The following is a 72089-nucleotide window of genomic DNA, read 5'->3' as shown; positions in this document are numbered from 1 at the left end:
GTGGCATTCCGCCAAAAGAGAAACAACACCAACTTCCAAGAACATCTCCAGGAGACCTCTACGACCAAACCCTTGTGCAAGAAGTTTTCGTTGCTTTTCTGTAACTTTCGTTTCGTTTATAACTTCCTTTATTTGGTCATCTGAGTTTGACTATAAGTTCTGTATAACCGCGAGCAAGAACGGACTTCCATCGCTTAGCAACCGCAACCTTGTTTGACGCAGCCTGGAGCCACACCCCACAGGCCCCGGAAAGGACTATTGAACACCGCGGAACATTTTACCCGATTTACACACACACACACGAAGCAGCACAAAGCAAGTATCTTCCTATTTCAATCAAACTGCATTTAAAGGTCGTCTAAGTGCTCCCTTTTTGGGATAAGTTAAACTGCTTGAGGTCTCTTGTAAAGAACGGAGTGAAATGTGTGTATCTCTCTTTTTCTCTCTCTTTCCTGTTACTCTTACTGAATAGCTGTGTTTAGTGCCTTATTTGTTTCGTTTTATTATACGTATATGTCTGTGTGAAACCGTAGTGTTATACTCTCTAGTTGTGTTTATTAAAATCCCAAAAAAGTACATTTGAACTGAATATGTTATTTGCACCACATGCTCGAAGTCAATGAAACTAAGATATTAACGTTACCTACGCTTTAGTGTATTACTATTTCAGTAATATAAACTGTACGAACCTAGGAAGTATTAATTTTTCCTGATCAGAAAATTAAGACTATTTTAGATGTTCGTTAGGCAGTAATCCCTTATTGAGAATTGAGTGGGAAGTCTATGACTATAGTTTGCAGGACAAACGAAATAGTCATATAACTTAAACAATTCTATAAGAGGTTACTTGTACTAAATTAAAAAAATTTCCTTATCGGGAAAATTGAGATTTAATATGAACGACCAGCAGATTATATTCATAAATCAATGAATATTCAATCCCTTTGAGTTTGATTTTTCCCCAAGACTCATTGTCGCTACACGGTGAAGCTCACGACTTTGCAAAGGAAAATTGATATTTTGGAGACCAAAACGGACAAAGAGAGTAGCCGTGGAAATGGAATGCGGTTGCTCGCCCCAAGACTAAACAATCAATCTTATCTTTTTCGACTCCCCCGTATCAGCCTTGGCCAAGGCTGGTGCTGGAATTCAACCCTGAGTGGAGCAGTACGGAGAGACGCTCTTGCGTCCCTCCCCCATTCTACTGAAACACCTGCACAGACTATCACACAGACTATCACACACACACACAAACATAGGCCACACTCGAGGGCGGTCATCCATTCCCAGATCCATCGCCTCCGTCGCTTTGACCCGCCAGCCTGACAAGCGGGTCTGTATACGGTGCCACCATGGCAGCAGGATCAGATGGCTAATTGTCGGAACTGGATTACTTATCCCTGTTGCAAGTCTTGTCTATGGTGTATTGTGTACATGTTTTTTCTCCTCACCTCCCCCATGTTATGCTTTATCTTCTTCTAAAAATACATTTCGTTGCACTGTACTTGTATGTGTGTAATGACAATAAATTGAATCCAATCCAAGTCTCTGTGTGGGCACAACATGGAGCCGTTCGTGCCTCTGACGGACTGTGGCAAGCTCCGGAAGGACGTCCGGCGCTCCCAGCGAGTCTGTGTTATTCCATCATGGTAGAGGTTCATGGAGTGAGCCATGTAGGGGACAAACAGATGATGAGAGCGCTTGAATATTGGTGGCATCCTTTTTTAAAAGCTATGGTCTCAGCACATGTGAGCACGTGTGAAGTTTGTCAGGGATATAACGTTAAACCCACGATTAAACCAACAAGGGGTTCGTTTCCTTTGACCGGTGGTCCAGGGGATGAAATCGTGATTGATTTCACAGACATGATCACGAGGGTACAGGGTAAACGTTATGTTCTGGTAATCGTAGACTATTTCACAGGATGGCCTGAAGCTTATCCTGTCGGCAGAGAAGACAGTACGGCAGTGATAAAATGTTTAATAAATCATTATATACCTCATTACGGTTTCCCTCGCCGTTTACGATCAGATAACGGCACTCACTTTAAAAATGAACATTTGCGAATCGTTGAAAAGGCCCTAGGCCTAAAACATCCATTTGGTGCTGTCTGGCATCCTGCCAGTCAAGGTAAGGTTGAACGAATGAATGTCACACTAAAACTCAAATTGGCTAAAATCTGTGCACAGACAAAACTAAATTGGTTGTCAGCCTTGCCATTGGCCTTAATGTCAGTAAGATCATCTGTTAACCGAATCACAGGATTCACCCCTTTTGAATTGCTTACAGGTCGCCAGTTTCCAGGGCCACGGAATGCACTGTCGGATGCCATTGTGACACCATTATCTCACACTGTCTATTTTGATAAACTGACTGCTCTCATTAAGACTTTTTCATGCCAGGTCAATCCATCTCCAGCAGCAGACCCCCCTCCAACGACGGCACAGTGGGTGAGGCTGAGGACGTTCAGGAGAAAGTGGAATGAGCCAAGGTGGTCGAAACCCTATAGGGTGACAGCGAGGACATCACACTGTGTTCAATTACAGGGCAAGGGTGACACTTGGTTTCATTTAACCTCAGGTGTAGCCTGTGACCCCCCCTCGAGGGATCTTGCGGAGACACGGGTGGACGAGAGGGAAAGTGCGGGTGGAGAACCAGAGGCTGAAGAAGCCACAGGTGAAATCACAACACCACCAGTACAACAACAATTGCAAATCGTCCACAAGACAGAAGACGTGTTCACAAGTCCATACACAGAAACATTGGCCCACTGTGTAAGTGCCGACTGTGCATACGGTGCAGGTTTAGCAAAACAGTTCAAACAAAGATACGGTACTGAAAAGGTGATTGCACAGAATAGGCAACCAGGTGAATGTGCTGTGACCAAAGAGAAGGACGGTAGAATCATTTTCCACTTAATAACTAAAGAATGTTATAACGAGAGGCCAACCTATGACAATTTCACCAAAAGCATAGGATGCATGAGAGATTTGTGTGTGGAAAATAACGTAAAGGGTATTTCAACACCACGGCTGGGGTGTGGTCTGGACAAATTGGATTTTGAGAAAGTGCAACAGATTTTGCGTGAAATATTCACGGATGTGGAAATACGTATTACCATTTATTCTTTATAATCAATATATATTGTTGCTATTGTGATTTTCCATATTTTTTATATCCACAGTTTTCATATTTTTCATATTTACTATTTTTCATATTTTTATATTCACATTCTTTATATTTTTCATATTCATTATTGCTATTGTGATTTTCATATTGTCATATTCATTAACGTATAACCATTTATTCCTTACAATTAAGTACATTTCCTTAATCGCATATTCTCATTAAGTATACTGTGTGTTTAACCATTTTAATTTTCAAGAGTGTGTTTTAGTTCCTTTAAAGTACTAGAGAGGGTAACGAGATGAAGCTGTGGGAAAACTGTAAGTTATAGTAGGAATAATTTTTAGCCTAATTGAGGGTCAGGAAAGCAACAACACCATATCGAAACCGAGACACAAAAGAGCCATAGCCGATACGAGGTTACCATGTGAACAACTCGTAATTAACTATGTTTGGGGTAAGACCACATCATTTACTTTCGACCTTTGGTCAGCGATTTCTGAACACCAATAAAAATCATCTTTAACAAAGAGGCACAAACTTAACGCAGCTATTCTATAAATAGGAGAAGCGAATAGTCACCAGAGGTCTGCAGAAGTGCGTAAGTCTGTTATTTACCCTGCTACCTTATTTTAACTGTTGAACGGGACTGTTGCCTGTTGTTAGTTAAGATTTGTGTTTGTTTATTAAAATACTCGTTGACTGAGTGTTATGGTGTTAATGTTTGTTGTTCCTTTTGAGTACTGTGTTACTGAAGTCACAAAAACTTGCCGTTAGCCGCTCGTTACGGCTAGACATTATAGTTTTTCACTTAAAAGCTCAGAGCTAGTTGATCGCTATTTGATCCGTGGCCCATTCAAGTTGTTCATGCTTTGTTTTGCTAATCGAGAAGGCATGTTTAGCTCTATTCTGTTCGCGCTTATCTCAACACATATTCTTAAACAGTGCCTCTGTCCTAACGTGGTAAGCGTAAGCCCTCGTGTGCAGCTTTCCTCGTGTGGAAAAGTGCCTCCTCCCCATCATGGCGGCTGGCAGCAGGCTCGGCCCACGGCGAACGGTCCTGGGCTCCCTCCTGGACGGCAGCCACCCCACCTCGACCCAGGAGCACGGCAGCAAGGTCCTCGTCCCATCCGACTTCTCGATCCAGCACCACCGCCTCGGGCAGCCACTCACGGACTTCCACCGTCCGCGCTCCCCGAACTCCTCAGCACCGCGATCACCCTCGGCAGCGAGGGCTCTTTGACAGCATGTCCCTCCTTCCTCCCGGGTTTCGGCACCAATGTAGCAAAGATCCATATTAGGGAAGGAAGGAGGCGGGAACCGGCGGACATTCAAATAATAAAACTTTAATTAAACATAAACAAACAATAATCACGGAAGTAAAGACAGACAGCCACCTCACGGTCGACTGCCGGCCTTAAAACAAACACAAACTTCACACATGTCCGGGCCCGGTCCTCTCTCGTCAACAGTCCTGCTGGTCGGCCTTTTAAGCTCCCAATCTCCTCCGTGAGAGATGCGGGACCGGTGCGCGCAAAGCTGATTGCACTTATCACTCACGCCACCGGCCCCACGTCACGGCTCTCGTCCCGCCTTCCTCACCACAGTCTGGCTTTGGACTGAGTGGGCTCGATGGTGACTGTACTTCCCACTGTAGAAACATCTGATGCAGGGAGTTTAGCCCACACCAAATGTTCAGATGTTCATGTTTAGTTAGTTTAACGTTAATTAAATTACCTTTGAGAGGTTTACGCATTATTTTATGTTTGCTAATCCGGGGGACAGACACAGTCTCTATTTTATGATGTTTGGGAGAAAGTGTTATCGCATGCTGTGTATTTAGTGTGTTCTGCAACGTGAGACGACAAGCAGACCGTTGGTTAAGCCATTCTGTCTGCTCCCTGACCTGGGCCCCAGTGAGTCAAGTTTTAGCATTAAGACTATGTGCCATATTTCTAGACAGTAGAAAAGCTCCAGCCCAGGAGGGGTGGAGACCATCACTTTTCAACAGGTCAGGTCTGCCCTCAAAACTCTTCCAGTTATTTATAAAAACTATATCATTCTGCAGGCACCACTCAGACAACCAGCCATTTAGATATGATAATCTGCTATGTATCTCATCACCACGATAAGTGGGGAGGGGGCCAGAGAATATTACAGTGTCTGACATCGTGCTTGCGAGCTCACACACCTCTTTAATATTATCTTTTGTGATCTCCGATTGACGGAGTCGAACATCATTTGTGCCGACGTGAATAACAATCTTACTAAATTTACGATTAGCCTTAGCCAGCACGTTTAAATTTGACTTGATGTCAGGTGCTCTGGCTCCCGGTAAACATTTGACTATGGTGGCTGGTGCCTCTATGTTAACGTTCCGAACAATAGAATCACCGATAACTAGGGCACTTTCAACCGGGTTAATTCCAACTTACCAAGGCTGCTCGATGATTCTTAGTATATACACTTAAGAGAGAAACCGTTAGCACACAAGAAAACTAGAAGGCGAGATGATATTTAGCAGTGTAAACAGAAAGCCTGCTAGCACGCTTGTGCTATGCTAACGGCGCTGAGCATATCAGGATAAGTTTAGCAACAACAGTGATAAGTAACAATGTATGCTATGAATAAAATACACTAATAGGAAAGAAAGTACAAGTGCAGTGATACAACAAACCGATTCCGCTGCAGTGAGGTGAAACTCCGTCTTCAGGCCATATCCAGCAAACTCACACCTGCACTCACACACATCATCAACACCTCCCTGCTCACCGGCACTTTTCCATCCACATTCAAACAGGCCCAGGGCACACCTCTACTAAAGAAACCAACATTGGACCCCACTACTACTGACAGTTACAGACCTGTCTTTCTCCTCCCTTTTATTGCTAAAACTCTTGAAAGGGCAGTTTTCAACAAAGTTTCTTCATACCTATCTCAGAACAAACTACTGGATGACAAGCAGTCTGGCTTCAAAACAAACCACTCCACTGAGACTGCACTGCTATCGGTCACAGAAGCACTGCACCTGCCAAGGCGGAATCCAAATCCTCGGTCCTGATTCTGCTAGACCTATCTGCAGCGTTTGACATGGTCAATCATCAGTTATGCTGACGACACCCAGATCTACATCTCATTTCACCCAGATGATACCACTGTAGCAGCTCGGATAACAGCCTGCCTAGATAACATCTCAACTTGGATAAAAGAGCATCCCGGCCAAGACAGAACTGCCCGTGTTTCCGGCACACCCCACGATGCAAAACAATCTCACCATTGAACTTGGCAATTCCACAATCACTCCCTCCGAATCAGCCAGGAACCTCAGAGTCATATTTGATGAACAGCTGTCCTTCAATGATCACATTGCAAAGACAACGCGATCCTGTCGATATGCCTTATTCAACATTCGAAAGGTTAGACCCTATCAGACGGAGCATGCCGCACAACTCCTTGTCCAGGCCCTGGTAATTTCAAGGTTGGACTACTGCAATGCTCTTCTTGCTGGTCTTCCTGCAAAGGCTATCAAACCACTTCAGCTGGTTCAAAACACAGCAGCACGTCTCCTCTTCCAACAGCCCAAAAGGCCTCATGTGACATTCCTTTTCATCTCTCTCCACTGGCTACTGGTTGAAGCCTGTATCAGATTCAAGTCACAGATTTTTGACTAAAGGACTATCACTGGATCTGCAACGGCATACTATCATACCCTTATACACTACACCCCATCAAGAACCGCAAACGAGCGGCACCTTGTAAATCTTGTAAATGCCTTCTCATAAGGGCATTAAATCGCTTTTCCGCTCATTCTCCTTCACAACTCCTTCCTGGTGGAAAATTCTTCCTAACGCAGTCCAGTCAACCACATCTCTCAGAACCTTCAAAAAACTACTTAAAACACACCTCTTCTGTGAATACTTGACAGACAAATGAGAAGGAAAAAAACCACTCTCAACAGGCAGTGGTTTAGCTTTGGTTGAAACTAGTAGCTTTGTATTAGCACCTATCGTACTATTGCTCTTTTATGACATATCAGTTATTGCTCCCTGAACTATTTGTCAATCACTTTGGATAAACGCATCTGCTAAATGAGTAAATGTAAATAGAAACCGATACTTGCAAAGTCTGTGCTAGATGTGTATGTGTATGCTCTTGAAGAGATGAAAAGGTTCAATTGGTTTCAGAATGCGGTCTTGCTGGAAGGTTCTGGCCTTGTGGCCGCATGGCAGACAGCAGTCTATTGTTCCTTCTTTTCCCCCAGAGGGAAATCTCCGAAGAGAAGCCACAAACTAATTTCTGGTCGAAGCAGGCATATAAGAAATGATGCAAAAGCGGAAGAGACAGAGGTGTCTTTTAAGTTGAGAGGATGTCACACCTTTACAGATGTGACTGATGATGAACATTTCTTCAATGTTCTGCGTGTTCAAAATTGGAGAGAGGCCAGTTAAGAAAATGTTGAAATTTATTGATCAGAAGTCTCAAACAATATAACAGCTGGGTACAGCAGCTGCTGGGTGGGTTCTCAGACGCAAAGTCTTACACAAAGAACCGACCACGAAAAAAACAGTTTCACAGCTTTTATAATATTTCACGTCGCGTCTCTTCTTCAGCTAGGGTCCAATCAGCTCTTTCTCCTTTGTCCTGTCTTCAGCCAACCAGGCTTACACTGCTTTGCTCTCGAACATCTGCAATGTATTATATAGAAACGCTACAAACCACATTCCATGGGGCTCCCTGTGTAATCTAATCTTTACACAAACATACCGTTTACTGTGGAAAAATACCCTCAAAATCAACCCCTAGTTCTTGGCTAACACAACTCACACACTTGGTTATTTTTTCAACATATTATGCACAGTTAATAATCAATAATGAAATTATAAAGCATATTAAATGTAAAGGCACGGTTAATACCACAATAAAATCCTTCAGTGTGCACATTCCTTCCCCCAAAAAGAAGATACTTCTTGTTACACACACACATAAGCAGAACATGCACCCCCCACTTACTGACCACATTCCAATCTCTGGCAACATCTAGCAACTGTAGAACTCTCAGCTTCAAGCTTTTGTTCACAATCATGTCATGTAGGAAAATACATCTGATTTAAACAAAATTAATCATCCATTTTTATATCGATCTATATATTGATCTTAATTCTCACACTGACCCAATCAGAAGATGACACCTTTGGAGGGAAAGTAAATTGTCTTTGTCTTCCAGCACTTGTTTTGCATGTGGAAGCCGATTGGATGTTCAGTAAGAAAACTTCTAAGAGTTTAATAAATCTAATATAAAAATAATTACAGAAACACAACAAACATTAACATTAAGGAAATCACAAATACAGCCCATAGACCCCAAACATGATCTACATATCATCTTGGTTAAATAAGTTACTGCAAATCTAGAGTTATACACATTCATTCAAACTACTTTGGGTTAATGTTTAAGACAGACATATTAACAAGAACATCAAAACATGGTAAATGTACATTTCTATATAACTGGATATAGGACTGTATTCTGTTCCCCCAGTGAATAAAGAGAGCACATCTCCATACATTTTATCGGGTCGTAAAATAGTCTCATCTTGATGGTTTGGTGAGGGGTGAAGTTGTTCGATTTTAGAAATCTAACTAGTTATTGCATGTCTGACCTGTCTCAGGTACTACATAATTAAAGAAACTAATTAGCTTGAAATATCACTATAATCCAATTATGTATTATCTTTTCTAAGGGGTACCAACATATAACAAATATGTCGAGGTCATTTTCAAATATCTTTGTAGAATAAGCAATAATCAATCCCTTTCCACGGCTTCTTTGGTTTATTCTATGACATGAGCATTTCATTTCATCACTCTTCAGGAGGAATGAAGCATTATTTGAACGAGCTGTAAGGGTATCAACTAATTTTAGCACGTCTGTATGTGTACAGCTTTTATTTGTAGCATTTGCATATTGACGTTAGTATGTTTATAGTATACTCTCAATAAATTAGTAGGTTGATATTTGTGTAGGTTAGTTTGTGTTGTCTGTGGTGTAAATGTTCAGGAGTACTACAATCAGTTATGTGCAATGTCAAGGAAATTGATGAGAAGTGAATTCCATTTGTGAAAGCAGATAAAGCACTTGTCACTCGAAGAGTCACAAATTCCATTCTACTTTAACTCAACTCAGTGGAACATTTAATTGTAGCACTTTTATCACTCCGTACATGACCAATTATTTACATAAATGACAATACTCTGCTAAAAGCATCTATTTTTTAGCCCTCAATAAACACAATGCATACAGTTACACTACGTTACACTTACCAACTAGACAAATAAATGCATACAAACTCCTTCTAAACTTTTGAACATGAATGTAATACATGGTGTTACTCATAAATGGGATTCTTTCCACACTATTCTGTGACATTCTCTCTCCTATCTCCTTCTCTGGTTAAATTATCTATTAGAGATCATAAATGCAACAACAAATATATTAGATATGTTTTAATTGATAGACTTCATCCAAATAGTTAAGCGTTACTATATTTTTAATTTGGCTAATGACAATGCCATTATGAAAATGGAGTTAAATATTACAGTAACCTTTGCCACCAATACAAATTATTTAAATAATCTAGATCACATCAGATTTACATGGCTATTGATTTAACAAAGCCAAATAGTAATGGCTACAGACTGGTTCTATTTCAGTGTTGAAGCAAACAAATGTCTGTTCTTTTAAAGGGATACTCCACCCCAAACATTTTTAGTCATTATTTACACACCCTCAAGTTCCAACAGCAGTTTATTGGTTCTCATGAACACAAAGAAAGATATTTTGATAAATGTTAGCAAATGAAATTTCTGGGACATCATTCATACAAGTTTGGAACAACTGGTGGAGGATTTTTATTGTGATTTTTATTGTGGTTTAAACGTGCTTTTACATTTATTATGCTTTACGATTTCATAATTGACCACTAACTGTGCATAATATGTTAAAAATATAACAAGTGTGTGAGTTAACCAAAGGACTTATTTGGAGTGAACTTTCTGTACCAAAATAATATGTGTGTGTGTGTAAAGATCAGATTACGCAGAGCTCGTCGAAATTTGGTGAGGTATGGGGTCTCCACAAATAGTCGGGACAAGCAGCGTGAACTGATTGGCGGAGACAGAACAAAGGAGAGGCAGCGGATTGGACGTGTTCCCAGGATTTCACATCCGCGAAAGGACATTAGCTTCTCGAGCTAATAAAAGATATCATAAATATTATAAATACCATGTAAAATTGTTCTTCGGGGTGGGTCCTCTGTAAGATATCAGTTCTCTTGTAAGACTGAGTCTGAGGCAACCCACCCAGCAGCTGTTGTATTTTTTAATCTTCTGATCAATAAACTTCAAGATTTTACTTTGACTAGCCTCTCTCCAATTCTGAACACGCAGAACATTGAGGAATTGTTCAACAGATGGTGACATCCGACGTGATTGGAGAAAAGGGGCATTTAGAAAAATTGTAAAAGTCGGAGGGAGATTGACCGAGAACTGGGACGAGACAACTTTGACTTCATCACACGCGCAACAATATAAGAAACGGTAAGCAGAGACCTGTTTAAACGAACTTCTGCAGATTGAATAATCCAAATTTATGTGTTGACTTTAAAGTATATCCGTACCATTGATTACAATTTAGAAATTGGTGATATTTGTTGATCAGAATAAAAGGATATTTTTTATTTTATTTATTTATTTTATTTTTATTTTATTTATATTAACAAGACGGGGTGAAAGGCCGCGTCACGATTTTATTTATATTAACAAGACTGGGTGAAAGGCCCAGTCACGATTTTATTTATATTGACAAGACGGGGTGAAAGGCCCAGTCACGATTTTATTTATATTAACAAGACGGGGTGAAAGGCCCAGTCACGATTTTATATATATTAACAAGACGGGGTGAAAGGCCGCGTCACGATTTTATTTATATTAACAAGACGGGGTGAAAGGCCCAGTCACGATTTTATTTATATTAACAAGACGGGGTGAAAGGCCCAGTCACGATTTTATATATATTAACAAGACTGGGTGAAAGGCCGCGTCACGATTTTTTTATATTATATTACGGGGTAACCAGGCCCGTGTTACGATAGTTAAGAAGAACTATTGTTGTTAAATACTTTTGAAACGCCTATAAGTAACCAGGCTTATTGCACACCAAAAGGCATTTTTAAAACACTGTTGTTATAAAGTCCACGGCATGATAAAAATGAGATAATTGTGAAATCCTTTTAAACACTTGCAAGTATAAAAGTCTTGCGGCATGATAAAAGTGAATGAACAGGGATAAATGCTTTTAAAACGCTAAAAGCCGATTAAACTGTGTATATTAATTGTGTATTGTATATTGTAATATTATTGTGTAAAATGTCTGAATTTGAGAGGAAGTGTGTGATTTATGGGTGTTCCCCGGTAGCTATGCAGTGGGAAAAAATAGTTGATATGTTAATGGCTCAGTCGGAGCCGAAAAATCATAAAAAGGAAAGTCAGATACGTAAATGGAGTCAGATATGTATGGAAAATGAATGTATTGATTAAGATAACACCAAAAATCAGGGAAATGGAGGAAAAAGCGCATGCAAGTTTAAACAGCGGCAGAAAGAGCTAAATGGATGCTGGATAGCATTATGTGAAGATTGCGCATGACAGAATGAGTGTGTGGCTGTGTTTGAGACAGTGTAGGGGAGGGGTATGTGTGTGTGTGTGTGTGTGTGTGTGTGTGTGTGTGTGTGAGAGAGAGGGAGAGTGAGAGAGTGCCAGGGAGGGAGCAAAAGACAGAAAACAGCAACATTTAGGCATTTGTGTATGTGTTAATGGGAAACCAATGAGAGTTAGGTGTATGTTTAAATGTATAAAGCCAGTGGCTGGATGAAGAGGTAGAATGGGTGTTCGTGAGAGCATATATACAGTATACAGAGAGAGAAAGAGTTTTCTTAAACAAACACTTTGACTTCTGCAAAGATTAATTGTATTATATTTTATTATAGTTTGCTCATTCATCATGTGTTATAGGTTATGCAACTCAAAGTTCTCAGTTTAATTGTCAATTATTAGTATTTTTAAAAAAAAATTCTGGGTGATTTCCCTGAAATTCTTTAAGTGGAATAAAATTGACCCCAAGGAAAACATCAGAATCAAATTGCTCTGATAATTTTGTATTGGAAAAAGTGAATGTCAAAATCTATTTTTGTTATTACAGACTTTGTTATCCTGGCAAGACGGAAGGTGAAACAAATGTCCCAGCAGCCACCCCCACATACAGGCCCTCCCTATGAGGGGTACCCATAAGCACTATAACCATACACAAACCTTAACCAATCATGGGGACAAAACAATAGGCAAAGGGGTAATTGAAGAGGGAACGGGGAAGACAGGGAGACGGGCGGAGCAGGGATCAGTGTTATGCGTGTGGCAGATATGGACACTGGGCAAGAGATTGCCCACAACTGGCACAAGGTCAAGGTCAGCAAAACGGACTACCTGAGGGGGGATGGGGTCCCCAAAGAGGTAGGTCCAGTGGTTGTGGCAGGGGACCACACACCCCAAATAACCCGGGGCAACATCTCTCGTCATTCTCCAACCTACAGGCGCCTGTGCACCCTAACATGGGGCCCGGGGAATGGGGCGGAGCAGTGTTGAAAGGGCACACAGAGAAAGGTGTGATTAAAGATGGCCTATGACTAAAACCATTACAAGTGAAAGTTACAGGTCAGTGTCTGTCGCATTAATTCCTGTATTCCTGTAACGCCCAAATCCCTTTATTAGTGAAACATTTACTGATTAAATTGGGAGTTAGTATATTGTGTTCAGGAGAAGGGGTAATAGTCACATTACCAGATGGAACCAAAGCAAATTGTTACCTTTCAGGTAACACACCTCATGTGGGGAAGAGAGGGACGTAGACATATATTGGGTAGTATTAGATCATAGTGTAGCGCCAAACTATATAATGAATGGTCACTCCACTTAACAAATGGTTCACATGTATTGATTTGTCAAGCACTTTTTCCTGTATATCCATTGCTGAATAATGTAAACCCTGTGTGGCATTCACATACCGGGGGTGTCAATATTATTACAATATGACATTAACCTACAGTATAACAGCATTTATCTGAAAAGCAACTAAGACATGAAAGGAGTACTGCAACTAAAATAAAGGCATGAGGTTAGATATATTAATTATCTGAAGACTAATGTTTCTGCTTCCTGTTATGAACTCAATTAAAAACAAAAATCCTTCAGTGCAACAGATATTACTTTAAAGGAGACTGATCTGACTGACTGAGGAGGAGTCAAGTCGCAGTCGGACGCTCCTGCTTACTTCTCTGCGCTTACTCTGTCGCTTTTATATTTTATTTCCTTTAATCACCTAATTTTAACTTCGGCACAGTGCACAAACGTATTACTACAAAAATCCGAATTATCTTATTTGACCAGCCTCCAACTGAAAGCTTACATTCCAGGGAAGAGAAAACACAACTGTCTACACTCATAAGGATAAGAGAAAATGCCTTCTCTGGAATCTACTTGCTGCATAAACTGCCACAAACTTTGACAAAGGATTGCAGTTCTTGAAACAAAGTTACTTGTGGGACCACCAAACCAGACGGAACAGAAATCAGAGCTCCGTCATGGACGCCCTCAGCACACAGCCGGTGAGTCCCATAAATCTAGTACTCCTCGACCGGCCTTTCTGAGTGTAGAGAAACAAGCCGATCGACTTACAAATAGATGGCATAAACAGGGAGCGAGACCTAAAGGCACTCGAGACATCAGACTGTCACGAGTATCACATATTGCCGCAGCAGCATCCTCTACCCCAAATACAGCTACAAGGATTGCAAACACTGGTCTCCGAACACCGCCTATAAATCTTGAGAACAGATTTGAAGTATTATTCAATGAGGAATCCCCAAATTTGATGAATGTGTCCGAACACAGACTAAATCAGCCAGCAGCTAACGCTGATTTTACCAGGCGCTCAAGGTCGAACAGACAGCGGCACTCAGCTCAAAGCGCAGCTGAGCCCAGGACTCTGATAGTGGGTGACTCCATAATCAGAAACATTAGTAGCAGGGATACAACTACGTGCTGCCTTCCACAAGCAACAACTACTGATGTAAACAGGGAACTTCAGAACATTATGATGAAACATAAGACTGTAAATCGACTCATCATTCATGTGGGGAAAAATTATATTCATAAAGAACAGTCAGAACTTCTTAAGAAGGATTTCAATTAACTCTTTGAAACACTAAAAAGACTGAATGTTCAAACATTCATCAGTGGACCACTTCCAGCAAGAGGAACAAACAGGTTTTCACGTTTGCTTGGGCTTAATACATGGCTGCAAAAAACCTGCAATATAAAAGGAGTGAACTTCATTGACAACTTCAATATTTTCTGGAGTCAGCGGCAACTGTTTCAACAAAATGGCCACCAGCCAAATAAACTGGGTTCAAGAGTGCTTAAGGACAATATCTTCTTCTCCCTCAGTCATCCTTCTGCCAATCCACTCAACCAGAATGCCACACACACACCCGAACACAGTGTGAATGACCACATGTCTTCACCTCAGCACCTGGTTGGACATGCGGCTGACACGTCACACAATGATAACACCACTCAGTTCATGGACACCATCTCAGCTGAGCCCTGCCCACCGAGCTCAATACAGACAGACTGTGACATATTAGACCTGCTCCAAGATTCAGCACCCAAGGACGACTTCCTGGAAAACAACCACGGAAAACAGGACAGCGTATCACAGCCTCCGATAACACCAGAGACACAGCCCCTCTCACCAGACACGTTATCTCTCTCCCCAGCATCTCCACTTCTGTGCTTCTCAGAGAAAATGGAAAAACTGGTGTATGCTGGAACCAAACTTGCTGGAAGCCCCCAAATATCAACCAAAAAACGACAAGCCCCACAGCCACCAAAGCCTGCAGGCCCAGCTCGCCTTCACCCTCCTCCTGTGAGAGCTCTTCGGCCTCTACCACAACGCCAGGGCCCACACCCTCCTCCATCTCCTCGAGGTCAACCAAAAACAACTAATACCAGCTCTAAGTGATATGTGTCGGGTCCCCGCTATGATAACAGTAACTTTATCAAATGTTTACAGAACAAGCGGGAATCCAGTGTGCCTGTATCTTTTTCTATTGCTGTGCTATCACACGACAAAGTCTAAAGCCTTCAATAGTCGTAGATCAAACCAGACGAATCTGGTGCCAATTGCACGTCAAACCAAGATTGCTATGGGGGCAAAAAGCAAGACCGTTAAGTTAGCACTTTTAAACATCTGCTCACTTAAAAACAAATCACTTCTAGTCAACGACTTAATAACCACATACAACCTGGATTTTATGTTTCTAAATGAAACCTGGCTAGAAGACAGCTGCAGTGCAACAGTCCTAAATGAAGCATCCCCTCCTAACTTTACTTTTATAAGTGTCTGCAGATCAGTTAGGAGAGGTGGGGGAGTAGCTGCTCTTTTTAAAGATGTCTATCAATGTAAGCAAATATCATTTGGAAATTACACGTCTTTTGAATATCTGGGTATTGTGTTAAAAGGTGCTCCTCGCATTTTACTAATCACTATTTACAGGCCTCCTAAATACTCTTCATCCTTTGCTGAGGACTTTACAGAACTGTTATCAACAATTTCCTCAGAGTTTGACTGTTTCTCTATTGCCGGAGATTTTAACATTCACGTAGATAATGCAGAAAACAATATGGCAAAAGAAATCAAAACTGTTTTAAAAACATTTGACCTGACTCAGCATGTACATGGACCCACACACAATCGTGGACACACTCTAGATTTACTTATCAGTAAGGGTCTAAACATTTCATCTATTGTTATTAAGGATGTAGCACTATCTGATCATTTCTGTATTTTCTTTGATATATTGATCTCCCCTGCCATTGAAGTTAGATCTGTGTCTGTCAAGAAGAGATGCTTAAATGAGAACACTAGTGTACTATTTATGAAGGCCATATCCTTAACACCAAGCATATCTGCTGACTCTGTTGATTCTCTCCTTGATTCTTTTAACTCGAAGGTTAAAAGTGTAATTGATGATATTGCCCCTGTGAAAATCAGGAAGAGTGGTAGACAAAAAGCACCTTGGAGAAACTCAACAGCGGTGCAAAATATGAAAAGACAATGCAGAAAAGCAGAGCGCTTGTGGCGGAAGACAAAACTTGTAGTCCATTATAACATCTACAAAGACACCATCCATGCTTTCAATATGGAACTAGGCAAAGCTAGGCAGACTTTCTTCTCAAATATTATAAATAGCAACTTAAACAACACCCGGACTCTTTTCGCTACTGTAGACAGACTGACAAACCCCCCAAGCCAGATTCCCAGTGAAATGCTCTCAGACAGCAAGTGCAGTGAGTTTGCTTCTTTCTTCTCTGATAAAATCAATAATATTAGAAAGGTGATCAGCACATCCTTGAGTAGCGCTGGGGTCAGGCAGATCACACCACAACCTGAGAAAGTAGTTACAATGTCTGATTTTGAAGAAATTGATGGCAAAAATTTGGAAGAAACCGTTCAACACCTTAAAACATCAACCTGCGCCCTTGACGCACTTCCCACATCTTTTTTCAAAAGTGTGTTAAACTGTTTAGAAGCAGATCTCCTAGATGTGGTAAATGCCTCACTTCTCTCTGGAAGTTTCCCAAACTCCCTGAAAACTGCTGTTGTCAAACCCCTCCTGAAAAAGAGCAATCTGGATAAGACCATATTAAACAACTATAGACCGATCTCAAATCTTCCCTTCATATGTAAGATCATTGAAAAAGTTGTCTTCAACCAGCTGAACAAATTCTTAAGCTCAAACGGATACTTTGACAATTTTCAATCTGGGTTCCGCCCACATCACAGCACAGAGACAGCACTCATTAAGATAGTAAACGACATTCGCTTAAGTACTGATTCAGGCAAATTATCAATGCTGGTCCTACTCGACCTCAGTGCTGCATTTGACACGGTCGATCTAAACATACTTATAGACAGGCTGGAAAACTGGGTGGGGCTTTCTGGGATAGTCCTAAAATGGTTCAGGTCATACCTAGAAGCAAGAGGTTATTATGTGAGTATAGGTGACCATATGTCTGAGTGGACATCCATGACATGCGGAGTTCCCCAAGGCTCAATTCTTGCGCCTCTCCTGTTCAACCTGTACATGCTCCCAATGAGCCAAATAATGAGAAATAACCAAATTGCTTACCACAGCTATGCAGACGACACACAGATATACTTAGCCCTATCGCCTAACGATTACAGCCCCATTGACTCCTTGCTCAAATGCATTGATGATATAAATAGTTGGATGTGCCAAAACACAGTTAACACAGTTTCTTCAGTTAAACAAAGACAAAACTGAAGTCATTGCGTTTGGAAATAAAGATGAAGTTCTCAAGGTGAACGCGTACCTTCACTCTAAAGGTCAAACAACAAAAAATCAAGTCAGGAATCTCGGTGTGTCTCTAGAGTCAGACCTTAGCTTCAGTAGTCATGTCAAAGCAATAACTAAATCAGCATTCCAATCATCTGAAAAATATTGCAAGAATTAGATGCTTTGTTTCTAGTCAAGACTTAGAGAAACTAGTGCATGCTTTCATCACCAGCAGGGTGGATTATTGTAATGGGCTCCTTACTGGCCTTCCCAAAAAGACCATAAGACAGATGCAGCTCATACAGAAAGCTGCGGCAAGGATTCTGAGCAGAACCAAAAAATATGATCATATCACACCAGTCCTCAGGTCTTTACACTGGCTACCAGTTACATATAGGATAGATTTTAAAGTTTTATTACTGGTATATAAATCGTTCAATGGCCTAGGACCTCAATACATTGCAGATATGCTCATTGAATACAGACCCAAAAGAACACTCAGGTCATTAGGATCGCATCAGCTAGAAATACCAAGGGTTCTCTCCAAGCAAGGAGAGTCTGCATTTAGCTATTATGCGAGCCGCAGCTGGAACCAGCTTCCAGAAGAGATCAGATGTGCTCCCACAGTAGCCACATTCAAATCCAGACTCAAAACACATCTGTTTAACTTTGCATTTGATTAATGTGCCACTGTGCCTCTGACCGTCCGACTGTTTGTGCTGTACTTTATTTTATTGATTATCTAATCTAAACTATATTTTATTTTATTTACTGGTTAATTTTTATTTTTCTTATTTCTTCTAAACTATGTTATTTTATTTTTTTATTCTTAACTGGTTACTTTTATTTTTCTTATTTCTTAACTGTTTTATCAAATGGATATTTTTAATTTCTTCTATGTAAAGCACTTTGAATTGCCATTGTGTATGAAATGTGCTATACAAATAAACTTGCCTTGCCTTGCCTTGCTCTTATAACACTCTTGAGATACAATTATGTTAAAAATAGAACAATAGAAATTAAATTTTATTATATTATACTATAATGGTCGAAAAGGCGAATATTTTACTAGTAGGTGTAGTAGAGTAATAGAAAATCAACAGAACCAACAGTCATGACATGCATGCTGCTAATTCTGTGTAATTGAAAGGTAAATCAAACCTTGGCACTTATTTATGCAAATGTTGTACTGTGCATTTCTCTCTAAAAATCTGAGTAAAATGGGTCGTTCCAGTCATTGTTCAGAAGAACAGCGTACTTTGTTTTTCCCGCTCTAATAATTTTTTTTGTGATAGGCTGCTCAGCTAAAATTATATCACATGCTTTAAAATGACGTGGAAGAAAACGGAAAACTACAATTCAAATGGATCGAAGAACAGCCAAAATGGCAAAACTCAGCCAATGATCAGCTCCAGGGTGATCAAGGAAAGTCTGATGTTACCGGTGACTACTGTAACAATTGGAAGATGCCTATGTGAAGCCAAGCTATCGGCAAGATGCCCCCGCAATGTCCTTTTTTTGAAAAAAAAAACATGTGCTGAAGAGGTTACAATTAGCCAAAGAACACATTGACCAGGCTAAAGAGAAATGGCTCAATATTTTGTTGAGTAAAGCAGGATTGTTCTTTATGAGTCTAGGGGTCGCAGACTTTTTTTCAGACGACCCCCAAACACTGAATTCAAGCCACAGTACACTGTGAAGACAGTGAAGCATGGTGGCGCAAGCATCATGATATGGGGATGTCGGTTTTCTTTGCATAAACTGAAGAGCTTTTTAAATGTACAGTGAGTTTACATTTAAATGTCAACACGGTTTTTGCTGACGTTTGTAAACAAGAAGAAGAGAAAACTGCTTTTTCGGATGAAATTACCCATGGAAACATTAAACTAGCCCTGCTGATTCAACAATCATTTCGGTTTTAATAGTTCAAGTTTTGCTTTTATACTGCCAAATGTTTAATGGAAAAAAGCTACATCTCAGGAACATTCAAATAAAATATCTGTATCAATAAGACTTCAAATAAAATATAAATGTCCATTCTCAACAATAACATACAATTTAAAATAAATCCCAAGTTTTAAAATAACAGTTCACTTAGCTTCTAAACAGCTTATAAAAGACAATGCTGCTTGGCTCAAATAGGATTAAGCTTTGACTGAGGCAAACTGAAATAGGAGGACTTTCCTCAAAGCAATTATCAACATGGTGAAACATATAAAGCAAACAAAAGTAACCCTCTATGGAATAAACAATTCATGTTGTCAGTTCATTGTGGATTGGGTCTCTAATCAAGTGGTATCAACCACTGTTTCAGCAGTTCAGACACATTTTCAACCTTAAATAAATACCCTGTTGTAATCAACATTTTATACTGATTGGTAATATAATGTACAAAAATATTTTGTATTAAAAGGTACATGTTAGCATAGTTTAATTATAAAATAACATTCATTTTAAACAGACATTTTAAAAGTAGACTTGTGCGTCTGTCATTAATCCTGCAAAATTCATTGTAACTTGGCATAAGCATTTTGGCATTTTACGGATTTCAACTTTGACAATCATATTACAACTGATAAAAGGTTTGTTCAATCATTTCTGATGCCAAAAACCATAAGACAGTCTCCACTCAATGTTTTAGATGGAAGTTTAAAACAAGAAAGAATCAGAAATCAGTGTTTTCCTCTTTGGAATACTCTTCCACAAGCTGCTCATAAGAATGGTCCTGGTTGGACTCATCTGTGGTAAACACTGAGGTCGCTGATTCTGAACAAGATTCTTTGCAGTTCGTTTCAGACTCCATGTTCTCATCAAAGTCTGAACATCTGGGCATTGTATCATTATCATCCAGGTTGTTGATATTCAGAAAGTTCTCTTCATCAATAAAGGTGATATTGGCTCTGTGAAACATAAGATTTGGGTTCCCTTTGGAGTCCAATGTGCTGCTACCACTGCAGCTTCTAGGTCTAAGACCTTTGTGGTCATATTCTGCCTCTTTATCCAACTGATTTTCATACATTGTATCTACACCTGTTTTTAAATCTCCTTTATGCATGTCATTCATGAGCAGACATTCCTCTGGACCAAAAAGATAACTTTTAGATTTGGAAAGGGCCACAGTTACTCTGTCATTGAAGCTGTAGCGGCGCTTCTGCCGCGGTGAGCGTTCTAGATTAATGATTACATTTCCATTTATGCGAGAAGCATCACTACAGCTCTTTGAGCGGTTCGGTGCCTTAGATTTATTGCTTTTGATAGTGACACACAGATCTTCTCCATTCTCAACACCTATTTGCTTGATGAGGTCATTATAACCCTGTTTTTTCTTGGACAGAAAACTGAAGATGTTAACATCATTGGGAGCTGGTTGAAGGGTAAGGTTCTTGTTACTCTCCTTGATGCCCTGCAGCTCATACAGAGAAAGTCTGCGCTTTTTACGGCGCTTTTTAAGAGCTTTGTGGGCCTCCACCACCATGCGCACCTTCCAGTTGAAGAACAAAGACAGCCATGCCAGACCCAGATAAATCCACACCTCCACAAAGTAGCGATAGAGAGTAGGGTAATCTGCATTAGGGTCAACACCTGCAAAATCAAGAGAAAAACGTGCTGATTTACTTATGATCACTTATCACATTAAGATGTTTATGAAGTAAAGCTGACAGTTCATGTCAAACTTGTATGAGTTTCGCAAAATGTTGTTGACCGAAATTCTGAATTGAATGAGCCATTCACTTGCATTAGTTCTGTGTCCATACAATAGAAGTCAATTTCTTCAAAACATATTATTTTGTGTTCTGCAGAAGAAGGAAAGTCATACAGGTTTGCAAGGACAAGAGGATGAGTAAATGGTGACAATTTTCATTTTTGGGTGAACGATCCCTTCAATCATATAACTCTTATAATGATCAGTTTTCTTTTTAAAATGATGGACTTTCAAACTGTGCATTGCTCAACAACTTATATACAGACATGCTCAAATTTGTTGGTACCCTTACAACTCATTGAAACACTGCTTCATTCCTCATGAACACTGATGAAATTTAAAGCTTACAAGATTACCAAGCAGCTAACTGGTCAAAAAAACAGCTCCATACCAGTAAAGCAGTAGGGGTAAAATCTTTGCGTGTCAGGTGGCAGCTGCCTCGCGACCCTTCAGTCTGCCACGTGACCCGTCACTCCTGCCTCGCTGCCTGTCACTGTTTTATTCACATGTTACGCTGCCTGTCACTGTTTTATTCACCTGCCTCGCTACCTGTCACTGTTTTATTCACCTGCCTCGCGACCAGTCACTGTTTTATTCACCTGCCTCGCTACCTGTCACTGTTTTATTCATCTGCCTCGCTACCAGTCACTGTTTTATTCACCTGCCTCGCTACCAGTCACTGTTTTATTCACATGTTACGCTGCCTGTCACTGTTTTATTCACCTGCCTCGCTACCTGTCACTGTTTTATTCACATGTTACGCTGCCTGTCACTGTTTTATTCACCTGCCTCGCTGCCTGTCACTGTTTTATTCACATGTTACGCTGCCTGTCACTGTTTTATTCACCTGCCTCGCGACCTGTCACTGTTTTATTCACCTGCCTCGCGACCTGTCACTGTTTTATTCACCTGCCTCGCTACCTGTCACTGTTTTATTCACCTGCCTCGCGACCAGTCACTGTTTTATTCACCTGCCTCGCGACCAGTCACTGTTTTATTCACCTGCCTCGCGACCAGTCACTGTTTTATTCACCTGCCTCGCTACCTGTCACTGTTTTATTCACCTGCCTCGCGACCAGTCACTGTTTTATTCACCTGCCTCGCGACCAGTCACTGTTTTATTCACCTGCCTCGCTACCTGTCACTGTTTTATTCACCTGCCTCGCGACCAGTCACTGTTTTATTCACCTGCCTCGCTACCTGTCACTGTTTTATTCACCTGCCTCGCTACCTGTCACTGTTTTATTCACCTGCCTCGCTACCAGTCATTGTTTTATTCACCTGCCTCGCTACCAGTCATTGTTTTATTCACCTGCCTCGCTACCAGTCATTGTTTTATTCACCTGCCTCGCTACCAGTCACTGTTTTATTCACCTGCCTCGCGACCAGTCACTGTTTTATTCACCTGCCTTGCGACCAGTCACTGTTTTATTCGCATGTTATGCTGCCTGTCACTGATTTATTCACATGTCATGCTGCTTGTAAATGTTTGAAAGATTCTGAACTTCTAAAATCTACAGTTAAATATTTTATTTACAGACAAAAGTTTGCAAAATTAGCTAATTGTAAATACTATTAAAAACAGTCATAGCCTAGATATGTTTGCAAAATGTTATGTAACTTGTAGCATCTTTCATATAGCCTACTGTAGGCTACATGTCATTGTTAAAGTTAGATCTATTACACTTTAATGTTAAACTGTCTGTAATAAAGTTCCATAAAAGGGAAGTGTTACGGGCTGTGATCGACAGTTGATTGCTCTGGTCTGCCAGTCCCGGCGCTACGGGGTTCGCTAGTAAAACAACTACTGAAACGCACGCTCGTGTTTGGTCTCATCATTGAACATTAAACAGGAAGGAAGGAGGTGGGAACCGACAAACGTTTTAATAAAATAAAATAAACAATAAACACAGACGTAAAAGAAGATAACTACAACTTAACATGTTCGGGCCTGATCCTCTCTTGTCATACACTCATGTCGCTCCTCTCTTATGCTTCCGGAGCGGTGCACGCACAGCTGACACTCATTATCACTCACGCGACCGATCCTTGCGCTTATCCCTCACGGCTCTCGTCCCACCCTGCTCGCCACACTGTCCTTGGTGTGTTTTATTCTCTCTTTTGTCACGCTGGACAAATTACAATAAAGTACTTGACTATGAAAATCTCTCTCATAGATTAGTGTGTTAACTTCACAGACCTCTCCAATTCAATGTCATCATGAGGATGAGTGGTGGTGTTTGTCTTTGGGTGGGGGGTTTGGGGGCTGATTGATGCTTTTGTTCTAAGAAGTGTGTGAATTTTCTGGGGTGTGATACATTCTGATTCTGCTTGTTATCCAATCTGTTAAAACAGGCCTTTATTGTATACTCTGCTTCACTGCTTCCTCTCATTACATTACTTATGTTGGATTGTTTTGTAGTATTAAATAGTACAAATGAATGCTCCAAATGCTATGGCTTTATGAACTGTAAATAAGTTGTCTAACACTGAAATGAGTTGTTTGCACTGAACACATATTATATACGGCTTTGTATGTCTAATCATTACCTTATTAAAAAATTTGTAGAGAAACAGTTTAACATTCTAAACATCAAAACTTTATGTATTTCATGTTTAACAAATTAGAAAACTAAACGTAAAATGTTCCCCAAATATCAATTAATATTTTTTAAAAGAATAAATAATTAAGTTTAATAAATAAGTTTATAAATATGTGTACAACACAGACCTTTCTGAGCAGATGGGAGTTCATAAATATGGTTCATGTTACATATGTAACTATTATAGTATCATTCTATGCTATTTTTTATAAATACACCATGTGGGAAAATGTATTTAACAATTGTAATATAATTTGCTTGCTATTAAAAGTTTTTTCCATACTGGCTGTGTTCACCACAGTATGTTGAAATTATATTTAGCATTTTAAACAAATTTTATGTAATAATTGGTTTTATAATTTTTAGCTTATACGTTTAGCTTTAATGAAACTGTATTTATATATCACATTTTAATACAGGAAAGCAGCCCAAAATTATGGACCCAAGGATGATAACACAGCAAAATAAATAGCATAAACAACATAAAAATAAGACATTAAACGCTGTGTAACAAATATTCGTTGATGACGTTGTCAAAATACAAAAGTGCGCATGCTTGTTATAACATAATCGCGCTACATGCAGGCACGTAAAACAGTCCCAGGCAGCGAGGCAGGCACGTAAAACAGTGACCGATGTTGTGGCAGGCACGTAAAACAGTGACCGATCTTGTGGCAGGCACGTAAAACAGTGACCGATCTTGTGGCAGGCACGTAAAACAGTGACCGATCTTGTGGCAGGCACGTAAAACAGTGACTGGTCGCGAGGCAGGAGTGACGGGTAACGTGTCAGCTGTCACCTGACACGCAAAGATTTTACCCCCTCTCCAGTAAAGGATAAACAAAGCCGCTAATAACAACAGAGAAAGAGCAAGCTGCCAGGTGGGAACAATACTTTGACAAAGTGCTAAAACACCCTGAACCAGATGAGCCAGCCAACCCCTCTCCAACTAATACTACTAATGGAATTACCTCCTACCAAAAAAGAGGTGGTGGATGCTATTGAGGCTATGAAATCCAGTAAAGCATCAGGGATTGATTCCTTACAAGCAGATCTATTGAAGGCAGATATATATACATCGGCCAGCATGTTAACGAACCTTTCCCAAAAGATTTTGGATGAAGACACTATCCCCAATGATAGGAGCAAAGTCCTCATATTCAAATTGCTAAAGAAAGGGGATCTCAGCAATTGCGACAACTGGCGGGGTATCACACTTCTTTCTATTCCCAGCAAAGTTTTCTGTAGGATCCTGTTGAAGAGGGTTGATAGCTATTAGACCACAAATTGAGAGCAGAACAAGCAGCTTTTCGCTCCATTATTCTCGGTAATACATTGACATAATTATTTGAAGTCAGGTCTGGTTTGCGGCAGGGTTGTATTATCTTACCTCTTCTATTCCTGATCATCATTGACTGGGTTACAGTACGTGTCAAACAACATCTGACCATGCTCGTGGCATTCATTGGACTACCTACTCTCATTTGGAAGATCTTGACTTTGCTGATGATCTGGCAGAAATTTCAGCCACATACACTCACATTGAGGAAAGAAAAAATAGACTTAGCAGATATGCTAAACGAATTGGCTTACATATAAACAAACAGAAGAGACAGAGCATGCTAATCATTGCTCTCGTCGATGACCCAGTTAACATTGAGGGAGAGCCAGCCAAGGATGGGATAGACTTCACATACCTTGGTAGTGTTATTAGCAGTGATAACAGAGCCCAAAAAGATATCAAGGCCCGAATAGGCAAAGCAAGAGGAGTCTTTATTAGACTTAGAACCATATTGAAGTCCAAACAACTAAGCCTCAAAACAACACCATCTCCAATACCAATTTGAACAAAAAGACCAGATCAGTTATCATATCTCAGGGGATCAAGATACGCCATTTACAATGGTTCGGTCATGTACTAATTATGCCCAGTGAAAGGATACCAAAAGTGGCTTTGCGTTGGACATCACCCGGCAAACGCAAACGTGGCAGTCCAAGAAAAACATGGTGACGGACAGCCAAAAGAGCTGGAAGAAATGTGGCTCTCATTGAGAGAAGCACAGTACAAAGCCCAGGACAGACGAAGATGGCAAGAGTTAGTTGCCGCCTTATGTCTCATGTGGGACGAAAAGGATTAAGAGTAAGAGAGAACAATAAGCCTCTGCTTATTTAATTATAAAATTAATTAAACAGGGTATATGCAGGAATCATAGAGATTAATTTACTACCTTTTACTAGCTTTTTTACCACCTCCAAAATAGTATTTACTACAAACAAGACATCAAGCAGCAGCCCTTTTAGGGGGGGGGGGGTGGTGGGGTATGCAAAGCACCACTTACTACTTATTATAAGGGTGTGTTCACACCAAACGCGAATGAAGTTTGAAGCGCGAATGATTTACATGTTAAGTCAATGCAAAGACACGATGACCTACTTGCGGTGCGATTCGCGTGAATAAGGCGCAAATTTTCGCCAAAGTTCCGATTTTTCAACTCGCGAGATACACGCCACGTTAACCAATCAGGAGCTTGCTCTAGTAGGGCCGTGAGCCGTGAGCGAGTAATGCCAGTCTTTAAATGACGGGTCATCAACCCAAGTTCGTGAAAACTTACATTTCCCCATTTCACACTGTAAATTTGGTAGAAAATGGAATCAAGTGGCTAATATCAACTGAGGCAAAAAGGCGGAAAATGTTGTTGGCGTTGCTGATAGCCTGTCAACCACGGAACTCTACACAGTTTACTTCTACGTCATTGCTTTCAACTCCGACACACTCAGGGTCCTTTTAGCACCGTATACATTTTTAAACTAGGCTAGATGGAGTTAAAACATGGAGACACAAATATTTCGCAAAAAATGGAAACTCATATATTGAGAAAAATGTACTACCAAGTCAAATTGCGTTTGTTACCTTTTACTACCTTTAAAGGGCCATAATTGTGGTAGATTCTTTTTACTACCTTTTACTACCACGCGGACACCTTGTTAAAATGTGTCTACTTTGTATCAGAATTTGTATTGGCCACAGACAAGTAAAGTCCTAATTTATTGCAATTTTAACATCCGCAAATGTTAAGTTGATGAAAATAACAAACTGGAATTGTCAACTGGAGTTGCATGAGTCAGAATACACTAATTTTGACAGTTTCTGGCAGATAACGTTTGACTATTGGTGATCAACAAAGCAGTTATAATGTATGTAGTGGTCAAAAAGCAGTGTATTATACATGTAACGGTTATGAGTCTAAATAAGCTGGCAAAATAAATGCTTTACATCCCAGACACAATCTCACATTCAGCCTTCAGAGAGAGCATCTAGCCTTTGCTGTACTTTGTTGTCATACTTTGGAGAAACGACGTTCGGTAATGAAAACTAAATCATCAGCTGAAGGTCATCTACATTCATTTTAGTGACTGGAAACATTGCAGCGCACAGGCTTAAAATAAACAACATTATCGCTGGTGTGGATGCAAATATAGTTATAGTTACATTTATTGTTGTAATTATTATAATTGCGAACAGCCCTTCAATACTGTCTTATCAATACTATGTTATAATAAATGTTGATTAAAATGCCCTCCTCATCAATAAGAATAGCATTTATACAATAATTCTTCTGAGAAACCTGAATGAGAAATGGCTGGATAAGTGATGTCACTAAGGGGATTTGTTAGATAGATAACACCAAATACATTTTCATCAGCACATCCTTGGCTCCGCCCACTGACATTTAGTATTAGGATCCACTCAGTTCTGAATGGATCTGAAGATGGACTATTTTTATCAATTTACTCCAATGTATGTGGAAGGGCACTCTTAAGGTCAATAAAAATGCAGTGTTTCATAAACATGGTAGCTCCTTTGGCAAAGAATCAAAACGTGACCGCATATTTGTCCTTGTTAGCTACCGTAGTGTTTCAAGAGAGAGGGGTGATCGGTGGAATGAACCATTGGTTGCCATTCGCAACCTCAATGGTAGATGCTGCTAAGCAACAATTACAGGGTCAAGCCCAATATCGTCCCAAAGAGAAATATTTTGGACATGTCAGATGACCCCTAGGGGGCCTGGCCTATATATGTATAGGTCCTCACAGAACATGACCTTGATGAACCAAGTTTCATAGAGATTTGCCATATGGGCTTTATAAAACACTGCATTTTACAACATTTCAAATGGCAGTTAGAAAAACGAAAATTTGATTTATCAAATGGTTCAGAATCAGTTCTTGTATCACACTGAAGGGGTTTATTATAATATAACAACCAACTGGATACATTATCACATGAGTAAATAATTGTACACTAAATATTGATTAAATATTTTTAAGCTCATCTGTAAAAAATCCAAACCCTCCTTAAGAAAAAAGGAATGTTATCTATACGAGATAGTATAATTAACAGAATAGTTATACATGATAGTATACATACTTAAGTTGAAAACAGTATTATTTAAACATTTTTAAAGATCCTTTCATTGTGATTTTCCTGGCATTGGGGTGGTGTCCGCATATCGTCATCAAATGCCACTAAACACTAAAGCTCAATATTCATTCTATTTCTTGCAATTGTCCATTATTGACAAGAGCCTATTTAGCGCCTGTCGATCAGGCACAGATGTTAGACCGTTTAGCTCAGTGCCCACCCCAGAGCCCGCCTTCCTCACCAGTTTATCCGGATGCATCCTATTTCTTAATGCTGCCTCGCCAGCACACCACTGCATAGAAGAGGCCTTTGCCACAACAGACTGATAAAACATCTGCAGACTCTTTTTGCAGATAGCAAAGGAAGCCAGTCTTCTGAGAAAATACAAGCGGCTCTGTGCTTTCCTGCAGAGCATCCGTATTAGCCGTCCAGTCTAATAGCACTCCCAGATCTTTATAGGTTTTTCTGCGGCGCTTGTTTAGAATAATATACAATTAAAACCAACTCCAGCTGCTAAACATGTCGATTAACTTTGTAGTAATCATATGAAGAGTTTAGATGCAGAACACTCTAAAAGCCATCTGTCAAAATTTTGATTATGATGTTGATTGAATGCTCTTCCCACAACGTATACATTACTCAAATATTTCTGCTTTTAAACCTGCTAAATACCACACTCTGCCCCGGTCTGAATTATCTATGATTGCTGAAAGTAAATGTAGGAGCCTGATAAAACTTTATTTAACCTTATTACATCTTGATTTGCATAAATGTTTTATTCAAGGTTTGAAGCGGTCAAGCATTTTTTTCTTCGGATTTAGGCCCAGGAAAGAGCCAAGACACTCAGGCTAGATTAAGAATTCAAAAGCAATTCACGAGGCAGGACTGGCAACATTTCCCCACTGAATGAAATGCAAGGTTTATCAAAGTCTTCGCTAGATTTGTCGCTACGCGCTTCAAATGCCGCTAGAGGGAGCAACAGTTAAATCAAGAGACAGACTTCCTAAGTTAGAAACATGGGCCAGAGAAGCACACAGCAGAATGAATATGGAGGATACACAGTTATGTGAATTTTTCCTTACCCTTGCTTGGGCCCCAAGCGCACATGGGCCTGTGCCCATAATACCCATTGGATATTTCGGCTCAGAAGACACTTTTTTTCATGTTGCGCTTCCGTAAGCTAACACACACATTATATTGATCACAACTTAACTTCCAAGAATCAATATTATAACACACAATAAGAATGGTTGCAAATAGTAATTAAACTTACAGGAATATCTTTCTCCGAGGCAAACATTGTTTGCATGCTGAACCGAAACGGATGCTGCAAGCCTCGACTGCTGCGCTCTTAATCAACAATGTGCATGTATGGAATAACAAACTTCAATACTGCAAATGGACACTAGGTGACAGCTGTTCACCATGATAATGGGCATAACACTCTCTTATGTAGGTGAAACTGAAAGTTGTCAGTGTTGGCAATGTCTCTTAGCAATTTATTCACAGTGCTCTTCAATGAATAAAAAATTATAACACGTCCTTGGTGAGTTGCCTTTTACGGTCTCTTTCTTTCATTCACACGCACATCCTGTCTATCATTATTTCTCACTAATGGATTAAATATTATGCTGGGCTGTAATTCGTGGCGGAATCCCTAATTCCTTTAAAGGGTTTTAAAGACACTGATGTTGTTTCTGATTTATCAACACACTTGTGCCGTCAAACTGTTGAATACATGCAATATTTGCATTAATATAGTATAATCATATCTATAATTTTGCCCCATCAGCAAAGATCTATTATTTGACATAGTCAGCAAGGATCTATTACCCAACTAGTTTCTAGATCAACTTTCACACTATGGAATTTTGGTCACCTTTGGGCACACCGATACTTTAATACAGCTTTTAATATAACTCAGACCAAAAGCTTAGTCTCAACTCTTTTGGAGTTTTTCAAGTTAGTAACTTGTAGTTGCTAACTTTTTAAAGTTACTAATCTACATAATATGGTAAAATTGCAAATTGATATATAATTTTGTTTATAAATTTCTTTTATAATTTCTTTCCCTTGTGGCACAATGTCATGTAAGATGGAACGGCAATAGATATAATGATGACTGCAATCCATCAAAATAAATGACTATGTGCCTCCTGGTATAAATCTTCAGAGATCTTGGATTAAATATCAAATCATATTTTAAGAAACAGATACCTGCTTATTTGAGCTTTGAAAATATCAGTTCGATTACATAGACCAGTGGTTCTTAAACTGTGGTACGTGTACCACTAGTGGTACTTGAAAAGAACCCCAGAGGTACATGACACAACAGGAAATAAAAACTATACATTAATTTTGTGTTTTAAATACAATTTAAAATGTTATACATGATCGATAAATACAGAATGCATCTCGTATAGCCTTTGTGCAATTTTAATATAGTTATATGATTTATTGTTTATTTATCACTGTTTGATGTAAGTCAGGCGTGACGGGCAGCTCAAACACAGCAGGAGTAGACAGATGCTTGTGATTGTCTCTCTCTTGCTCTCTTCCGATGAGCTGAGTGTAAATTAAGCTTCTTATGTATTTGTGCACTGGAACCGCTGTTTAAAGCTGTTGTTAATGTTGTAAAGCAGCAATTCAACTTGTGTCTGCATCTACTCTCGGTTAAATCAATGAAGTGTGCATTGCAATTTTGTGACGCACCACCTTAACAAGAACCACTGTAGTAAAGTGTGAATTTAAAACGAGACAGACTTAGCCTACTTAAAGAAGACCCTATAATAACACACATGTCCCATTTAAAATCTGATCTCTAGATATACGTTTGATATATACAGTTGTTCTCTGCATGTTTATGCATATATTTATACTAGGGCTGTCAAAAGATTAAAAATTTTAATCTAATTAATCACAATGTTTCTTGAATTAATTTAGATTAATCACAATCCTAAATATGACTGAAAAATTCACATTTTCTGTGTACTGCTCTCAGAACAGAAACATAAATGACAAGCGCATATTACATTTGTCTCTTCTTTTTTATTAATGACAAATCCATAAAAACGTAATTCTAAACAATTTTGGCAACTTAGCCATTGGTCTTAGCAAATACAGGATAGATGGAAAGTTTTTCTTTATGAACAAACAACTTGACTTTCACACATCTGCATGTGGCTCTTTTATCTGTTATTTTTATTCATCTTTTAGCCAGTTGCTAAGGCAAACTAACTGGTTAACATTTTCTGAATGTAAAGCGGACCGTTTCTTCTAAACAATATGGCCCGCGACTGAGAAGAGTCGTTCGCATGGAACCGTGGATGCAGGAGTCGCTAGATATTTGCTGGCAAGCCGGGCCAGCTTGTCATGTGCTCCTGAATGAGCAGCCCACCACTGCATGGGGCAGTCCTCCATACTTATGCTTGGCTCTGCTCTGTACCTGTGTATCTCTCTATCAGGTTGTACCTCTTCATCTGATTCTGAGCCCATCTGTAGAAGGTGAGTTTTCTTCCTCGGTGGTCCATCTTGAGAAGTCAGCAGAGACCTTCTGGGTGATTGTTCATAAAGCATACCTCCAAGTGAGGTCCACACCTCTTCCCTTTCACTCTTGGGCAGACTCTTGAAGTCTTTGAAACGTGGATCCAGCGCCGTTGCAAGCTTGAGCCATGCATTGTTAGTATTTTCTTGGCGGGAGGCTAGTTCTTCCATGAAGATTGTCTTAAATCTCACCACATATGCAGGGTCTTCTTCAGAGACCTTCATCACTTGATGCAGGTGGCAGAGGGCAGGCAGTACCACTGAGCAGGAGATATAGGCCTCTCCACCCAGAATCTCAGTTTGTGTGCATGTTTGTGTGCATGTGCGTGTGTGTGCGCGTTTTATTCTACTGCAGGTACGTACCTGCAGTAGAATAAAACGCGCACACACACGCACATAAACACACAAGGTATTTGAACACTAGTTGGTATGCTGGCAAATAGTTAAATATAAAATTTGAGCTAGATCAGTTCAATCACATTTTTCAATTTGCACATTATATGTGCATTCCTTACCTGCAGGGCTCTAGGAGAGTGCTCAGTCTCTGCAGTTTGTCCCATTCGTGTGGCGTCAGCATAACCAGTTTGTGGTTTTGTTGGTCCAGTGTTGCTTTTAGTGCTGCTTGATTGCGGTTCAGGCGCTTGATCATTTCCACCGTGGAATTCCACCGCGTTGGCACGTCTTGGATCAGTGGCTCCTGCTGCTGTCCCAGGGCCGCTTGCTGTGCTTTAAGCTCCGTGGTGTTTGCTGCGCTGTGTCTGAAGTGACCGACAATTTTGCGACACTTGGCCAAGACATTCGCAAATCCACTATTAGAGAGGCTCACGTTGATGCTTCTCAGTAGCATGTTAGCGATGCAGGGCATGTGCTCATATGGCAGAAGTTTAGCCGCAGCGGTCATATTTTGTGCACTGTCAGTCCCTATAGTTGTGATTTTTCCATCAATTTTCCACTTGTGTGACACGGTTTGAAACTTTTGAGCACATACCACTGCAAAGTGACGCTCTTCTGTTTTCGTTACTGTTAAAGCAAACGACTTCAGTTTCCAGGTTTTAGTGATGTAATGCGCCGTCACACCCAGATAATTGTTGTTACTCACGGAGGTCCAGTGGTCTCCCGTTAAAGCAACATATTCCGCTGAAGCCAAATCCTCTTCCGTCGTTTTCTTTTTAGCGTCAAAAAGTTCGTTGATTTTAGTTATAACTGTGCCTCTCGACGGTAGCTTGTAGAATGCGTCTAAAGTTGCCACTTTCAAAACTTCTGCGAGGCCCGTGTCCTCGACAATATTAATCAGTCTACAGTCCTTGGCTATCCATTTGGCAATTGTGTCTGTCAGCTTATCTGACGCATGCCAGGCTTAACATCTGAAGTTGAAGCCCCAACAAATGAATGCTTGGCGTTAAGATGATACTTAAGACTCGAGGTGCTTCGGTGAAACGAAAAGTCCTTCCTGCAGTGTGAGCAAACCACAACATGTTTGTTTACTGTTCCATCTTTGTTCTTTTTATACTCTAAGTGTCCATCCAGAGGGCCAACGGATTCTTCGGACACCTCCATCTCCCGTGTCAGCCATGCTGTTTACGCGACGAGAAATGAACGCGGCGGGGGTTGAATTGTGGGTAAAACATGGCAAGAATGCGTTAATGAGTTAAAAAAATGTTTCTAATTACAGAAATTAATCATCTCGCGTCAACGCGTTAATTTTGACAGCCCTAATTTATACTTATCTTCGGTGTTCAAATATTAATTCTTTAATATAGGTTTGTAGACTTTCTGCAATTACCCAACAAAGCAAATCAATCCCCAGTAAGTCATTTACAGAGCTCTGTTAACATTGCACTACAGAAAAGGGTTTTGTGTCCACTATTAGCCTACTTCTGACGAACATGAAAAAAAAGAAAGACATGTTCTTAGTTTAATAAAAGTGTTTGTATTATTAATTATACATTAAAATTGGAGGACGAGGTGAATCTAATCATGAGGCAAGTAAAGATTCTCAACCCTACTAATAATTGTTTCCTTTATCATTTGTTTTCTTTGGCAGTCATTAGGTTGGAACAACTAATTATTTTAATGGTGGTACTTGATCTAAAGAGTTTGAGACCCATTGACAGAGACAATTATTCTTACAGTTGCTGGAGCAAATGTACATCTTACAAAAGGTACAATACATCTTTAAATAAAATCTTTATTTCTATATATTTTCTTATGTCTTAATGTTTGTTTTACAATGCATTTTCTGTACATCTGCAACAATGCAAAACTGTAAAAAGCCCAATAAACAAACTGAACAGATGTTCTGTAATAAATGGTAGTCTACTGACTTTTTAAAGGAGTTATATGACGCAATATCGTTTGGATGCGATTGGATTCAGCCTTGCAGACTCTGGCTGTTCTCCCATGAAGCGTGATGCTACATGAAGAAAGTAAATATAAGTCATGATATTCACTATGTCCTCGCTGGATGTAACAAATGCCTCGTTATAATGTTTGATCAACTTTTCCACATTGCACCGAGACACCACATCAAAGGCAGCTCAAGAAGTTAGCTAATTGTTAATTAAAATCATTCATTGTTAAACCTAATAGTTTTTTTTAATAAAACTTAACCGATCTGTTGGGCCCTGCTGGCAAAGTCACGCTGGCAAAGTTGATCAATCCGCTTGGTCAAATATTTTCTGGATCATATTCAGGCTTTAACTCACACGGTACCGGTGACATTATCAGCTGTAAATATGCCTTGACGGCTAATGTTCCTAATATGGTAAGGGCCGTTACATTTCCGCCACATGCTTTAGGTATTCAGCCAATCACAACGCACTGGGTAGTTGGCCAATCGGAGCCGAAGCGTTTTTCACAACGAGGAGCTTTGTTAAAAAGGTGGTTCAGAAAGGCGGAGAACAGAGGAGCAACAGTAATGCGCGTATGTCAAAGCTAATGTTTTTTTTTTAACAGTAAACCGTGTAAACACACAGTATTACACCAAATACACACAATAATGTTCGTTTTAGCCATCCAATATGACCCTTTTAAATGATCTAGATAGCTTGTAGATTTATTAATTCAGACACTTACCAGCTACAAGATCACCAAAACCAATTGTTGTCAAAGTAACAAAAGAAAAGTACAGGCCATCGATGTAGGTCCAACCTTCTTGAGTCATAAAAACAAATGGAGGAATTACCAAATGGACCAGCACACCCCACAAAAGAAAGATAGCGGTGCAGGTAAATTGTGTTTTCCGCTGTAAAAAGGCAAAATAAAAAATGTATATTTTAGGAATCAAAATTGTATTACACTGTGAAAAGCTGTTATTAATGATAAACCAAAAATACATTTCTGGGGAAAAACAAACATTTCGCATGCATACTTGGTTGAAAATCGTTCAGTTTTACGAAACAATCAAATCTAAGGGCTTTAGTGATGTCAGGAGTGATATGGTTGAACCTGCTACATGCTATTTTAGGTCAGTTCACCATGAGCTACACCATGAAAACTGTGAACTGTTACTAAACAGACCCACTGATCAATTACAAATGTATTTACAGAGTGTTGCATTTCACAGGAGAACTTGTGCATTTACATGTTGTTTCAAAGTCAAGCTCATGATCTACAACACTAAAGAAACATTGATGTGAGATTATCCTTGTTGTGGAAAAGTGCTTTGCTGAACAAACACTGCAGATTTGATGTCCTCATCAAAACTTTCCACACTGCTGACATGATTGCCCTGGATAGCACTGTTATAGCGGCTAGACCGAAAGTGAAATCCGAGTGCTGAGCACGGGGATAGATAGGTCTGCATAAATTTTTACTTTATATCTTTACTTTATATCTTCATATTTTGGCAAAATATTGTTAATGGCATTAATAATAAAATTGTAGGCAGAGAAAATATAAATCCATCCCAAATAATATAATGAAGTAAAATATGTGGTTTATTTCTTACCAGTGTTACCCCTTTCTTTGTTAGATATTGTCCAAGGTGTTTAGCTCGTCCCCCAAAAAACTTCCCAAGTTCACTAATCCAGGTTAAACACAGTGGCACTCCAAAGAGACCATAAATAATACAAAACACCCTCCCTGATGATGTTTTAGGTGCAATATTTCCATAACCTGTGAAGAAAGAAAGAGATTTTCTTTGCAGTAAAATAATTATCAATTTATACACTGTAAAAATAAAAGGTCCCTCAAATATCCTGTTGTTTTAGGGAATTAAAATAGGGGTTTTTAGTGTCTGATCATTTTAATGTTTTAGGAATAAGAATAGTCCAACGTTTGTTTTTTGGCCCCTGCTATGTGAACAAGCGCTTTAAAATCATGCACATGATTAGAAAAGGCTAAATGTTATTTTGAAAGATTTCTGCAAGCTTTTAAATTATTTGAGATTACTTTCTGTTGATATTATATTAATTGGAGACCAAACATTTGAATTCTGTAAGTAGATCCTTAGTCACTGAAATCTGTAAATGTAAACGTTGTTGTGCTTTCCATCTAAACAAACTGTCGCAGTGTCATACATGTGCCGCTTACTTTGGTATGCGTTTTTAACTTTTTCCAGCTCTGCGCAGACCGATCTCCTTATGACAAAAAGCATAAGCATACAGATCAGTCAGTTCACAAATACGCAGACCGTCTTTGAGCAAACATCAAGGTGTTCCTCTGATGTTCCGCTCGTGCCACAGGTGGGAATAAAAAAATAACGGAACGTTACAACCTCTCGACTGTCCCATTGGAGGCCATTTAGGATAATTAAACATTTTATTTACAGAGTGTAGACAGAATTTGTTTTAGCCGAGATGCTACGAATACAAGCTAATGAAGAAGCTTGTGGGGCTAACATTAAATTAATAACGTTAGTGTTAAATGACAAGCAATGACTTTTAGCTATTATGTTCACTTTCAGTGGATGTATAGCTCTTTTTTTAACTTATTGTTTGTGTTGAATGGTTTCTCCACTAATGTTAAATAAATTGTCAGCAATTCGATATTTTTATCATATTCAGTTCTATTTTTATCCTTTTTCCTCAGAATTTCAGTATTTTCCAGTTGAGCAGCAAAAAATGTAAAGGGGTGATATGACACGGCTAAAAGGAATATTATGGGGGTTCTTTGTGTTTGTATCTCCTCTTTGCCCCACCCGCCTGTCTGAAACGCACAGATTCAAGCTCATATCTCTGAAAAGCGAGGTGTGCTATGGTTGGTCAGTTAACCAGTGCTTCGTGATTGTTCAAATACTGCAAGCTGGTGACGAAAATGTTACAATCATCAGGCTCCAAAGCAATTGCACTGACAGGTGACAAAATGTCATCGGTACTTCCTGCCAAATCTGATGCGGAAAATGAAGATGATCAAGCCGATATATCAACTTTGCCAGCACGACTTGAGCAGGGTGTAAGAATTGGTAAGGTTTTATTGAAAAACTATAGTTAACTGTTTAGCTTTTATATAGGACGTTATAAAGACTATAAACAAACAACCAAATACATCATAGAGAGTTTGTGTGAGAGCGAAACAAGCTTGCGTTACAAAAGGGAATGGTAACATAATAAATAACCTGCACGCTTTGGCTCTTCTTGATCAACCAGTGTTACGCCATGTCTCGTCGCTATTCAACAAAGACAATAAACCCCATTATAAACACAACATTTGTTGCCTCTAGTTGGAACATTATTAATGATTATTAGGATGTTAGGCTGCGAAACTGAAGCGCCAGACTTTCCTTTCAAAGTTGTAATGGTTTTTAACAAAAGCTTTTGTGCACAGCCGGTCTTGATCTCTCCAAGGTTCATGAAGCAATCATCCATGAAATGCGCTGCACACACTGCTGCACAAACTTGAATATTCGGGTTGTACTGTTCTGGAACAGTATTGTACTGTTCTGGAACAGTATTGTACATAAATGATAAAACGTAACCATTTGTTTTTAGTGGTTTCATCTTTTAGAAGGGCAAACCAAGAGGCTTTATTTTCGCAATAAAACACAGCGTCTCCATGACATGGCTGCGGCAGCAACGATACAATGAGATTTACAAGTACGCCCACCTTACTTGGTATAGATTAGGTCGCCCTTGGTCAAATCGTACCACGAAATGACGTACATTTGTGGGGGTTTGTTTACACAAGGCGTTTCAGGCAGGTCTGGGTGAGCATTCGCTTTTAGATAGAATGCATCTTTTGTTCTGACACTTCAATTTTAACAATTTTACATGTCTAATACATGCATGAGCAACTTATAACACACCAAAGACACAGAAAAACAAGTATGCGCGCTATATGACCCCTTTAAGTATTATATTTATTATGATATTTGTATAGTGTTATTTGTTATATTTGCACATGTAAAAATACTCATTGACAATGAAAAAATCTGAAAAAAGTGGATTATTACTGTTGTTGTTATAAATAGCCTATTGTACTCCTTAACCATAGACCAAAACAGTGACTACCAGGCATTGTAATATTTTGATTATTGTTACATTTGTAAACAGATTTGTGATGTGCTGAAAGATTAAATGTAATGTTTTATGAGATGTTATCTAAATCCCTCTTTTTTGTCTCCATGTCTTATTCCCAGGGACACCCAAGGCAAACAGACCCAGCTCCAACCCACCCTGGTGCTCCTCCTTGAACTGCCTGGGACACCTAAGGCCCAGCAGGCGCAGCTCCTGTTCTCTTTTTGCCATACATACATATCTTTAGCAATCCAAAATTGTAAAATGCACTACAGAAATAATTAGGACATGGATCCTCACACCACCTGGTAATAGCAGGATACACATTTGGAGAGAACAGCACTGTTATTACAGCACAAATCACAATTTTACCATTGGTGTAGGCCTTGCTATGAGAGATTACTTTTTGCTGGACTTTTTTTTACAAGTACCTGAAATATTGCAATTATTTGGTTAGTTTTGTTAAGATGAATAACATTATCACCAACACAATATTAATTATAGATTTGATTTCATGAATTTAGAATTGTATTGAACAATATTGACTATTCTGTGAATATTTATTCAATGTAAATTGGTGTTGTCTGCTTTGTATTTGGTTTTAGTATTTCTGCCTATAAAAAATGTAACTGTGAAATGGTGCCTTGAAGCACAAAAGATTGTTCCAGACCAAAAGGATCCCCAAGAAGCCTCGAGGGTTCCTCAGAGAACTGCCCTTCGTGAAGTGGTGCCTTGAGTTTCCCCTGCGAGATAACCCCAAATGGATCCTCAAAGAACCTTTCATTTTTACAGTGCACAGCTTTAAACAGAGCATTTTCATTAATGGTACCTGGCTAGTGATAACACCTCAACACTTGATTTTAAAGAAAATAGCCAGAAGGTTTCTGTCATTGAGTGACTTATCAACCTAAATGGACTAAAGTGGACCTCATTCGAACCTATAGTTGTGATAACTGTAGCTGCAAAGATGACAGCATTAGGCCAATTCCAGTTGTTGAAGGTTTTGTCCCCTGTAATGGTGACCCCTTGTCCTGCAGCATCAGACACCACCTAGTTCAAAACAAATAAAAAAGTATTGAAGAAAATGTACATATAAAACCCACCATAAATGTACATGTATGCATTTGGCAAACATGATTATCCAAGACAAATTAGAGCCCATCCCCACAGAGACATGTTCAGCTGTTTTAGTAAAAAATTAGTACCGTATTGCCGTTTCATCCAGACTGTGATCCAGCATTTAGGGAGCCTAAAAACAGATTCTTTTTAAACCGGGTCCCAGAGTAGGCCTGTCGCGATAGTCAATATATCGACTTATCGCGCAATATATGGAAACGAGTGCAATCATTTTTGGTGCTGCGATATATTGCGATTGATTTTCAAAATAATGATTATATTATTCTTTACATAAAAGTAAATTTCACCAACATTTTACTCTATTGCGCTGCATCGTCTGCTCTCTGTGGCGGAGGCGGGGCTTCAGGCAGTGTGTCTATCCACACACGCACGTGAGCGCCGGAGTCAGCGGAAAGCGACATGTGAAGAGAAGTGAAGCCACTGCATTGTAAAGTGTTTCATGGCAACTACAGACAGTTAGTCCCAATGGATTTGGTTTTAAAGTTGCAATCTTCAGCTCCGGTGTGAGAACATTTCAGCCAATTAATGTGAACGAGCCGGTATGTCGACTTTGTTTAAAAAAAGTGGCGATGAAAAGAGGCAACACAACTAACCTAAAAGCTCACCTAAAATATAACCATCCTATCAATTTTTCCAAACTGGCAACAACAACTTAAGCTGGAGAGTGGTCTTCCAGACAGTTATCGGTTACTGAAGCCTTTTCCTGTGAGTGCAAATACAAACGTGACAGCGCAAAATGGCCCACACTTACGGATAGTGTCCCTATATAGCCAAAGAGATGCAGCCATTTAACACTGTCGAAAAACCAGCATTTAAAAATATGCTGCCATCTTTTGACAAACAGTACGAATTGCCAATGAAAACGTACATCTCCCAAACTGCGATTCCGTCCTTGTTCAACAAAGTGAAAGATGACATTCTGAAGGAGATAGAAAACGTATACTTTTACTCTTCAACTACAGATATGTGGTCAAGCTCAAATATGACCCCATATATGAGCTTGACCATACACTTCATAACTGCTGACTGGACTCTGCAGTCAAAGTGTTTAGAGAGGAGATGCATACCCCAGAACCACACTGCGGATGTACGTGCTAAAGCCCTTAAGTCTGCTTTGGCAGACTGGGAATTGGATGAGCGCAAAATTGCTTGTATAACTACAGACAATGGTGCTCACATTGTGGCTGCAATATGTAATCTTGGCTGGCCATGGCTCAATTGCTTTGGACATAACCTCCATTTGTCTGTTTCCCATGGACTGGACAGTGACAACGATCGCACGGCGCTCGTGGGACGTTTTAGGAATCTTGTCAACACCTTCAACCTGAGCTGGCTAAAGAGGAGAGATCTGAGGAAGGCACATATTGAAACCAATGTCCCTCAACACAATCTCGTACTGGTGAGTGATGATAACTTGTTATACAACACAAAATATTTAAAGGGTCAGTCAATATAAAAGTTTTTTATGAATTATATGGGGCCAACTGTCTGGCTACATTCTAATAACAATGTAAAATTATTTGTGATTAAATAAAGGCAATTTAAAAGTAACTAATAATGTTAGAATAGACAAACTATTGCCGGCCGGCCAGGCCTCAGCCCGAAGGAGCAACGTGGGGCCGCCTTCCTGTGTGCTCACCATGTGCCGGAGGGACCATAGGGGGCTTGGGATCTGGAACCACACTTCACCACTCGAGTTGCCCATGGTGAGAGGAGGCGGGCTGGTGTGGGTTTGCTTATAGCCCCCCAGCTCTCCCACCATATGTTGGAGTTTACCCCCGGTGAACGAGAGGGTAGTTTCCCTGCGCCTACGGGTCGGGGATAGGTCTCTCACTGTTGTTTATGCCTACGGGCCGAACGGCAGTGCAGAGTACCCGACCTTCTTGGAGTCTCTGGGAGGGGTGCTGGAAAGTGCTCCGACTGGGGACTCCGTCGTTCTACTGGGGGACTTCAACGCCCATGTGAGTAACGGTGGTGGACACCGGAAGTAAGGGAAACAGTCAAGCTGAAGAAGGAGTCCTATCGGGCCTGGTTGGCTTGTGGTACTCCTGAGGCAGCTGACGGGTACAGGCAGGCCAAGTGGACTGCTGCCCGGGGGGTTGTGGAGGCAAAAACTCGGGCCTGGGAGTAGTTTGGTGAGGCCATGGAGAAGGACTATTGACTGGCCTCGAAGAGATTCTGGCAAACCGTCCGGTAGTCAAGAAACTGAGGTAGTCAAGAAACTCCTCTGTGGCAAGGCACTGTGGGTGGATGAGATTCACCCGGAGTACCTCAAGTCTCTGGATGTTGTGGGGCTGTCTTGGCTGACACGCCTCTGCAGCATCGCGTGGCGGTCAGGGACAGTGCCTCTGGGATGGCAAACTGGGGTGGTGGTCCCTCTTTTTAAGAAGGGGGGCCGGAGGGTGTGTTCCAACTACAGGGGGATCACACTTCTCAGCCTCCCCGGGAAAGTCTATGCCAGAGTACTGGAAAGGAGAATACGGCCGATAGTAGTAACTCGGATTCAGAAGGAACAGTGTGGTTTTCGTCCGGGCCGTGGAACGCTGGACCAGCTCTACAGGGTGCTGGAGGGTTTATGGGAGTTTGCCCAACCAATCCACACGTGTCTTGTGGATTTGGAGAAGGCATTCGACTGTGTCCCTCGCGGCCTCCTGTGGAGGGTGTTTTGGGAGTATGGGGTCCGGGGTCCTTTGCTAAGGGCTGTCAGGTCCCTGTACGACCGAAGCAGGAGCTTGGGTCACATTGCCGGCAGTAAGTCGGACTTGTTCCCAGTGCATGTCGGACTCTGGCAGGGCTGCCCTTTGTCGCCAGTTCTGTTCGTAATTTTTATGGACACGATTTCTAGGCGCAACCAGGGGCCGGAGGGTGTCAGGTTTGGGCACCACACGATCTCGTCTCTGCTCTTTGCAGATTATGTAGTCATGTTGGCCCCTTCAAACCAGGACCTTCAGCATGCACTGGGACGGTTTACAGCTGAGTGTGAAGCGGCTGGAATGAAAATCAGTACCTCCAAATCCGAGGCCATGGTCCTCAGTCGGAAAAGGGTGGCTTGCCCACTTCAGGTTGGTGGAGAGTTCCCGCCTCAAAGGAAGGAGTATAAGTATCTTGGGGTCTTGTTCATGGGTGAGGGAAGGATGGAACGAGAGATTGACAGACAGATCAGTCCAGCTTCTGCAGTAATGCGGTCGATGTACCGGTATGTCGTGGTGAAGAAAGAGCTGAGCCGCAAGGCGAAGCTCTCGATTTACCGGTCAATCTACGTTCCTACTCTCACCTATGGTCATGACATTTGGGTCATGACCGAAAGGAGAAGATCCGGGATACAGGCGGCCGAAATGAGCTTCCTCCGGAGGGTGGCTGGGCGATCCCTTAGAGATAGGGTGAGAAGCTCGGTCACCCGGGAGGAGCTCGGAGTAGAGCCGCTACTCCCCCACATCGAGAGGGGTCAGCTGAGGTGGCTTGGGCATCTGTTCCGGATACCTTCTGGACACCTTCCTCGGAAGGTGTTCCGGGCCCGTCCGACCGGGAGGAGACCCCGGGGAAGACCTAGGACACGCTGGACAGACTCCTGTCTCCCGACTGGTCTCGTCTCTGCTCTTTGCAGATTATGGCCTGGGAACGCCTCTGTGTCCCCCCGGAAGAGCTAGAGTAAGTGTCTGGGATAAGGGATGTCTGGCATCTCTGCTTAGACTGCTGCCCCCACGACCCAGGCCCCGGATAAGCGGAAGAAAATGGATGGATGGATAGACAAACTAATGAAAAAAAACCAATGTTATATTTTCAACAGGATGTTACCACATGATGGGGCACAAAGCAAAAAATGATAGAGAGGGTGCTGAGCCCCTCACTCCCGGCCATAAGACGTGTCCTGGTTGAAGATCGAAAGCATGGCCAACTCAACCCAACCTGGCAGGATGTTTCTGTTTTGTAATCCTTTAATGCAGCAATGAAACAAGTGGCTGATTTCACGGATGTCCTCTCAGGAGAAAAATATGTCACTGTGTCCTCTGTAAAGCCTGTGTTGGAACTACTTAAAGGCGATCTTTTATCACCAGACCCCAAACACACTGAACTTACAGCAAAAATAAAGGCAAACATGTGCAGGGTTTTGTCCGAAAAATACAACCACAGCTAGTAAAATTGTTACCCCAGAATGATCCTCTCTTAAGCCCCACAAGGAAAACATATTGGTATTTCTTTCTCTGAATCTGCCTGACAATTAAAGAAAAAGCGACATGAAACACAGCAATTCCATCGAATAGTGGAATGCATAGTCGATATAAAAAAGTGGATGAGTAACAATTTCTTATTACTGACAAAAATGAAGTGTTACTTATTGGACCAAAAACCGCCCTACCAAAAAAACCAAGAATAGTGCTTAACTATTGATGGATGTTCCATAAAATCCTCATCTCAGCAAAGAATCTTGGCATTTTATTCTATATTACTCAAACAAGTCACCAACACCTGTAAAACTGCGTTTTTCCATCTTAAAAATATATCTAAACTACGTCATATGCTGTCACCATCAGATGTAGAGAAGCTAATTCATGCCTTTATGACATCAAGACTAGATTACTATAATGCACTATTAGGTGGTTGCCCTGCAGGCCTATTACAAAAACTCCCAACTGGTCCAAAATGCGGCAGCTCGAGTTCTTACACGTACAAAAAAGTATGAGCATATTAGCCCGGTTCTGTCAACCTTGCACTGGTTACCTAAAAAGCATTGCATTAACTTCAAAATCTTGCTTATTGCCTATAAAGCCCTGCATGGTTTAGCTACTAACTACTACACTCTGTCAGTTTAAATCTAGAATAAAGAAAAAGAAAAAAAAAGCAGGCAGGCCGCAGTCCATGCCCAGACCTGACAAATGCTGTGATGATAGAGCAGGACAAAGGACCTGCAACTCCACCAAACTATTAAATTTTGCCTTGTTTTGCAAGCACTGTTGAGCTTGTGCAGAGGCTGCAGCTTTTGCCAGAGGGGAACTGGAATCCCCTGGTTAGGCCTGGTATCCCTCTTAGATTTTGTTTTTCTCCTCCAATGTAGTTTTGGGTTCCTCGCCGCAGTTTGCATACTGTTTTGCACTGTTTTCCTGGCCGGGGTGGCTGTTGGAATTTTATAGTTTTATTTAATTAACGCTGCATATAGGAATTTGTAGTCGGTCTGATATGTGATCTGTGTTTTGACTTGCATAACCTTATATTTTTTGCTTATAGTCAATGTTTTCTTGTACAGCTGCTTTGTAACAATGAAAATTGTCAAAAGCGTTATATAAATAAAGCTGACTTGAGTTGACTAGTGCGTAAGTCTGCTATTTACCCTGCTACCTTGTTTTAACTGTTGAACGGGACAGTTGCCTGTTGTTAGTTAAGCTTATTTGAGCATGTTTATTTAATTACACATTGACTGAGTGTTACGGTGTTAGCGTTTGTTGTTCCATTTGAGTACTGTGTTACTGAAGTCACATTAAGTTGATACTCGCAGATCAGGAAACCAGCTTGATCTCATCTACACCTGTAACTGCACCACAGACAACATTAAAGTCACACCTCTTCACATTTCTTCATCACTTTCAACATGATCCTCCCTACATGAACTACACAAACACCACCACCTTATTTTAGACAGAACCTCTCTCTCTCTCTCTCTGTGTAGATAATCTTTGTCCTCTGTCCTCCAGACCAGCTTGTGCCACCCCCTCCTGCCCTTGGCTGTCTGACATCCCCTGTGAACAACAGAGTACACTCAGGGCTGCAAAAACATATTTTTATACCACCAAGGCGAGTAATGCACCCAACACTCAGCAGCTTTTCAAGACCTTTAACTCTCTTCTTGGCCCCCCTCCTCCACCGCCCACTTTCATCTTTGACTGTGGAGAACTACGCTGTATTTTTCACTGAGAAAACATCATCCATCAGCAAACAATTCTCAGCACCATAGACCTTGGTAAACACTACCCTCACTTCAAACATCGAACTCTCCTCTTTCACCCCACTGACTGACACCGAAGTCACCAGACTTCTCTCCCGCAACCCCACAACCTGTCCCTTTGACGCAACCCCCTCCCATCTCCTTCAGGCTATATCCAACACACATCATTAACACCTCCCGGCTAACCGGCACTTCTCCATCCTCATTCAAACAGGCCCAGGGCACGCCTCTTCTAAAAATCAACAACATTGGACCCCACTACTACCAACAGTTACAGACAGGTCTCTCTCCTCCCTTTCATTGCGAAAACTCTTGAAAGGGCAGTTTTCAACCAAGTTTCCTCATACCTATCCCAGAACAATCTACTGGATGACAAGCAGTCTGGCTTCAAAACAAACCACTCCACTGAGACTGCACTGCTATCGGTCACAGAAGCACTGCGGCTAGCCAAGGCGGAATCCAAATCCTCGGTCCTGATTCTGCTAGACCTACCTGCAGCGTTTGACATGGTCAATCACCAAATACTGCTAGCAACCCTGTCATCCTTAGGAATCTCTGTCTCCCCTCTCCGCTGGTTCCAATCCTACCTCTCCGGCAGATCATTTAAGGTGTCATGGAGGGGCTCGCTGTCCACTGCTCACCATATGATCACTGGGGTACCTCAGGGATCGGTGCTTGGACCGCTGCTTTTTTCCATCTACATGACATCCTTAGGACACATCATACAGGCACACGGCTTCTCGTATCACTGTTATGCTGATGACACCCAGGTCTACATCTCGTTTCACCCGGACAATACAACTGTAGCCGCTCGCATAACAGCCTGCTTAGATAACATGGCCAAGACAGAACTACTCGTGTTTCCGGCACACCGCCCGGTCCAACACGATCTCACCATCCAGCTTGGCAATTCCACTATCACTCCCTCCGAATCGGCAAGGAACCTCAGAGTCATATTTGATGACTACTTAAAACACACCTCTTCGGCTAATAACTGACAGAAAATTTTAAAAATTGAATATTAAAACACACACTAACCCTCTTCTCTCAACAGGTAGTGGTATAGCTTTGAAACAAGTAACTTTGTATTAGCACCTATTGTACTATTACTCTTTGTATGATGTATCGGTAATTGCTCCCCGAAGTCTTTGTAAGTTGCTTTGGATAAACTGACTGCTAAATGACTAAATGTAAATGTAAAACACGGAAATAGTGTAATTTAAATGCTTGCCTTTCATGATATCCTTTGGTTTCATATCCCCCAGTTGCACCAATGGTACAAGTCAGTGCGTCACACTTTTCAGACACAAAACTACTTTGTTATGAATCCTCTTTTTTTTTTTAAGGGGGTATACGTGTATATCTGCGAATCAGGTAGGCTAAACCACTGGTGTAGGGTACAAAGAGCTCTTACAGATATTGAGGAGCCAAATCATTTAAGGCCTTGGGTGTGTGGCTGAATCTGTGTGTCTGTGTCTGTCTTCTGTGTTTAGACCTTTTTTTGTTTTGACTTGCATTACCTTATACGTTTCGCTTATAGTCAATATGTTTTCTTGTACAGCTGCGTTTGTAAAAAGCGAATTTAAATGTAAATTACGTGGACATGACATTGTGAAAAGAGGTTACCTCTCTCCTCCATCTCCCGCCCTTAAATGGTACAAAAAAATGTTTCTCCTAGGGGATGCAATTGGGACCAAACTTAGTGGACATGTCGTCAAGACATTAAAGATGCTAAATTGCTGACAGTTTTTTGATATTCCGAATAATGTTGCCATAGTAAAGCGATACATTTATGGTAAAATCTGGGAAACAAGAAGTGTCTCATATTTACAGTACATATTGGGAATTTTTTTCAAACTTGATTATTCTTTTCAGGTGATTTTAAGCACTAAACATGCTTATAGTTTCATGAAAATAAATGATAGTTAAGACATTGGCAAAAGCTCATAAATTGGGGTGGCACACACGCCCTAAAGCGGCACCTTTTGACAAAAGTGAGGGTTAATTTTTCTACAGTCACCAAAATCGGCACATATATTCTCCTCATCAAGCCTAGCAATTTTTTAATTTACAGTCATTAGCTATGACCATGGCAATTTAGCTTTAAATGTGGATTTTTTACAAGATCAGGTGAAATAATGTGAATTGATGTATATTTCTTATAGGAGAATCATGCAATTTACAACAAGCTTTGTCAACGTGATGTCAAGATACTAATAATGCTATGTTGCAAATGGATTTGGTATATCTTTAACGGTGCCATGGCGCTTTATTGAAGTAACTTTAAAAAAAGAAACTGTAATATTCATATATCTTGAAAGTAATTTATACAAACAATTCAAACCTTTTTACAAGTAATTCTTAGTAGGGCTTCAACGATTACTCGAGTACATCAATTCATTTGCATTAAAAAAATCATCGGAGGCGAATTGTTTGCCTTGAAGCTTTGTTTAATCCATTTAACTACAGTACATACGGAGTACCGGGTTTCCCCATGGACCAACATTACTGACAACCCCTGCAAAACTCTGGACATGTTATGTAAACCCAGAAGACACTACAGAATAAATTACAGAAAAATCTACCGGTTTTCATTTCTTCTCTGACAACCACAAGACTGCGATAAACAGTCTGTGTGCGTTAAATGGTGAGAGAACATTGTGCTTGGTATGTTCCTTATCTTTAAACCAAACTTTTAGGACTTCAGGGGCAAAGTTTATCCTGTCTTACTAGCGCGTGTCACGTATTATGTACGTATTATGTCCAAAGGCTGAAAGCGGCCTTTTTGGCTGTTTAAACACATGCACGCCTAACTGGGCTGTACAGTAATGTATTTACCAATGTAGCCCACATGCGATACAGTTTGGCAGGTGCAATAAACAGAGAGTGTGAAGTTTCTTTGTCGTCGTGCTCGTTCGTGACATTATGGTGTGCAGCTACATAACCTAGTTTTAGTCTATTTAGCGAGTGAAACTTCTTGTCTGGCTGCATCGAGTCCATATAACTAGATGCTGATTTGTGGACCCGAATCCTGTGTTTAAACATGCCATCTGGCTGTTCTGCGTGTCTGAGTGAAGGAACAGCACAGTTTAACTTGCAACATGCGCATTTCTCATGGATTTGTCCGTGTCTGCACAGCTTGAGGACATGAACTTAATCTCAAGAGTTGCTCTGAACATTTACTGAGTGAAGCCAACACACACTAAAAAATATGCGTCTTCCGACGACCTTCCAAAATAAAAGTCTGAACTGTTAACTAGGGGTAGGAATTATTTGGCCCCCCACAATTCAATTCAGAATGGATTCTGATGGTCACGATCCAATTTTAGAATTCATTCTTCACGTAATAATTTGACACTGAACGTAAACGTGACACGTCTACACTTCTAGACTAGTTTTGGCACTTTTGTACCTCTGAACGGTCACATACTGTATAGTGATGCGACTAACTGCCTAATAAAGCCGTTCTTATTCTCAAAGACATATTTTCTGTTGTCAAACATTAATACAAGTATAAAATATAGTTGCAAGCAGCAATTACAGGGTCAAGCCCAACCACGGCCAAAAGGGAACTATTTTGGACATCTCAGATGATAATTTTTCTTAAACAAAGTGTAAAAACAGGGAAATTAACTTAGAACACGATAAAATTGCTTATAACGTTTGACCACTAGGTGGTACTGTCAACATTTTTATGAGGCAGACAAGATGTGCCAGGAGAAGCAATTTAGCAGCAGAAGCGTACAGAACTGTGTAAGTGTATTTAAATTGTGTCTTGTTGAGTTTTAGTACTGTGTTAAACTGAGAAATCGCTTTGTATTTACTTCCGCTCTGTCACGTGGTGAAACCGCGGGTAGTATCGTTCCTTCGTTCATTCTTGGGCTAGTTTAATTTGTTTGCTTTGTGTGTGCGTGTCATCTGAGGGCGGGGCCTGTTGAATTTAAGTAATTAGACGCGTATTTAAAAAGCGTCTACCCACTGCGGCAGCGGTCGCGTGCAGCCCTCATCGCGTGAAGACCGAAGAGAGTAAAGACATCGACTCCACCGAGCCCGGGACACCGACAGGGCACTTGAGTATTGCACTTCTTTTGTATTATTATTTTTCTGTTTTGTATCAACACCTGCACTTTTTGACTTACTTGTTTGCACTAACACTTATTCCCTTATTGTTATCTTTAATGTTTCTCCCTATTTTCTTTTTGGTTCTCTTAAATATGTGTTTTAAAATCCTTTCTGTTATCACAACACGTAAATCATATGCCGCATGCAGAAGGCGACGCAATGCTAATAATCTTCACAATGTATCACTGCTAGCGACTGCCCCTTCTTCTTTCCCAATAGGATTGTGGAACTGCCAATCTGCTGTGAACAAAGCTGATTTTATTACAGCTTTTGTTAAACATTCTGGTCTTTCCATTGTAGCACTTACAGAAACATGGATCAAACCAGAGGACTCTGCCACTCCCGCTGCCCTCTCCCATAACCACACTTTCTCCCACAGCCCTCGCATCACAGGAAGGGGTGGAGGCACCGGTCTTCTTATCCCCAAAGACTGGAAATTCAATCAGCTAACACCCATGTGTGACAACAGCTCCTTCGAGTTTCATGCTGTTACAATCACCCACCCTGTTAAAAGTCATTTTGTAGTTATATATCGCCCCCCAGGTCAGCTTGGACATTTCTTAGAGGAGCTGGATGTGCTTCTTTCATCCTTCCCTGAGGATGGTACTCCCCTTGTGGTACTAGGTGACTTCAACATCCACATTGGAAAGCCACAGGCTGCTGACTTCGTCAACCTGACCGCATCATTTCTCCTCGAGCAGGTTTCCACATCAGCAACCCACAAGTCTGGAAACCATCTAGATCTGATCTTCAGAAGGTACTGCTCCACTCATCACTCTCAGGTCACCCCGCTGCACACGTCTGATCACTTCTTCGTCACCCTCGACCTCGACCTCCGGATATCGCAGATGTCTTACCGATGGTCACCTTCCGGCGCAACCTGCGGTCTCTCCCTCCCTCCTGTTTTTCCTCTGCTGTCTTCTCTGCACTCCCCCCCCTCTGATGAGCTCTCTCTTTTGAATACAGACAATGCCACAGACACTCTGTGTTCCACGCTTTCATCCTGCTTGGACAACCTATGCCCTCTTGCATCTGGACCAGCCCGTCCATCCCCGTCGGCTCCCTGGTTATCAGATGTACTGAGTGAGCATCGCGCCAGCCTCCGGTCAGCTGAGAGAAAATGGCGCAAGTCAAAAGACCCTGCAGACCTCTCCCTCTACCAATCTCTTCTCTCTTCTTTCTCTGTAGATGTCACATCTGCAAAAACAGATCACTACCACTCGAGGATCTGCAACTCTCCGGACTCTCAAACGCTCTTCAAAACCTTCTCTGCTCTCCTCTGTCCGCCTGCTCCCGCACCTTCATCGGAGTTAACAGCTGCTGATTTTGCATCGTTCTTCGTAAAGAAAACTACTGCCATCAGCAGCCAGTTCTCTACGCCACCATCTGTCGAACCAGCCCACATCCCTGACACGTGTGTGCTCCCCGCCTTTTCTACTCTGTCTGAAGCTGTCTCAAAGTTCATTGTCTCAAAGTTCATTGGCTCCAACCACCCCACCCCCTGCCCACTGGATCCCATCCCCACCCATCTCCTCCAGGCCATCTCTCCAACGGTTGTGCCCGCTCTGACCCACATCATCAACTCTTCGCTCACCACTGGGACATTTCCCACAGCATTCAAAGAGGCCCGCATCACACCGCTTCTAAAGAAACCCACCCTGGACCCTACACTGCTAGAAAACTACAGGCCTGTCTCCCTTCTTCCCTTCATCGCCAAAGCCCTGGAGCGAGTTGTGTTCAATCAGCTCTCCTCCTTTCTCATGCAAAACAATCTCCTGGACAGCAATCAGTCTGGGTTCAAGACCGGTCATTCCACAGAGACTGCACTGCTCGCAGTCATCGAAGCCCTGAGACTGGCATCATCCATGTCATCCTACTGGATCTGTCTGCTGCCTTTGACACTGTCAATCATCACATCCTCCTGGCTTCTCTCAGTGCTATGGGTGTCTCTGGAATGGCGTTGCAATGGTTTGAGTCCTACCTCTCGGGTAGGTCATTCAGAGTATCCTGGAGAGATGAGGTCTCCGCGTCCCAACAGCTCAACACGGGGGTGCCACAGGGCTAAGTGCTTGGACCGCTACTCTTCTCCATTTACATGACATCCCTCGGCTCGGTCATTCAGAAGCATGGCTTCTCCTATCACTGCTATGCCGACGACACGCATACTCTACTTGTCTTTTCAAACGGACGATCCGACGGTCGCTGCTCGCATCGCGGCATGCCTGAGTGACATCTCGCTTTGGATGAAGGATCATCACCTGCAGCTAAACCTTGCAAAAACGGAACTGCTTGTGATCCCGGCCAACCCAAAGATACACCACAACTAGAGCTGCAACTAACGATTATTTTAATAATCGATTAATCTGTCGATTATTTGTTCGATTAATCGATGAATCTGACACAAATTTTTAAAAGCATTCATTTTCAACCCTTTATTGAAAAATAGAACTGACATTGCAAAACATATTTCAAAAGCTTTATTATTACTTATTATATTATTATTAGAGCTGGCTGTGGTTTACATGATGCATTTCCCATCAAGAAGCCTCTCATGGTTTGCTGTTTTTTTCTGGAATTTTTTCGGGTCTCTCTGATGGTCTTTCCTCTACCTCCGCTCTGCTTTTTTAATTTATTTTTTCTCCGCTATGCTGCGCGGCGCGATCAACTTTTTTTAGTCCTGTGACACACTAGATGCGTGGCGTGAGCGTCTCAGAAGCCTGGCGTGACCGTTTTTAAATCGGCTCCCATGTTAACAGGTTAGAGCTTGCACACTGCCTGCGTGAGACGAGCCGCACGGAAAACGCGAGCATGCTAGGAATTGAATCGACGCCTATTTTTCACGAGACACGCAAGCGTGTTGGAAGCGTTTCCAGGCAAAATAGAATAGGAAAAGATGTTTATATGTAATTTTGTACACGAATACATATTAATGAATGCCATTTTGATGTTTGAAAGCTAATCATCATTTATTTGATCGTATTTTCAAATTGAATTTAAATTATACATTAATATTCCTATTAAGTATGAGATATTATTACTAAAATGTTGCAAATGAATACTCCAATTAACTACCTTTTTCCATAAAATCTTCCTCCAAGAAAATGCTTAGGCTATATCCAATGAAAAGATACATTGCATTGAATGGGAATATTAATTTATGTCCATCTTAAACACATATTGCATATTGATTACGTTACATCTTTAATAACATATCTGAGAATCATCTTAATACGAATTGTGGTTCGTATTAAACCCCAAAATGTATTGGTGACTGAATTATTTTTGTTTTTTATGCTCTTAACAATGTGATTAAAAATGGAAAAAAATATGACACACTAATAACAACGTAGTCTAGTGTGTCATCTGAGTGACGGTCCAACATCAGGTAATAAAGCTACAAAACATTTGGAAATGTTATTTAAATAAACAGACAGACTACTTACTCATTTTTCGGATTTTGGAAGGTGTAGGTTATGTGAAAAAAGTTTAAACTTGTCGTGAATACAAGACCCTTGTCTGTCGGCGGCCTCCCTCTATGTCACCTATAGCAGCAGCAGCGCGCCAGCGCCGCGTCAGGCACGGTGCTGGTGTGCAAAGATACAGAAAACACGACGCAGCCGCCACAGAGCTGACACGCTACAGAAACGCCACGCTCACGCCACTCAAACATGTGGCGCGCGTTATAGTCGCGCGATACAACGAATCGATAATGAAATTCGTTGCCAACATTTTTAATAATCGATTTTTATCGATTTTATCGATTCGTTGTTGCAGCCCTAACCACAACCTTGCCATTCAACAAGGCTCATCAACGATTACATCGTCCAGCACAGCCAGAAACCTGGGAGTGGTAATCGATGATCGACTTTACCTCACAAGTCATGTTGCCAGCACCACCCGGTCCTGTAGATTCATCCTCTACAACATTAGGAAAATTAGACCTTTCCTATCGGAGCACTCTATGCAAGTCCTAGTCCAGACTCTTGTCCTGTCCAAACTGGATTATTGCAATGCGCTTCTGGCTGGACTTCCTGCTTGCACAATCAAACCTCTCCAGATGATCCAGAATGCGGCAGCAAGAGTGGTCTTCAATGAACCGAAGAGAGCGCATGTAACTCCGCTCTTCATCAGGTTACACTGGCTCCCTGTTGCCGCCCGCATAAAGTTCAAAGCTTTGCTCCTGGCCTACAAGACCAACACCGGATCTGCACCATCGTATCTCCACTCGCTAATGCAGATCTATGTTCCTGCCAGATCACTGCGGTCTGCAAAGGAACAACGACTAGTGGTACCATCCCAAAAAGGAAAAAAGTCACTCTCCCGTACCTTCTCTGGATCTGTTTCACATTGGTGGAATGATCTACCAGCTGCTACAAGATCAGCAGACTCGGTTGCCATCTTTAAAAAACGCCTAAAAACGCATCTCTTCCGTCAACACGTCGCTGATTGATTTTTCCTAATTCTCTTCCCTTTCCTTCTTTATAAAAAATAAATAATTACTAACCTCACTATTCTTAGCTTTTTATACTGTGCTAGGCTTTAATGGACTAGTTTGATGCACTTATGTATTTTGTTGACTATGTTGTTATAATTGCTTCCAATGTTTCCTCATCTGTAAGTCGCTTTGGATAAAAGCGTCTGCTAAATGACTAAATGTAAATGTAAATGATGATACACAGCAAGTTTCATGTCAATACACAAAAAGTGTCACAAGATACAGCCACATGACCCTTTAGTGCGCTTGCCTCCAAAATTAATTGACGCTATATACGAGAACAATTTGATCAATCCAAAAACTTTAATAACTTTTTGTCAGTATTTTAACTTAATAAGGTCTTAAATTAAAATAACTTTTTGTCTATAGATCCTGCATACCAATTTACATTGAAATCGGCAAACCGTTTAAAAAAGTAGTTTTTTTTTAATATTCAAAATGGCGAGAACATTTTCATGAAGAAAAATGTCATATATCGACGTGTCCCAAGGGAAAAAGTATGTGGAAGTTTGGGTTAGAGACCCCATATTTGCCATGGTAACAGTTCAGACTGTCCCAAACTTTCACAACTTTCCCATGGACGGTTGGGCTATGGGTTGCCATAGACGTCAGTGGTAGAATGCAGCACTAAGATCTAGCAGCACCAATAAGGAGACACAACCTCGTTCAGACGCCATAAGCAGATCATTTGTAACTATAATCAGAGCAGTCTCTGTACTGTGATGTGCTCTAAATCCAGACTGGAAATCTTCATTAATCTCATTCCTTTGGAGGAAGGAACATAATTGAGTTGAGACTACTTTTTCCAGAACTTTAGATAAGAAAGGTAGATTCGAAATAGGTCTGTAGTTAACTAGTTCTCCAGGGTCGAGATGGTTTTTTTGACAATGGGGCCTTATAACAGCCACTCTATATGCTTTAGGCACATGTCCTAATGTCAGAGATGAGTTAATAATGCTAAGTAGAGGATCTATAATTTCTGGGAGCATCTCTTTCAGTAGATTTGAAGGTAGGGGTGGGCGATATATATCGTCTGCGATAATATCGGGATTGTTGTGTTAACGATGTGCAAATTCTCATTATCGAGTATTTTAATTACTCCGAAAAAACACAGAGGCTGCAGCAGGGCGTCTCGTGATTGCTGTTGTATGCATACACGTCGTCATCTCGCTCACAGGTTAGCGCGTGGCCGCACGCATGTTCAACACCGGTTAACGAATGTGGTTATGCTAAACATTTGACAGAAAGAGACAACATGCAGACACCCAGAGCCTCGCAATCTACTTCAGATGACTTAGTTGCTAAACGTGGCTCAACCTCACTTGCATCGAAGTGGTTCGGTTTTGAGAAAACTAATGTTGCGCAAAAGACGGCACTCTGCAAAGTGTGTAGGAAACATGTTGCTGTTAAAAGCAGCTCGACGACCAACCATAGTAAGGAATACCAAGAGTATGAAAAGTTCAGAGACTCCGCTGCCCGAGAAAAGCCGACATCGGCTAAGGTACCTGCTGCACAACATACGCAGCAAACTTTAGCGGAGTCGTTTAGCCGAAATGTGCCTTACGATAAGAAAAGCAGCAAAGACATTACAAATGCTATCACCAAGTTTATAGCAAAATAAATGCTGCCGATTCAGTAGGTAGGGAAAGTGCCAAGTCGAAATTATTTCAGCTCAACTGCCCTCCCCAACTTCTATCATATATTAGAATTTCATCTTGCTTGTATGCTGTACAATTTACATTACAGCAGAGGTGTACAACTGAATGTTTACTCAGAGTTCGATGTTCTTACACTAATTCAATTAGTATTTTGTATGACTTTGAATTGTTTTTACTTGAATACTTACATGTTAAAGAAAATAAATAAGCACTGTTTTCATTCAACATGGTGCCCATTTTTATCATCAGTGATTAAGTAACTCAGACTTTTAAAAACACATTTTTAATGGATATCGTCTAATTATCGTTATCGTTAAAATCGCCCAAAATATCTAGATATATTTTTTTGTCCATATCGCCCACCCCTATTTGAAGGTATAGGGTCTAGCAGGCATGCAGTTGATTTAGATGATCTAATGATTTTAGAGAGTTCATCGTGATCTATAGTAGAAAATAATCGCAATTTCTCCTTGGGGCGCTGTAGTTAGTCGTTTGTTCAGCGGGTTTCACTTCTGATTGCATAGTTATAATTTTTTCTCTGATATCTTGGATTTTATTTGTGGAATAGTTCATAAATTCATCACTGCTATGCTGGTATACAGAATCAGAAGTCGCTGACGATTTATTTTTGGTTAATTTAGCCACTGTATCAAATAAAAACCTAGTGTAATTCTGGTTTTCTTCTATTAGTGATGAAAGTTAGGCGGATCTAGACGTTTTTAGGGCTATGCTGTATTTTCTAATACTATCCTTCCATGCAGTACGAAATACCTCTAATTTAGTTTTCTTAAAGTTGCGCTCCATTTTTCGTGCCGCTTTCTTTAGAGCCTGAGTGTGTACATTATTTCACGGTGTCAGGCTGTCATTTTTAATCTTCTTTAAGCGCAGAGAGTCAACTATGTCTAGCGTTTCGGAGAAGGTGGCATTAAAATTTTCAATGGTAAAGTCAAGATCTTCACGTCATTACACATGCTAGAGATTTGGGACAATTCTGGCAAATTATCAAGAAACACACCTTTTGTAGTCCAAGTTATTGTTCTACAATATTTGTAACTTGGAGTTTGCTTTGCCACCATAGGGTAGTGAAGCAAGCATGATACCAGATAATGATCCGAAATGTCTTCGCTCTGCTGAAGGATTTTTACATCGACCACATTTATACCGTAAGACAGTATTAAACCTAAAGTATGATTACGAAGGTGAGTGGGTCCTGACACATGTTGTCTAACGCCCATGGAGTTAACAGTGTCTTTAAAAGCCATTCCTAAAGCATGTATATTATTATCTACATGGATGTTAAAGTCATCAATGACAAGAACTCTGTCTGCAGCCAGTACTAGTTCTGATAAGAACCAAATTCTTTAATAAAATCTGTGTGGTGCCCTGGAGGCCTATATACAATAGCCAGAATAAATTTTAAAGATGTTTTATCCTTAGTATTAGGTGTTGATGCATGAAGTACCATGACTTAAAAAGAATTGTATTTAGGATTAGACTTCTGGGAAATGCTAAAAGAGTTACGGTAAAGTGCAGCAACACCTCCCCCTCTGCCTTTTAGGTGAGGCTCGTGTTTATAATAATAATCTTGAGGGACAGACTCATTTAAAGTAATATAACCATCTGGCTTTAGCCATGTTTCTGTCAGACAGAGCATGTCTGTTTTATGATCTGTTATCATATCGTTAACAAAAAGTGCTTTATTAGAGAGAGATCTAATATTTAGCAATCCGAGTCGTAACAGTTGATTATCTGTAATTTGTTCATATTTAGATAGTTTAACCTTAATTAAATTACCTTTGAGAGGTTTACGCATAATTTTATGTTTGCTAATCCGGGGGACAGACACGGTCTTTATTTTATGATGTTTGGGAGAAAGTATTATATTTAATAATACTTAATAATACGGAGACCGTGTCTACTACATTTCGTTACACTGTACTTGTATATGTGTAATGACAAAAAAGTTTAATCTAATCTAAAAGAATTATCGCATGTTGTGTATTTAGTAGGGATGTTCATATTAATCGTTTAACCGTTAACCGATAGTAAAACCCTATGACCAATTAATATTATCAATTAGGGCTGGGCAGAATATTCCGTTACGACATCTTTCTATTCCGTGTATTCCGCGGAATGTAAATAAATGGGTGTGTTTAACTCGGCGCTCTGCAAATTGGGCTCTATTCTGAAAAAAAACTAATTAATTAATCCACCCGTAACAAATGAACCTATCAAACATTCTTTTGACATTCTTTCAGTCTGTAGTTTAGTGATCCGTTCCAGTCCGGCGATTCTTCTCTCACCCGCAGTGCTCGTGCAGGGATCTGCTCCAGCATAGAAAAAAGCTCATTCTCAACACGTATTGCAGAAGTCAGGTTGTTTTGTAAAGCTGTTAATAGCATTAATATAATTTAACTTCAGGCAAGTTAAGGTGAAACTTGCATTGAAATGCACAATGATGCTCGCCACGTGAGCGCTTTGATGTGACCCGCTTACATCCAGTTTTGGGAGACGCGTGAGGAGTAAACATAGAGAATAAACAAACCTAAAGACAGAGAGCAACACACGAATATTGCTCATCTAATAGAGAGTGAAAACGATAAACACCAACAGTACAGACCCCATGAACACCAGTTTATAACACGAGTCAAATACTGTACTCTCACTGTTTGTTCATAGTAAAACTTCATTATTATACATGCTGTCTATCTTCCTATTGTATACATATGATATAGATATGATATAAATATGAATAAATAATACATCTGATTGTCAGAACTTAATTTGATATCTTCAGTACATTTTCATAACTTGCCTACATTTTAACTATGGTGAGCATTTAAATAAAAAAAAATTATAATGCGAGATTTCATGAATATGTCGTTACCTTAAAATAAATTTACTCATTCCGTGAAATAGATTTTTGACCATTCGGCCCACTTCTACTAGCAGTTAAAACGGTTTAATTTCTTTTAATAAAGAAAAATATATATTTTTGGTATGACAATGCAGATAATAAATAATAGATTTTCATGTTTTTTGCATGACAACGAAAGATGTGCCAATACTTGTTAATTTACGTCAACACGTGAAAGACGTCGGCGCGTGAAGCCACACGTGCCAACAGACATGTCGCTGAGAATGCAAAATGAAGCGAGCGAAAAAAAGGTAATGTTTGAGAGCATTTCGACAGAATGGCCTTTCTTTCATCTTTGGCAATGGCCACTAAAGAAGATGAACAAGCGGTGTCGGATGATGCGGCTCCGCTGCGCAAGCTAACAGTTAACAGGCTGAGGTCCAGATTATCCCCGCAGCATGTGGATATGCTCCTTTTTTATAAATATTTTAAAATCTTAATTTGTTAACTATTTAATTTATGTGATTTTTTTTTAGTTTAGGTTTATTTAGAGTTTATTTATTTTCGAAATTATATTATTCATTTATATTGTGAATAATATTATATTTGTTCATTGTTATCAAGGTTTTCTTGTGATCGTTGATGATCTATTTTGTAAGCTACTGTTTGCACTTTCATAATAAACCCAAAAAAATTAGTTTTTACTGGGTCACAGACAATCGGCAACTGTTTTTTATTCAACGCCGATTCATATAAAAATCTCAGTTAAGGGTTAATGTTCGGTTAACGATCGTCGGTTGTCGGTTAAGAAAATTATCCGAAATGAACATCCCAAGTATTTAGTTTGTTCTGCAATGTGAGACGGCAAGCAGACCGTTGGCTATGCCATTCTGTCTTCTTCCTGACAGGGTGTAGGCCTACAGTAGGGGTGGGCGATATATATCGTCTGCGATAATATCGGGATTGCTGTGTTAACGATAATTCTCATTATCGAGTATTTTAATTACTCCGAAAAAACACTCCAAAACACGCATTAAAACTCCACACATTCAGAGGCTGCAGCAGGGCGTCACGTGATCGCTGTTGTATGAATACACGTCGTCATCTCTCTCACAGGTTAGCGCGTGGCCGCACGCATGTTCAACACCGGTTAACGAATGTGGTTATGCTAAACGTTTGACAGAAAGAGACAACATGCAGACACCCAGAGCCTCGCAATCTACTTCAGATTACTTAGTTGCTAAACGTGGCTCAACCTCACTTGCATCGAAGTGGTTCGGTTTTGAGAAAACTAATGTTGCGCAAAAGACGGCACTCTGCAAAGTGTGTAGGAAACATGTTGCTGTTAAAAGCAGCTCGACGACCAACCATAGTAAGGAATACCAAGAGTATGATAAGTTCAGAGACTCCGCTGCCCGAGAAAAGCCGACATCGGCTAAAGTACCTGCTGCACAACATACGCAGCAAACTTTAGCGGAGTCGTTTAGCGGAAATGTGCCTTACGATAAATAAGAAAAGCAACAGTGCCAAGACATTACAAATGCTATCACCAAGTTTAAACAAATGCTAAAACAATCACCAAGCAAAATAAATGCTGCCGATTCAGTAGGTAGGGAAAGTGCCAAGTCGAAATTATTTCAGCTCAACTGCCCTCCCCAACTTCTATCATATATTAGAATTTCATCTTGCTTGTATGCTGTACAATTTAAATTACAGCAGAGGTGTACAACTGAATGTTTACTCAGAGTTCGATGTTCGTACACTAATTCAATTAGTATTTTGTATGTCTTTGAATTGTTTTTACTTGAATACTTACATGTTAAAGAAAATAGAGAAAGCACTGTTTTCATTCAACATGGTGCCCATTATTACCATCAGTGATTAAATAACTCAGACTTTTTAAAACACATTTTTAATGGATATCGTCTAATTATCGTTATCGTCAAAAATATCTAGATATCATTTTTTGTCCATATCGCCCACCCCTAGCCTACAGTCGCTTTGTATCATTCAATGCTGGATTAGCTGTCAGTCACAAGATTTAAACCCGCTCCGAGCAAGCCTCGAACCGTCAATCGGTGAACACAGGGTTAGAAGACGGAAACGCTAACAAGGAGTATACCCTCCGCTATAGTCTTCATTTGCATATGGTTTTCACTGACGAACAAGTAGCATATTTTAGTGAAAAATTATCGCTCATGGTAATCTTTGTAAATGAGCTTAACATAAAATACATTTGTACACGTTGAAAATTAATATTACATTAAAGGCATTGTGCATTCAAAATGTTTACTGTTTTGTTTTACTTGGTGATATATTAAATGAAGACTGTTTAATGTTAAACTTCATTGCATTTGTGCTGTGGTGGAAATTAAATTATCCTTAACAAACAACAGCTTAACTTCGCGAACATAGTGCTCTCTCTCTCCTACACACAAGTGAAAGTGACTTGTGCGCATGCTCCTTCTCCCGCTCTCCATGGTTGATGCGTGGGCGTGCTACATTTGTAATGTGCGAAAAAATCTTTCCAAAACCCTGGAGGAGTATATCGAGCACAGAAATCCTACATGATACGTCCAACTCGTTTTTTTGCTAAGTTGACCATGTTAAGCATGAGAAGACAGCAAGTTTGACATTGTAAAGAAGTCAGAATGTCACGCCGTTGCACTACCCTTTTAAGTAAATTATTTTTATTTAAAAAGTATTTTTTTTCAGTGCACTGTCAGCCCCCCATTTCTCATCATAAACTGAAGGTAAGCTAATTAAACAACATTTAAACATTGTTATATTCTAAAATTGCATATGTGTGAGGATAAAACGATACCATCACAATGTCAATCCTTCTTTCCTACACCTAGTGAACCCCGCAACCATTTATATTGTCTCCTTCAAAGCATGAGATAAAATGTAATGTACCATATCACCCCTAATAAAAGGTACAGGCGCCATGGTCTGGTTCATGTACTCTGACGACGTGCCACCATAGTCAAATGTTTACCGGGTGCCAGAGCACCTGACATTAAGTCAAATTTAAATGTAGTGGCTAAGGCTTATCGTAAATTCAGTAAGTAAGATTGTTATTCACCTTTGCAGAAATTATGTTAGACTCCCGTCAATCGGAGATCACAAAAGATAATATTAAAGAGGTGTGTGAGCTCGCAAGCACGATGTCAGACACTGTAATATTCTCTGGCCCCCTCCCATCTTATTGTGGTGATGAGATATATAGCAGATTATCATCACTAAATAACTCGTTGTCTAAGTGGTGCCTGCAGAATGATATTGTTTTTATAAATAACTGGAAGAGTTTTGACTGAAGACCTGACCAGTTGAAAAATCCCTCCTGGGCTGGTGCTTTCCTCCGGTCTAGAAATATGGCACATAGTCTTAATGCTAAAACATGACTCACTGGGGCCCAGGTCAGGGAGCAGACAGAATGGCATAATCAAAGGTCGGTTTGCGGTCTCATGTCGCAGACATTTCAGATCATTATCTGGTATTACGTTTGCTTCACTGGCCTATGGCTGCAAATCAAATTCCTTGTAACAAATATGGTAGAACAATAACTTCCAACTACCACTGGTGCGTTTCTTGATAATCTGCCTGAATTGTCTCAAATCTATAGCATGAGTAATAACGTTGAAGATCTTGACATTACCAAAAAGATTTAACTGCACCTTCTCGGAAATGCTAGACACAGTTCTCTGTGCTTAAAGAAGATTAAAAATGGCAGCCCGACACCGTGGTATACTGATAACACTCAGGCTCTAAAGAAAGCGGCCCGAAAAATGCAACTTTAAGAAAACTAAATTAGAGGCATTTCGTACAGCATGGAAGGATAGAAGGATACATGAAAGCCCTAAAAACGTCCAGATCCGCCTACCTTTCATCACTACAAGGAGAAAACCAGCACAACCCTAGGTTTTTATTTCACAAAGTGGCTAAATTAAAAAAATCAATCGTCATCGATTTCTGATTCTGTATATCAACATAGCAGTGATGAATTTATGAACTACTTCACAAAAACAAAACAAAAAAAAAATCACCAGAAGTGAAACCCGCTGAACAAACAACTAACTACAGAGTCCCAAAGGAGAAATTGCTATTATTTTCTACCGTAGATCATGATGAACTATCTAAAATCATTAGATCAACTAAATCAACAACATGCCTGCTAGACCCTATACCTCCAAATCTACTGAAAGAAATGCTCCCATAAATTATAGATCCTCTTCTTAGCATCATTAACTCAACACTGACACTAGGACATGTGCCTAATGCATATAATGTGGCTTTTATAAAGCGGCTGATAAAAAAACTCGACCCTAGTGAACTAGTTACCTATACAGATTTCCAGTCTGGATCTAGAGCACAGCACAGAGACTGCTTTGATCAAAGTTACAAATTATCGTCTATGCCAGCGTCTGACCGAGGTTTGCACCTCCTTATTGGTGCTGCTAAAACTTTGTGCTGCATTCAACACCATTGACCACAGCACACTCCTACATAGACTCGACTTCTTGGACGGTCCGTTTCTATGCTTTGTGAATGGGGAAAAGTTCTTCGCACTAGCTGGAAAAAAACCTTCGCATTTTCGTCGCACTGATATTTGCTGTCTATATGAAAGGCTTCATAAGAATCTATTGATTTTGTTCTGGAACGTAATCGCAATGAACAGTCACACCGAATATTCGCGGGCAAACTAAACAGAGCTTTACAGTCCTTCATGTGTACTACGCTCTCAGTCGTCCGGTCAGTTGGTAATACCTAGAATTTCAAAATCAAATGCAGGTGGCAGATCCTTTTCCTATCTAGTGCCTACATTTTGGAACAGTCCCTGCACTGTCCAGGAGGCAGACACACTGTCAGTTTAAATCTAGACTAAAGACGGACCTTTTTCATCTTGCATACACTAAACTACCATAATATAAATCCTCTGAGGGTTAAGGCTGCACTAGTTAGATCAACCGGAACCAGGAACACTTCCAATAACAACTGATGTACTTATTGCATCAAAGAGAGCAGAACAGTACTCTACTCTCAGCCAGTCTTTCTCATTGTTCAAAGGTTACCACAGAGGGCAGGATGCAGTTCATGCCCAGATCTGATGGTACAGCAGATAAAGGGAAGCGGTAACCTGACATGAGCGGAGATGACAAAGCTGGATAAAGGATGTGGCAACTTGAGACGTCTTCACTACAAAATTTAAACTGCTATTAGATTTTAAATGATAATCTAATATCTATAATTTACCTTTATTTTTATTTTGCCTTGTTGTGCAAGCACTGTCAAGCTTGTGCAGAGGGGAACTGGAATCCCCAGTTTTCTTTTGGAGTTTTAATTTATTTAACACTGCATATAGGAATTTATAGTCTGTTTAATATTTGACCCATGTTTCTTTCTCCTTATCTTGGGCGTGTGGTTCTCGGTGATGGCCCCTATGCGTGTGTGCATGTCTGTGTATGTTTGTGTTTCTGTGTGTGTGCGAGCGTCTGCGCATCAGTCTGTGTGTGTTGTGTGGAGTGTTTTGTGTGTGGGTGTGTTTGAATCAGTGCATATTTCTGTCTTCTGTGTTTTCACCTTTTTTGGTTTTACTTGTATAACCCTTTCTACCATTACGATTGAAGTGATTCCAACTCACTTGCCTGATGTAAGGCTATAGAGTCTGTGTATCCAAATCTAGCCAAACCGGCAAAGTGTTACCTGGCAATACCTGCAACCTCTGTCCCAGCGAGAGGGTTTTCTCAATGGCAGGTGACAGTGTTACCACCACACGATCTTCACTCACTCTGAAAATGTGGACAAAATTATATTTTTAAAGAAAAACTTGAAAATAGAAAAAATCTGAAGCCTTTCATTTTTATGCCTTATTTACTTTGAAGCATTTTTTTGAAGCACAGATTATTGGATGTTAAACTTAAAAAAAAATTCATTAAATGGTTTTCTGCTTTTTAAGGATAGGGTTGGGCTTTATAAAAGTTTAATATATAGTCTCCTAATTAAAAAGTTTTACTTTCATCTTTCTATTTATTTTGTACTTTCATATCACAAGAAGCTTTGCAGTTGTGTAGCTGATTGAGACCAAACACTACTGTCTGTTCAAAATAAACAGAAAAAAGCAAGCACTGGGGATTTGTTGCTTATTCCTGTTGTACCGAAGTACGAGGTACATACCGCACCGTGACTTCCGTGTACCATTTCACCCCTACTTTTTATCTATGACTTCCACTACATGGACCAGAAGGAGTGCAAAGTTGTGCGTGTTACAAATACAAGTTTTATAATCTACATCATCAGAAAAATCAGTATGAGGTTCTTGAAGAGGCTTTGCTCAATGTATTTAAGGTCAAAATAATGTATTGCAAATTTGTATTGTTGCACTGTTGCCCTATGCGCGTTGGGAATGCTATCCCATTGTTGTTATTTTCAGTAGGGGTTCGAGTGCGAAGCGCTGAAATGTAATTGATCTGTGCTTGGGCCATAATTAACAACATCCCTAAAATGTCCTATTACTCAAAGAAATATATAATCGAATACATAATCTATTCATAGTTAGTTAATGTCCTTAGAAAGAAAGAAGTTAAATTTCTAGTTTCAACATTATTTGTTCTTCAGACATTCCTCTTTCAAGTATTTTTTTAACGAGTCTGACCAAAATTTAGCTTTCGATGACTGAAAATGTGTCCGTTTTGACAGTTTTCTCATGAAGTCACATTTAGATCCTCGTTTCTCTAGGACTGAAGCTTATAGGGCAAAAGACAAGTTGGGTCAGTTACTAGAACTTAAAAGGACATTCAGGTATCTCTAACAGTTCTGGAGATACAGGCATGCGCATTTTGTAAAAAGAACATAAAATGTGTCATTTTTGAGCTTTCACCATTGTCATAAAATGCATCAAGGATTGCTAGAATTAACAGATTTACACAAATATATACTGATCTCTGTGTAAAAGTTAAATTATGATGCTCGCATATTTCTCATCTCATTTTTTACCCCCTCTAAATGGCTTCAAATTTCAAGTGAAAATTTGAAGAGGTGGTCTGTATTTTATAAACATACAGCTTTTTTGTTTTTAGCTTTTAAGTGCACACGTTAGTTTTGCAACAGGTTTATCGCAAAAATAGTAGCAGAAGTCAAGACGGGAAGATTTGAAACTGCAGTGACAGTTTGATAAGTGGTAGATGCCTATTGTGGTTGATTCAAATCAGAATCTAGGAAAAAGTGTAAATATGCGCAATAGATTTGTATCTGCCAATACATTTTGTGAATGCCAGTTGACACATTGGTGATAATTTCCTGCCACCTCAAACTAAGAACACAGATTTGTGAGTTTTGACCACGAGTGCAAATCTAAACATTCATCTTTTATTGTTTAATATAAAAATAAGTTTTAACATTGGGGCTGTGTGTTTACATTTAAGTGACCGGGTACAAATACATAGTTTACAAGTCCCAAATTAAACTCTACATGTTCTCAAGTTTTGATACTGGTTTATCTTCATACTTCCACCTCACTCAATCTATCCCTCAAGCACTGTAACAAAAGAGATGTGAAAGAAGGGAATGGGACCACAGTTTCTCAATCTTTCTCAATGGGGTTGGAAAGACTTAGGCCAACAGGCCAGTCCGTTTTCGGATTGGGCTTGTTTGCTGCGGTCCAAACTTGAGTGTGATTGTTCCCGGAGCCCCTGCAGCGTTTGTCTGGTTTCCCACTCAACTTGATTCTGTGGAACCCTGGTGTGTTTGCGTTCGTATTACGTCATCAAAATGTGCACGACGCATGACAGAAAACAGAACACGGATCAATATATTGTGTTTTTATTAATGTGGTGCTATTATGCACAGCAGAGTAAATGACATTTGGGTTTACTGTATACGCATTGCGTTCAGACGGCTTTCTGCTGCTTGCAACAGACTATTTTGAGGAACCAGTGGATTACCATTGACCTGCCGCTCAGATTCCACTCGCAACACAGAAATACAACACAGGCTCACTCTTGCTCGAAGTCAAGGTAAATCATTAACATTATCACCTCTTACATGTGTTTTATTGAAGGAATACATCGTAATCGGCTTAAACGCATGCCCAGATCACTTTACTTCCTCTTCAAGTGCGCACCCGGGTCTGTGTTGCTTTCATATCCATCCAAGTCGCTCTAGAGTTCAAGAGCAACCGAATTCAGACCACCACCTTCAGGTAGTCTCGGGTTCGGTGGCCAGGTGCGCACCCGTTTTCGTTTGACAGCTTTCACATTAGCGATTTTTCATTTGAGCTGTGCCACTGTTCCGAACTAAACTTCCAAGTGTTAAAGCCACCTCAGTTACTCGGGGGTAGGGAAACAGGAAATATAAAAGACTTGTTTGTGCATGTCTTTTTTTCTAAATTAAGACTAATAAAAGATTATGTGGCCAATCTTTTTGGGCATTTTCCAATAGAACTGTGAATGTTGGCTCATTTCATACTAGGCTTTATCCACATAAAGGAAAGCAACAACAACAACAGTCATGAATATTTCTTGAAATATTCAACCTTAAACAATTCAAATGACTGTAAGCCAACCAAAAAAGTTAATTTAAATATACACGGCTAACACCAAAGAATAAAGAATAAAAAGGGATACAGATGGAACGCATCTCAAAAACAAGAGTAACTGGTTTAAACAAGCCTGTGCAATATTTACATGATAAGAATTAGGTTATAATCTCACAAAAACATAACATTAAACAACTTTCATTGTACAAATGGCAATAACATTGGTAATCCTACCTCTAAGATGTGGTCCAAGCCAGCCTTCGTAAGACATGGGTATTGTTTCAATATTTTCTCCTTCTCCGATGAATAATGCGTCACTGCGATTTCCCAGTTCGGTTCCTCTAGAACTTGGAATATTGCTGCCCCAATGGACAGGTAGAAAATAATAGCAGAAGTCAGAACTGGACCCTTGTCCACCATAATGCAATGACGTGTAGAGACTCTTTGCTACCGAAACCGCTCGCTCATGCTCACCCTGTCAATTAAGTGAGCGCGAGCACAAACTCCTCGTCTGTTTTTAATGAAGATGTTGTAGAACTTCCTAACTAGCATGCGCAATCAAAGACATCGCCGACAACTGAACTGGACCTTAAACAAAGTATCTGTTTCGAAAACACCTGTCCTAGTAAAACACGCGCGCCCTTTTGCAGTAAACACTAGGAATGTTTGCCGTGCCGTCCACGTGCGTCTCTTCCGCGAGAGTGTGCTCGCTGTAGAGCGAATTGGGTTGAGCTAGACCCATAGTGGGCGGGGCTCGACCTACTCCACCTACAGAACCGCAGCTTCTCCAACAGTTTCTGAACAGCAGTTTCTTAACCGCAGCCACAGAGCTGAGGGGCGGAGCTTGCGTTCTTAAACGAAGTCGCGTCACCTACAAGGACACTTTTTTGTTCGTACGTGTATAAGTCCATACTACAACCAGTGGTGTTGTCGAGGGTATACACAGGTATTCGGCGTATACCCACTTCTTTATCAGTTGGCAGTGTGCACGGCCGGTTATAAACATGTGGAGTCACTGGAAAGAAAAATATTTTGGAGGCCCCTCATGGCACCACTTCCTCCACCTTTTAGAATAAATAAATACATGTATTACACCATAAAAATTGACATTTTAACAAGCCAAAATTCAATTTAAGGCCAGTTTTTTTTGCAATAATTTCACAGTAACGTAGCCATCCATTTTCCACTCTTTTGGACGAGTTTAGCCTACTGTATACATTTAACATGGGGTTTCAATGACTTAAAATCAGTCGGCTGCAGAAAAGTTCATTATCCTTATACATTCAGAGACTAGACGAATGGACTATAAATTAAGGTTTTTTTGCTGCCTGTTTTGGCTGGTGGACAAGTGGATACTGCAGGTTTGTTCCACTTCCACTTGAAAAGAAAGAAAGAACGAAAAGTTGGGGTTAACTAAAACTCATTTCACCATCTGATTTAACTATCAGGTACAGTAGGTCTATTTAACAGTCCAGTAGCATTTTAAAAAGGTACAATGAATAATGTAGAAATGAAACACCGTATGAATTGAATAAACACATTGATTTAAAATAAAGATTCAAAACTTCTTTATTCAAGAGCAGTTCGTGAATGTATATATTTTTTGTTTCATTAACTTTGACGACAAACAGCAGCAGGTTTTAGTCTATGAGGAAGGGATAATGTAATGCAGCTAGTGTATGGCAAGCCATATTGACATTTTACCCTTGACGTTTACTAGTATCTATTTTTAGGCTATTCATTAGATACTAATACCTAAAAAGTAGATGCTAGTGCTTATTTATTAGATACTGTTGCTTATTCATTAGATACTACTCAATCATTAGAAACTAGTACTTTTTCATGAGATACTTGTACCTTAAAATTAGATACTAGTGCTTATTCAATAAATACTAGTACAAAATCATTAAATTCTAGTACTAATTCATTAGATACTAGTCCTAATTTATTTGATACTAGTACTTATTACATCAGTGACTATTAATTATTCCATTGCTACTAGTAACACTAGTATTCCATTGCTATTTTTTAGATTTTTGCCATTGACTTCTATGGAGATCTGTAATTTAAATATCAACTATTCAGTTCTGACTAGTGTGTCTTCCGATAGTCACTAATACCTACTTTTTAGGTACTAGTATTTATTCATACGGTCAACAAGACATTTAAAAATAAAAAGACAAAAGAAAAACCCACGAGGGGGTAAAATAACAGAGGGTTAAACATGACAGATAAAGAGGAACACGGACTGACTAAACTAGGGAGGACTAAAGCTACCATTGTGTTTTGTCCCTTACAATCTGCGACAAGTCTGGCTAAACTTTCCCGGACATTAATATCTTGCACATAATCTATCGCTATCCGCATACAGCAGAGAGAGAAAGCATGCATATCAATACCTCGTTGCAGGATTAGAGAACGATACCAATATGTGGTACCAGTACATAAACTATTTGTGAAAACAGGACAGGTAAATGAATAAACAACAATTATCAAACGTATTATATTTGGTGTTATTGTTGTCATAGTAGCTAACGTGAGCGAGTTATCAGCTAAGGGCTAACATGCCGGTAAGCTAACATAAGTAACTGTTGCTCTAGTCTAGATCGAAGCTAACTAACGTTAGACTTAATTTTTGTTATGTTTAATTGTTTTGGAACCAGGTGTGTGACGTTTCCCACAATTGGGTTTATATTTCCTGTAGCTCTAAGGTAAGAGCATTGCGTTAACAATGCAAAGTTGTGGGTTCGATCCCAGGGGATTGCAGATAACTATGTATAAATGTATAGGATAATGCAATGTAAGTCACTTTGGATAAAAGCGTCTGCCAAATGCGTAAATGTAATATTCAACCAGGGGCGCACTAGCACATTTTCAGAGGGGTATGTGAGATCAGTTTTGGATAATAGAGTTAAGAAATTGCAACAAACGTGAATTTAAATGCAAATTGACATGTTTCCTTCAACCATATATCCTTACATTTGCATTTAATACTTAACACTATTTAATGTGTATGTACTAGTATCTATTGAATAAGTACTAGTAATGGCACTCCTCTCTAGATCTTATCATCATCCATAACCTGCATTACCTTTTCTGGCTCCAACATCCCCCTCTAATCAACAGTCACAATACTTGGTCTAATAATGGACCCCGACTCACTTTTGAAGCACATATAAATTATCTATGCAAGACCTCCTTCTACTACCTCCGTTACATTTCCAAACACCGCCCCATTCTCTCCCTCTCTGATGCCGAAAAGCTGGTTCATGCCTTTGTTGTCATGACACTGAAACGAGGAAGAAGATTCGGAGACTCAGATGCAGGGCAAACAAGAGATCTTTATTGTAACAAGGCATATAATCCACTCTGGCACCAGCCTGGAGACACAACCGCGTAAACCCGGCGGGGAGGGGTCTCGACCCGTCGGGACTTATGGGAGAACACGAAACCCACTTCAGGAGAACAGGAACGGAAGATCGTTAGAAACCACGGGAGTCCGCGGGGAGACGACTCGACCAGACGGCACTCACGGGAGAGCTGCTTGAAGACCCAGACTGGGAGAAGTGTTAGATCCAGAGAAGGTGCAAGGCGGGGAGAGCTCCGTCCCGCCGGCCAGCCAAACGAGAGATGCGGACCGCCAAGTGGAGATGAGCCAGCACCGTGCAAAGCAGGAAGGTCCAGAGCGCCAACGCTAACTAATGGGCAAACAAAACTTGAAAGCAAGCGAACAGAACTACGAGGACTTGGACTAGACTAAGAAAAGAAATAACAGGACTGTGACTATGACTTTTAATAAGACTATGACAAGAGGAGCCAGGAACGAGAGTACACACATACAACATTCTGACAAAAGATGAGAGGACAAGAGGGACTAAATAGAGGTGAACCAAACAGCGGGAACAAGCTACAGGTGAGAATGATTAAATGATTACTTAGGGGAACCAGCAAAGGGGCATGAGATATTAAATGACTAAGTGGTAAAGTGATAAGGTGATGGAAACCCGGTGCGGGGAAAGCCTGGTGGAGACACGGGGGCGGGGCAATGACGTAGACACCAAACACGTGCGGAGCTGTCAAACAGACTCCGCACGAGTTTGACACAACAACACAGTACAGACAGCCAAGACAAATACTAGAATCACGATATTTGTCTCTTCCAGACTGGACTACTGTAACGCACTTCTCATTGGGATTCCAAGCAAGAGTGTGCAGAGGCTTCAGTACATCCAAAACTCTGCAGCTAGGATACTGATAAGAGTGCGGAAATATGAGCAGATTACCCCCATTCTCCACTCACTCCACTGGCTTCCCGTCTCCACTAGGATTGAGTACAAGGTTTCCCTCCTCACACACCAATGCATCCATGGAAATGTCCCACCTCAAAGAGCAGAACCAGACTCAAGACCATGGAAGATAAGGGCCTTTTGTGCTGATGCCCCACGTCTGTGCCCACCCTGACACCTTGAGGGGACCACAATCCTTTGACTGTTTTAAAAAAGGTCTTTAGACATTTCTTTTAGCAAAGCTTTTGGTTCCCTTTAGTTTTACTTTTTTATTTTGTTGTTCTTTTTTAACCTGTAGCACTTTGAGATCTTTTGAGGGAAAGGGCATTATAAATAACATTTATTATTATTTATTATTTAGTATCTAATAAATAAGGTACTAGTATGTAATGAATAAGTACAAGTATCTAATGGAATAGTTACTAGTAACTAAAGAATAAGTACTAGTAGCCTAAAAATAATAATAGTAAACGTAAAAGGTTAAATGACAAAATTGCTTGCCATAGACAGCTAGTGAGCGTGAGCAGGGCACGATGCGAAGCGGAGATCTAGTTAGATCCAACTGTTTACTTTCATTTAAGACACAACGGACTGTTTTCGTGTGTTTTTGACATAGCCTTGTACAATAATCACAGTATTTAAGACGCGCAAAAAGGCACAATAGAGAACTTGCTTGTATAGCCTGACGTCTGTGCGCGCACTTCCAGTGAGAAATCGATAGAAACTTTAAATGGGCAAG

General features: G+C 40.4%; 1 protein-coding gene across 1 annotated transcript; it reads right to left on the bottom strand.

Annotated features, from left to right (window-relative positions):
• Positions 1-19202: 19202 nt before the first annotated feature.
• Positions 19203-67890, bottom strand: LOC306895278 (potassium channel subfamily K member 5-like). Its single transcript, XM_079458415.1, has 5 exons — positions 67299-67890; positions 39263-39374; positions 35819-35985; positions 34945-35113; positions 19203-21179 (listed from the first exon to the last, which is right to left on the bottom strand). The coding sequence occupies exons 1-5, from the start codon at positions 67482-67484 to the stop codon at positions 20263-20265; spliced, it is 1551 nt and encodes a 516-aa protein (XP_079314541.1). The 5' UTR covers positions 67485-67890; the 3' UTR covers positions 19203-20262.
• Between the last annotated feature and the right edge of the window lie 4199 nt (positions 67891-72089).

The sequence above is a fragment of the Barbatula barbatula genome, assembly GCF_947034865.1.
Source record: "Barbatula barbatula genome assembly, chromosome: 6".
In the NCBI taxonomy this organism is placed as follows: Eukaryota; Metazoa; Chordata; class Actinopteri; order Cypriniformes; family Nemacheilidae; genus Barbatula; species Barbatula barbatula.
This window is presented reverse-complemented; position numbering and strand designations above follow the sequence as displayed.

What these genes read in the sequence shown, in the direction of transcription:
- LOC306895278 (XM_079458415.1), bottom strand. Translation starts at nt 67,484, where the DNA reads ATGGTGGACAAGGGTCCAGTTCTGACTTCTGCTATTATTTTCTACCTG. An exon ending in GCTTGGACCACATCTTAGAG is followed by an intron (nt 39,375 to 67,298) that starts GTAGGATTACCA and finishes GTTTTGAACTAG; the next exon opens with GTGGTGTCTGATGCTGCAGG. An exon ending in CAAAGAAAGGGGTAACACTG is followed by an intron (nt 35,114 to 35,818) that starts GTAAGAAATAAA and finishes GCCTTTTTACAG; the next exon opens with CGGAAAACACAATTTACCTG.